General features: G+C 40.1%; 1 protein-coding gene across 2 annotated transcripts; it reads left to right on the top strand.

Moving 5' to 3' along the window:
• Positions 1-31,095: 31,095 nt before the first annotated feature.
• YWHAZ (tyrosine 3-monooxygenase/tryptophan 5-monooxygenase activation protein zeta) lies at positions 31,096-64,693 on the top strand. 2 transcript variants are annotated; one of them, XM_081792014.1, is made up of 7 exons: positions 31,096-31,181; positions 32,326-32,513; positions 35,491-35,795; positions 58,671-58,794; positions 59,517-59,680; positions 59,758-59,853; positions 62,628-64,693. In XM_081792014.1, exons 3-7 carry the CDS (start codon positions 35,502-35,504, stop codon positions 62,685-62,687), a joined length of 738 nt encoding a protein of 245 aa, XP_081648140.1. In that variant the 5' UTR covers positions 31,096-31,181; positions 32,326-32,513; positions 35,491-35,501; the 3' UTR covers positions 62,688-64,693. The 2 variants fall into 2 exon arrangements, with proteins under 2 accessions (XP_081648140.1, XP_081648139.1); XM_081792013.1 differs by lacking the exon at positions 31,096-31,181 and adding an exon at positions 31,889-31,996.
• Positions 64,694-72,089: the final 7,396 nt, after the last annotated feature.

Genomic DNA, 72,089 nt, shown 5'->3' with positions numbered 1-72,089 from the left:
ATAGGTTTTCTACTTAAACTCCATTTAGATAATGTCTGCCCATCATGTGGCAAGAGAATGCCCACATTCTTCAACTTGGTGGGCGCTCCATTTATGAAGATCAAACATATACGGGCTATACTGCTAAGGTCTAGGAGAATCCTTCCCCACCCCTGAAACCCAGCAAAGACAGAGATCTCCTGATATAGTGGCTAGGAGGTAAAGTTAGGACAAGTGTGAAGGATTTCATTTGTTCATCTATTCATCTATTTATTCTATAGATGTTTGCTGTGGCAGACAGCAAGGAGGAAAAACAGAGTCCTAGATTAGGCTGTGAGGTGTGGAGGACAGAGGAAATGCAAGGCAGTGAGGTCAAAGGCAATCACCTTCTACTTAGGGAGGAGGCGGCCTGTACTAATCAGGCACTAAGTCTCAAAGAGCTCCAGAAATAAGGCCTTAAGGGTTGGTAAGAGTTAGCCAGACAAAGAGAGGCCACATGCTTGAAGGCTTAGAGGTGAGGAAAACGTGGGGACTTAATGAATGGCAAAAGACAAGCACACTCCTAGAGTATTTACTTCCATGTCCAGGCTAAGGCTGCAATGAGGACACCAGAGGAGACGGCCTCCATCCATGCTGTGGAGGACACCGGGGGTCTACTGAGGCTCCTGCAGAGTGTAGGGGCAGCTTGGGGACACTTAATGCATTTGCTACTTGTGAGTTCTACATTCTTATCCGATCGATAGGAGCTAAAAGCTGTTGGCCAGAGAGAGAGAGAAAGAAGGGGAGCAGGGGAGGGGCAGAGAGAGAGGGAGACACAGAATCCGAAGCAGGCTCCAGGCTCTGAGCTGTCAGCACAGAGCCCAACGTGGGGCTCGAACTCACAAACCACAAAATCACGATCTGAGCCGAAGTCAGACGCATAACCAACTGAGCCACCCAGGCCCCCAACAGATAGTATTTGCTTTTTCCTTTTACAAAATTGACCAAACCAAAAGGGGGAAAACGTTTGTAGGTGGAAGGAAAGAGACTAGTCTTCAAGGAATAAGAAAACTCATGAATATCAAGAAGACAGGGAAAAAAATTTTTTAATACATATATATCTATTCACACACACACCCTCCCCCAACATCACCGTTTCTATATCTCAACTTCTCAGGAATAACCAAGAATTTGTAGAGAAAAAAGTATAAAAGGAAATATTGCTGGCTCTTCTTCAAGATGTTTACTAAAATCCTTGCATTGTAAAAATGCTTGCAATTTTTTGCTGTCAAATAGAAGAAACATGATAAAAGAACACTGAGTAGAGTTATACTTTGTACTTAAAATATTATGCAAGCTTGAGAATTCAGAAAGCTACACGATTCTGTACGCAACCTTCGGAAATATTAACAATCTGTACTGACAAACAGGGCCATCTAATTTCCTCTTTTATGCTACCAGATTGATGTAGAAACTGGGAAAAGAATGTTCAGGCTGACATGAATAGAGAGAACATTATTAAATGAGTAACAGGATAATGAAAGCATGAAGTCTTCTATATCTTGAGATAATGGTAGCAGTAAGTGTAGTTTTAGTTCATTAATTGGTTACGAACAATTTACCTTTGTGACTATCATATATTTGAATATGGAATACTTTATGCTTTGCTAGAAACTGAGAATGGAATTATCATGGAGCTTGTAAAACAAATAGGTTTTGGCCACCAAAAAAATGTAATTACAAGTCAGAAAACCCAGAATAAGTCAGTCTGACAGAGATAATTTTCCCCTCCACACAATAGAATTTGTCGAGATTTATGGAGAGAGGGTAACTCTCCCTTCTACTAAAAGATTTCCATTTCAAAACCTTTTTACCACACGAGAAAATGTTTCATGACATTTGGGACGTGATGTGTTTGTAACCAAAAACAATATTGCCCAAGTTGTGGGGTCACATACTTTACTCATCAGACCCAAGCTCTGACAGTTTTTGGCAATTTCCAAATATCAAACTCACCCTCAAAGTGGGAAAACTTGTCAATGTGATAATATTCAAAAGAAAGCGCCAGAGACTTAGAAAGTAATTCCAGAGGAGAAATCCCGGAAGCGTTGTAAGTTAAGTCAGCAGCATTAGAATAAATGTGTGGTGGTATTATGTCCCTATCTCCCAAGATACCTTGAAGGGGATTTGCCCATTTAGATGGTTACGTTCTGAGAGATTTGCTAAAAAACCTGCATCTTACCTTTAGTCATACCTTACAGACTTACTGCAGAGGAAATCCAATGTTCTGGACTCAGAGAATGATGACAAGAAGCACATCGAAGAACTGTCTTGCAGCCTGAAATTGATTTTCAAATTAATTTCCGAATCGAATCGTAACTATGTATACAAAGAATGCATAAGAATGAAAATGGTGGGAAATTTACCAAACCTTAAAATGGATGAGATTATAGGGGATTTTATCCTCTATTCCTTTAAAGTTTACTTCCTGCATTTCCCACAATGATTATTCAATACTTTGGTAATCAAGATCAAAGAGAAGTTTAAAACTGGAAACACTCCTTGTTCTATCTGCATATGTATTCCTTTTCCCCTGTGTGGTAGGATATCATCCTAAACATTTGAGCTGGTTCAAGTTCCATTTATTGTTCTCAATAGCAATTTCCTAGGTAGACTAGGAAACAAAATGAGAAATGGAAACTAAAATACAAATCACCTTTTTGCAACATAGATTTCCTTCTGCCTCTACTGCAAAGCAATCTAAATACACTTTTACTCTCAGGGGCAGAGAACCCAGGTGTTTCTTTGGTGTTTTCACTAAGAGGGAAACGGTAGATGGGGGGCCACTGTCCTTTTAGTAACCCTCCCTCCCCTTTCCTTCCCCCGCCCCCAGGTAATTCAGTCTCCTTCCATTATATACTGGATATTTAGAGCTCTAAATGACCCTCTGCCTGATACCCAGGGCAGTAATTTCTACATTTTTCACCAATCCCGCTAGTCCTTCAAGATAAACAGCTATTTTAGAAGTTGCTTCCAAGGAACCTGGAGCCTCCTTGGCTGTCACTTCTGGGCCTCAGAGAATTTCCTCAGGGGCTCTTCAAAACTGAAGAGGAGGGGGCCAACTTTGGTGAGCCACAGCTCCAGCTAGCCCTCTTTCCTCAAAGAGGAGGAAAATGACTCCTCGGCTAGGTTGAAAGGGCATCTGTGTTTATAACCGAGATGCATGGTGACCTTCTCCCGAGGTCTGCTATGGAAGAGAAAGTCCCAGGATCCCTTCCTCCTTCTCCAAATCCAGTAGACCCAGTGCCAGGAAGTGACCTTGAAAAGTCTCTGTTCCACCTGTTGCGGGGGGAGTTGACTGGCTAATCACGAATACCTCAGAAAGGTTGTGATTCGAATCCAGTTTATCCTAATGTACTTCAGGATATAATGGGACACACGGGAGAACCTTCTCTCTGGCCTCCTTAGTAAGGAGAGTTGTGCTTTTCCAGGCTAGGTCTGTTTTTTATCTGGGAATGATGAATCTTGTAACAGTTCATGCTTCCTGTTTGGAGGCTTGGCAAATGTGTAGTCTCCTTGAAGCAAATATCTAGGGCTTATCGGGTGTACTTTGTACACTAATCTCGCTCTAGTTCCCAAGTTACTTTACTACCTTTATTTCCTTCTTTGTCATTTTTCTCAACTTGTTTTTATAGTATTGTCCTTGTTTTATTTTGTCATATTGTATGTCCCTTTAAGAACTTCTTAACATCTTTCCGGGGACAAAGTGGGATATAAATAAAGCCAAATTGATTTTTTAAATATATATGGTAGGGGTGTTCATTTTTCTGCTATTTCTGTCTTCTCATCACAGTTTCCCCCTAAATCCAAAAGTAGATCCCAACTCTACAATTCTGATTATGCAAATACGTCAAACTTCAAAAATGTGGTAGGGTGAAATTCTAAATCTTTTGTAAGCAGGGATCAGGTCTGATTAGGAGCAATGCAACTGCAGAGGGCGAAGGAGGCTGGGCTGGGAATTGTGCTTCCAGCTCTGCTGAGAACTAGGTGTTGTGACCTTGGGCAGGGTGCCTTTCTCTGGATCTCAATTTCCTTGTTTATAAAATGAAGGGGTTGGACCAGGTCACCGTTCAAATCCCTTCCAGCTCTGAAATTCATTGACTCTCTGACCCACTGCGGGCACTTAATAAATAACAAGCACGCTTTCAGAGAACCTCAAGAATGACTTGTGTTTGGGACACTTTGGTCAACAAATATTTATTTACTTGGCATCCACCTGGAATGTGGCTGTGGTGAGGGACAAATCAGAGATGGCCCCCTGTGGGTCCTGCGGAGGCCCCAGACCTAAAGGGGAGACTTAGACACTTTGTCCCCACTGCCTGAGGGTTCCAAGTTTTTACAAGATCACTAGAAGCTGAAACTCCTTGCCAACAAAAAGAACCAAAGGCCTGGGGGCGGGGCGGGGGGGGGGGGCGGGGAGAAGCATGGCATTCATGAGAAAGGGAGTTCATCTATTTTTAGAGGGAGAAAATTGTGTAGTCCTTTAGAGTGGGGGGGGGGGGGAGGTAGAGGATTTTGTTTTAATTAAACAAGGTCAAGGGCTAAGTTTAATACTCTATAAGTCAATAAGCACCTGGTTATTCTGTGCAGTTTAGTTTTGCTACGAAATTGTTATGTTTGGTGTATTTTCCCTTTAAAATTAACCATTGTTAATTATAAATGTGCTGATTGATTTTTGTTCTAAATTGTTTGCACTTTTCAACACACACGGAATTCTAAGCTGCTGATGGTGTCTTTTAGGGTTTGCCAGTTTATGAGGAATGAAGCCAAGTTAAGAATAAGCCATCAATACTGCAAAAAAGCTTGTGTGTCCATTAAACGTCCCGTAATTACAAGAAGCATCCACCCACTTTCAGAAAAAGGCTGAGAAAGAAAGGAGGAGAAATTCTTGCCAAATACAATTTTTTGCCACACACACATAAGTAACCTCATATTCCTTATTTTTGCAAACCATTCCAGGAAGAGTCCTTAGACTTACTCTTGAATTATAATCATCTCAGGATCTTGAAATACTGAGGATTTCTCTTGGGACAACACATCCTTACCTTTCTAAGGGCCGTATTGTTGAATGTTTCATCATAAGTATTAACAGACGGAGGCAGGTTTCTGCTCATGTTTTAGAGGGTAGATGTGTCAGAGGCAGAGCTGGGCAAAGGTCGTGCCATCTGGAGGAGGAGGGACGTGCCCACAGAACCCCAGACCAAACATCTGGACAAACACCTGAAAATCTTTTCCTGTCCTGCAAAATTTAAAACCATATCCCCAACATCAGCGGCCACGTGTGCTTTGTAATTTCAACAAATTCCGGAGCACCATAATTCATGCTTATCCCTTCTGGCCCGGGAGCTGTATAGCACTCTGACTACTTCCTGCTTCTCAACAAGCATTTCGATTTCCTTCCATCCTTCCAAATGGAAATGAACTTGAAGTCTTTTTTTTTTTTTTTTTCTTAATTGTATCTCTCAAAATCTTTGCCTGAGCGATAGCTGGCAAAGGAGGACTTGGCTTTCGACAAGACCTCTGGGAGATTAAAATAGGCTGGAGTCATTTCCATTCTTTGAAGGTCCTGGTCTAATATTCTTGTAATGGAGACGTTCAAATAGGGTCAAAATATTTGGTGTTTGTTTTTTTTTTTTTAATGCTTAGTTTTCATAAGCTGAAACTCTTAATGTGCACACGTGAAAATACAATGCAATAAGAAATAATAATGTGACTAGTAAAAATAATAATGCAATAAAATAAGGCTAGACAGTTGCAGAATTTATTAAAATATTAACTGATGATACATAACCATTGGTGTGGCTTGTTATGGGACTAAGTTAAAGTTGTATGAAGGTCATTTCATTTTAATCCCATCCGTGTGTTTAACTTCAACGGAAGAGAAAGGTAAAGCTCTTCCAAATAAACCTGAGGCCTCAGAGCAGTGCTCCCCTCCTCCAACCTTGGAGTTGTGACATAAGACGGACTTTAAAGTCTTCAGGTTACTTGTAGACACCACCCTCATCAGGTACAGTTATCTTAAAACAGAGGAACTAAAAAGTGGTCACACCTTTCCTATCCATTTGCTGGAGTTTCAAATGACATTGTTTTATCCTACGCATTCTTTTCTTTTGAAGACAGCAGCTCTCCTATGAATAGCTTTTTATATTCCTTATCCCTTTCTTGGATCTCTCGTAGCTCTGGAGAGCACCCAACTCGATGATGTCACGAGGAGGCAAGTTCGGGCCTCGCATGGAGCGTCCTATTGGTGGTCATTGGCAGGCCTCCTCTCCCGTCTTCTTGACTGTGCCCCTGTTCCGTTCAGTCAGCAAACCAGTCGCCCCTCCCTGTCTTTTGTGGGGCCTCCCACATTGATAACCAATATCCACAATCTTTCTCTTGTCTTCGACTCTCCGTGAGAGAAGCGAACCAAAAATACGTTGGGGTGTCGGTAGGTACCACAGAAACTGTGACCTCTCTATCTGTTAATCTGTAAATATTTTGAAAGATAATGCTTGACTGATTGCTACTTAAGCAGATTCCCTTCCCCACTTTGACTCTAAGGGAGACTTTTCTCAGAGCCTGTCTGCAAGGCAAACAATATGCTGATCTTAATAATTAAAGCACTTCCTGCCAGGATGCGTTTTCAGTTGGAGGCTGTAAGTGCTCCAGAAAATATAAATTGGTCTAGTCATTACCCTTCCCCCAATGCCTGGATCGGTGATGAAGCCAGGAACCTTTTTTATATAATAGCTTCAAATATTTGATTTCTTGAGACTAATGATTAGATGCTCCTTGCCATGATGCATTGACAAAAAAAAAAAAAAAAAAAAAGGCAACAGTGGGAGTTCTAGATTGAGAAATACACATGGAAGAGATAAACAGATGACTGTAGGATGTCATTCACTGTAAGGATCTCATAATCAGTTAAACATTTTTTATTTTGTTGAAGATACAGCTGAAAAGCCTTATGAAAGTCTCATCTTTTTTTTTAAATTTTTTTTTTTTAATGTTTTATTTATTTTTGAGACAGAGAGAGACAGAACATGAACGGGGGAGGGTCAGAGAGAGGGAGACAGAATCTGAAACAGGCTCCAGGCTCTGAGCTGTCAGCACAGAGCCCGAAGCGGGGCTTGAACTCACGGACCGCGAGATCCTGACCCCAGCCGAAGTCGGCCGCTCAACCAACCGACTGAGCCACCCAGGCGCCCCGAACGTCTCATCTTAAATTGTATTTAATCTTTTTTAAATATGCCAACACAAAACATTTTTTTTTTTCATTTGGGGGAAGAGGTTTCAGAAGAAAAAAATGAGAGAAAAGACAATAAATGGCTCCCTTTTATATCCTCAGGTCTCCTACATGCTGTTAGCGCTCCGCAGCTCCCCTCCTGTGAATACCAGGCAGGAGCAGGCAGAGGGAGTGAGAAGCACTCAAACAAGTCAGGGCTACGTTCAAATTCTGACTCTGGCAATGACCAGTCAGTGAGACCCAGAGTACGTTACTTGACCACTCTGTGCCTCCATGTACTCCTAGAGCGTTTGTGAGAATGAAAAGGAAGAAAATACCCGGTTTTCCTGAAATAAATTTGTGGTAGACCGTGCTAATCCCCATTCCTCTGAGACGGGGAAGGTTCTGGAAAATGTGAAGAGCTTCTCTCATGGTCTCAGTTTGATAATGTCTTCAGAAGAAATAGTACTACCATGAGGAGGAGTCTTGACATTTTGTGGTGGGCAATATGGAGCACTTACCAGTGCCCACCTATTCCTGCTTCCTCGACCTGGCCGCCGACTGCCACCCACTTGCGGCCACTTGAGTTATAGTCATCGACATCTCTTTGCCTTTCCTTCTCCCAGGTCAGCAAGCAGTCAAAAAGCAGGTGTGGTTGGTGCCACAATATACAGATAGACAAGAATCCTTAACCCTATGAGACAGACGTAGAGTGCATCCAAATTATCATGATCTTTAAAAAGAGATCTCACTTCTTGCTTCTGACTATTTTTGAGGAGAATTATTAATTGGCGTGAGTAATGCTTTCCTTGCAGATCTCGTAAAATTTTACATTTGTCTGTCTGTGTTTTCCACTGCTAAGTTTCGGGAGCCAGGACTTGTGTCGACCCCGTTCAGGACCCAAGGCACCAACCCTGCATTCACTGTGCTTCCTGATCCATCTGTCATATAAAAAGGCTTGTCTCCTGGGTGCTCCTTTCCAAAGTTTCTCCTCCCGATGTCAAGGACTGTGAAGATTACTTAGGATAGTTGTATCAGGTGGGAGGAGATATAAGCTCTTACTAGACATTTAGGAATAGTTAACGATCAGTCAAAAATCGAAATAAATTAGGATTCTCTGCCTTGGGTTTACTAGTGGAGGCTTCCTCTTCTCCCTGCTCCATGGTCCTCTCTCGAATTCTCTAAGCTGAATTAGAATTAGGGTTTGTGGGTTTCTCTTATCGGGGCTGAGGCTTTTTCTACCAACTCACTCTCTTTTACGTCCTTCTCTGCTGTTTCTTCCTTGTTTCTGTTCATCGCTTTTTCTTGTCTCCTTTTCTGACACCGGCCTTGTTTCTTGCCTTTTAATTTCTCATTTCTCATCTTTCCCATAAAAGAAATAAGCTTCATCGTTGCTGACCAAGTCTATTTTTTGTTCTCTGTGGGCTTATGCTGGAACTCTATTCAAAAACTGCCAGCATACACTGGGTCCTGATAAAACCATAGAAAGCAGAGAACCCACCCCAAAAATAAATAGTCACTTCCTTCTTGGAAAGGCCTTTAGTAGTACAACCAATACATCCTTCACCAAAAGCTGTGAAAAGCAAACTATTTCCATACCAAGTGAGCTCCATGAAACGGGCATCCTGTGCGTGCAATCAACAAATATTTCCGGAGCCTCACGAGGTCAGGCAGTAAGAAAGGTGATAAGTTCAAGAAGTTCAACTGGCGTCTGTCCTTGAGAAGGTGAGTAAATAAAAAGGCCCAACAATGGCAGCTTTTCTCCCACCCCTCCTACCTTTTTCCCTGCATTATCTTTCTCCATATCACTTATCACCAACTGACCTGCCCTACATTTCCCCATTTTATCTTCAGTTTCCCCCAACTAGAATGCGAGCTCGAGCTCGGTGAGGGAGGGACTTTTGCATCTTGATTCGTGGCTGAATCCCTAGTACCTGAACACTGCCTGGCATTTCAAGGTCTCAAACATATATGCTGAACAAATGAAATGCAGCATGATGCATGCACTATCAGGAATGTGGATGAGGTGCTATGGAATTATAGGAATCCACTTGAAACTGAGAGTCATCGTGTGTGTGTGCGTGCGTGTGTGTGTGTGTGTGTGTGTGTGTGTGTGTGTGTAAAAATCAACATTCAAAGAGAAATTTGATGCTTTGGAGTGATGTAAGTAAAATATCAGAGCTTAGAAGAGCCGTGGTCATCTAGAACCACACAGGAGGGGAAAATGTGACATTTTCTACCCCTAAAGCTTGTTAAGGTGTGTGTCCTTTCATTCAATTGCGTTAGAAATGCCTACCTTTCATTTGGAAAGAGGGGAATGGGAAACATTCTCAGAGATTCCTTAGAACACAAAAGGCAGCCTAGGTCACAGCTGTCACAGGCACATGGGAGGAGCCTAAGAACTCCGCTATGGGGAGTCCCGGTTTCTTTCTGGTCTCTGCTACGTGAGCTTGAGCGCGTTACTTTACCTCTCTGAGCCCTGCTTCCTCAGAATATCCATATTCTGATATAGATATATATCACCTCTATAGCTGGAGGCAGCCTAAAGAGTAAATGAGATAATGGATGTAGTTTTTAACACGGCACCTGCCTTTAAGCCCACAATTAAAAAGGTAGCTATTCTTCTAGTAATTACGCTCATAAGAGCAAAACACAGAGCTCATACCCTTGTGGTGTCTATATCACTGAGGAGTGGGGACACCACATTGCTAAGGGTATATATGTAGGTTCAAGCAAGCTCTAAACCAGTCCCCTGGCTCCAGTTCTTTATTCCTATACAAGGTGACTGGATGCAACATAAATTAGGTACCGAAAAATATTAATATCCCAGGCTTTCCCAAACCTGGTCGGAAACTGAGAACAGAGACATCACGCTCCTTTCCTTTTTCTCCTGCTACTGAGTGGCTAGGATGGTTTTCTTTCACCCGGAGCATGGTTATCTGGGTGACGGCATCATTATACTGCTCATCCCTTCACATGCACCCCTTTCCGCCCTCCATTACTGAAAACGCTTTCAGCAGAGAAACTTAATCCACAATTTTATAAGCCGCTATAGCCATGTATTTAAAAAAAATTTTTATTTCTTTCCTGCATAAATACAAAACATATTTTTTGATACCCTGAAGAAAACACATCTTGGGCAGAAGAAGGGAATTTTTAAAAGCACACAATAAAAGAAGCAAGGTGCTGGAAAATAGGAAAGCCAGGAGTCTACTGGGCCTCACAGAACTCCCTGGCCATTGAGTTTCTTGAGTTGAGTGGCCTTGTAAATTGGTGTTTGACCTCTGAAAAAAATGGGGTCCCAAGGTCAGACTTGGCCTCTGGGTCTTATTTTCCCTGTTTGGACTACTTGGGCACTGGATGAAATGTTGGCCCCGTAAGATAAACCTTCCCTCTCTCCTGTAAGTTTTAGTTTAAGCTTGTTATCCTAGAGCAGGGTTTCTCAACCTTGGCACTGTTGATATTTGGAACCAGATAATTGCTGTTTGGGGAGCAGTCCTGTTCACCGCTATAAGACCATTAGCCAAATCCCTAGTCTTCATCCATTAGAGGCCGGCAGCAACTTCCCCTCCAATGCAGTTGTCACAACTAGAAATGCCTCCAGACATTACCAGATGTGCCCTGGGGTGCAAAATTGCCCCCATGCAAGAACCACTGCCCTAAAGTTATCATTGAAGAGAGGTTAGAAGTACGCACGATGCTTGTTGGGTTCAGAGCTGGTACAAAATTGCATAATGTTTTAAAACAATTTGCTTATGAAAATATAATCAACACATATCTTACCCTTCCCCCCCCCCCAACCCGCCACCAAAAAAAGTGCTTAGTTAAGCAAAGTACACTTATATATTAAACAATCCTTTCTTAGGGAACCCGGCTGGCTCAGTTGGTGAGCATGACTCTTGATCTCGGAGTCATGAGTTCAAGTCCCACATTCATCATAAAGCTTACTTTAAAAAGGAATCCTTTCCAAAATAATAATAATAATAATAATAATCCTTTCCTATAAGTAAATGGCCCAATTAATACCTATTGTTGCTAGGTTTGAAACAAAGACACCATGAACAACTCAAGTTCAGCCTTAGGATTTAAATTTTTTTTAATGTTTTTTTTTTAATTTATTTTTGAGAGAGAGAGAGAGAGAGAGAGAGACGAGCAGGGGAGGGGCAGAGAGAGAGGGAGACACAATCCATGAATCAGACTCCAGGCTCTGAGCTGTCAGCACAGAGCCCGATGCAGAGCTCGAACCCATGAACCATGAGATCATGACCTGAGCAGACGTTGGAAGCTTAACCGACTGAACCACCCAGGCGCCCCCAACCTTAGGATTTAAATAAAATATTGAAAAGGTGATTTCTCCCACGAGCCTCCCTTTGGAAGAGGAACAGAAGTTGAAGAGCAGTCCAAGAAACAAGTTTTCCTAGAATGTCTTTGCATTTCCTTTTCCTTCTAGCCAGTAAGCTTTCTCCAAAGAGCCATATGGCTTGCTTGCTTACTTTGTTCATGTATCTGTTTCAATATCTCCTTATCAGAAAGGCCTTGCGAGCCCAACCTTCACAAACAGCACCTTCCCCAATCTGGTGCTCCTTATCCTGGATAACGCTTCTCACCATCAGACATACTTTATATTTTACTTTTCCTTGTTTTCTGCCCTCTACACCCCTAAGGTGTCAGTTCCAGACGATCAGGGTTTTTGTTTTATTGTCTGCTGTATCCTTACACCTGTGAGTAGTGCCTAGCACTAGATAAGTCTCAGTAAATATTTGTTGAATGAGCCAATGAACGGAGGTGGTGAGTGCTGGGCAAGGAGATGTCTGTCAAACGCCAAGGAAGGTTCAAGCTCCCCTGGGATGGGGTGGGAGGGAGACTTTTCCCTGCATCTTGTATAGCACCTTTTGAGTTGTGAATCGTGTGAAAATAATAGCTACTTAAAACAGTGAAAATGTAAGAGAAAACAATGGTCTGTTTCTTCCTTTCACCAAATGGGGCAAAATAGTACCTGCTCTATTATGTCCACATTACTGTACTTGAGAATCATACTCCAAAGGTGTTTTCACCATGTCTTGTTTACCCTTAGTGTGAAAGTGACTTGCGTTTATGGTTGGCGCGACACAAAGTGGCAGATTATTTTAGATCCTCAGTCCTCATTTTGAGAGCCTCTTGGCCTCTTTTAAGCCATGCGTCCGTGTTTCTTCAGTTTTTTCAAGTATTTTTAGCCATATAAAAGCAAAAAAAAAAAAAAAAAAAAAAGCGAAGCTATCGCTATGTGTCGTCTACAATTAGGAAGAGCGGTTATTTCAAGCATATTATATCTACTTAACTTGATCACTACTTTTTGAGGACAATGAAGTGTAAATTCAAATTGGGTACATCAAAGAGTTTAAACGTAGACATGGAGACATTCTAAGATGATCCTGTGGTGACTATTTTTATTTTTTAAAAAATGGAGACAAAAGTCCTGCTACGAAGCAAGTAATTAGACCTGTGATATTGTGATTTATAATATGAAATATACGTTTGGTCTTTGTCCCTCACATTTCTGGCTCCTAAAACCCTTGGAATTTCCAAAGTGAGGAGGGTGACAAAGGTGTCTTTTGTTATGTTAATAAGGCAACTTTTGGATTGCACCTAAGGATGGGGGCCGGTTGCCAGGAGAACCAACCTAGTGATAAGAGAGTTGGAACTTTCAGTCCCATCCCCTGCATTTCTGGAGAAAGGAGAGGGGCTGGAGGTTGAATCATTGGCCATTGGTGACCAATGGCCAATGACCTAATCAGTCAGTAGTAGTAATCAGTAATGCAGCCTCTATAAAAACCCAAACGGACAAGATTCAGAAAACACATGGTGAACACATGGAGATTTGGGGACAGTGGTACACTCCCAGAGGTAGTGGAAGCTCCTGATCTCTTCCCTATGCCCTGCCCTATGAATTTCTGCCATCTGGCTATTCCCGAGTTACCTGCTTTTATAAATACAGTGGTGATCTGGTAAGAGAAAGTTTCTCTAACTTCTTTGAGCCATTCCAGCAAATTAATTGAACCCAAGAAGGGTGTCATGGAACCTCTGATCTACAGCCCATTGGTCAGAAGTGCAGTTGACAACCTGGGCTGATGGCTGGAGCCTGAAGATTGGGGGAGGGAGCCGTCTTGGAGTACTGAGCCCTTAACATATGGAAGCTGATGCTTTCTTCCAGTACATAGTGTCCGAATTCAGTTGAATCATAGGACACCCAGCTGGTGTCTGAGAATTGTTTGGTGGTGTGGGGTGGAAATATCTGTACACATTGGAAGTGGGTGCAGAACTGTAATCCCTTATTCTACCCAGGCCTCTCCTTAGCCTATCCAAGCTACACACAAACATCACATCTGGCTTCCTGAGTGACATGATTAAAATTACAAAGAGCAAGATAGAATTACAAAGACCCTAAAATATATCTGCCCACTCAATGCATTTGAACTCAGTTGGGCAGGATACATGCAATGGTGGTCGTGGGGGTGTAGGGTGTGCAAAAACGAATAAACATGTAAATGAATGAGTGAAAACACAGATGGTAGGACTATTTTATGGCAAAGCAAAAGTAGAAGTTTATTGCACAAGTCACTCCATCTTTCTGGAACTCAGTGCGAGGGAGCAAAATAGTGTAGAAAAATATTATGCAGAAAATAATCACTTTAGGCAACTTTGGGGTAGCCTGATTGTTTTTTGGGATGCCATCAAAGTGCAGCCTGACATTCAAAATTTAGTGACCTCTCCTGCTCTGGGCAAAATAACCTTGGGAGGTGAGGAGACAAGCTGGATATGTCCAAAGTGTACAACTTTGCTCAAACCAAGAGCTAAGGGACAGTTCTTAGAGGCTCAGGACCAAGATTTCATTTTTTCACCCACTTTTACAAAGAAGAAATAACCATCAGCACTCTCGTTTTGGAACTCAAAAACACGCTCTTAAGGAAGTGATATGCCCAGATCACCTGTGATGATCGGGATTTACTACAAGGATATTGGGTAGCAAAGGACATGTTGCTTCTTTCGGGCTTCTAGATTCCTCATGTCTCTGGGCTACTCAGTGCAGCAGGAGAAAAGAACAATAGCTTAGTGTCCTTTAGCATAAAGCCTGAGCACCTGCTTCAAGCTCTCCTTGGACACTTAACATTTGAGCCTTCCAAAATGAGAGTGTTGAGTTGTTTTGTCCCCGTTCAAAATGGACAGTTTCGCATCAAGCCATCTTCAGCCTACATATGGCTGCCATGGGCTGTGGATCAATCCCCTGGCCAGCCCTATCAGTCACAGCAAAAGAGCGTGGTTAGTCACTCAACATAGAAGGCACAAGCCATAGCAACTTATGCAGAAAATAATTAGGCTACTTTCAGTAAAGCAGCTGTGGGTACATTGGGAAGAGGCTGTTTCCTAACCAAGCTATGTCTATTGATGGCAGTGCTGTCCTAGTAATCAAGGTTACCTGTAACCTCTCGCCTGTATAACTGACCATTCATCAAGACTTGTCAAGACTTCTCTGTCAGATTCTTCCATCCCTCCCCCACCCCCCATCCCCCCACCGCCCTTCCGGGGCAGGCAGAATGTGCTGCTCACTTCAGAAATGACTCGCTGCCCAGCTGTGGGGAGTGTCTTTGTCTGATCCCCTCTAGCTCTCAGCAACTTCAGGCTCTGCCTCAGCTCTTCAAGACAAGATCACACTCTTGGGGGCCGGGGGGAATCCCCAGCCAATAACTGAACGAGATAATGGTGCCAAGGCCTGGCCATTTCCCCTCAGTGCAAGACTCCTTGAGCAGCAATCTCTGTGCTGCCCTCCTCATGGGGCTCGCCAACTTGGTCCAGTCTGATGGCCTTCTGACTGCTCTGCCCTCCAGGTTCTGCTTCCTCCCCTTTTCTTCGGTGGAAGACTCCTCCCTCTCAATATGCACGTCTCTTTCTCAGCCTCAACTTCCTAGAGAACCTCGCTGCTGCAGGGGCTCTCTTCCCTTAGCCCTTGAGGATTTGTCAGATGCCAGTCCAGGATGTGTGCTGTCGTGTGAAAGTCTCCCAAGAAACTGCCCCCGTCCCAGTGATTCTCGTGTTCCCAGAGGAGAGGTGTAAAGGAAAACACAAATGATGTGTCAAAACCTGAATAATCATCATGTGGGGAAAAAAATGAAATATGGGTACAAATCACCAGGTTTGGGTTCAATGTTGGATTTTTTTCTTTTTCTTTTCTTTCTTGGTTCTTTCAAGGGGCGCCTGGGTGGCTCAATCTGTGAAGTGTCCAACTTTGGCTCAAGTCATGATCTCACGGTTCATGGGTTCAAGCCCCGCATTGAACTGTTCTGACAGCTTGGAGCCTGGAGCCTACTTAGGATTCTGTGTCTGTCTCTCTCTCTGCCCCTGCCCCACTTGCACTCTGCCTCTCTTCCTCTTTCTCTCTCTCTCTCACAAAAATAAATATTGAAAAAAAATTAAAAGAAAATAAGTTAAAAAATTTTTTAAATAATAATTAGAAGTATTCAACACAAGTAGAATTAGTTGCTGCCTGAGATGGGAAACTCCTATCACTGGGCTATTCAAAAGGCCATATTTATTGAGTGACAAATTGGGCCACGTGAATTCTAAAGTCCAGGTTCTATGATTTAATGAGAATTCAATATTCTTCACCCACAGCAGGCGATACAAAGAAGAAAACCATCCTTGGCTCTAATGGTTCACAATCTAATTGAAAGGACCCTGTTTCGTTTAAAGTTATTCTATATAAATAGAACTGTTTACAGTACCATTCATTTTATACCAAATCTGTGCACTCCCCCATATGTAAAAATCTTAAAAGCATACTCAAAAACTAGAATTGAGCTGCACACACACACACACACACACACACACACACACACACACACAGCTTAGAAGCAGGGAGCCCTTGCTCCTGTAATTTCTTCCCTCTCTTACAGGGTGACTTCTTTGACTTCTTTGACCTTCAGGTCATGCAATAAGAAACATCTATTTCCTTGAATTTCCCCAGGCAGGAGCCAGATTAAAATGGAAAAAGAGAATCACTTAAGAGGTTGTGTTGCTGGGGATTTTAATTTTTGAAACACAATCTAAATTGTAGTTTGAAAATTAAAATTTTAAAAAGCTCAAAGGTGAAGAAGGAGTGCCTGCGTGGCTCAGTTGGTTAAGTGTCCGACTCTTGGTTTCAGCTCAGGTCATGATCTCGTAGTTTGTGAGATCGAGCCCCACATGGGGCTCTGCACTGAAGGTGTGGAACCTGCTTGGGATTCTCTCTCTCCCTCTCTCTGCCCTTTCCCTCCATTCTCTCTCTCTCTCTCTCTCTCTCAAAATACATAAACATTAAAAAAAAGTTCAAAGGTGAAAAAGAAAAGAAATAAGAAAAAGTTATAAAGATAATATTCAAACTTGTTCGTTTCTTTTCAATATGTTCATTAAAAATCAACATTATGGGGGCGCCTGGGTGGCGCAGTTGGTTAAGCGTCCGACTTCAGCCAGGTCACGATCGCACGGTCTGTGAGTTCGAGCCCCGTGTCAGGCTCTGGGCTGATGGCTCGGAGCCTGGAGCCTGTTTCCGATTCTGTGTCTCCCTCTCTCTCTGCCCCTTCCCCGTTCATGCTCTGTCTCTCTCTGTCCCAAAAATAAATAAAAAACGTTGGAAAAAAAATTAAAAAAAAAAAAATCAACATATGGGGCGCCTGGGTGGCTCAGTCGGTTGAGCGGCCGACTTCGGCTCAGGTCATGATCTCGCAGTCCGTGGGTTCAAGCCCCGCGTCCGGCTCTGTGCTGACAGCTCAGAGCCTGGAGCCTGTTTCGGATTCTGTGTCTCCCTCTTTCTCTGACCCTCCCCTGTTCATGCTCTCTCTCTCTCTGTCTCAAAAATAAATAAACGTTAAAAAAATTAAAAAAAATAAAAATAAAAATCAACATTAGCAAATGCCAATGTTCATTGTCGCACTAATCCTTGGGGGAATTTTTTGATATTTTTTTACATCTATATTTGTTGAATGGAATACCAGTTGGAAGAAACCAATTTCTAGGTCTTCGGCCTATAGGGTAGAAAACGTGCGTATGCTAAAGAGATCACATATTGTTCAAGTTTATACATGGTAGGTTCCAATAAATTTATAAAATGATATCTGCAATGATACCTGCAAACATAGCGGAGGGCAAGTTTAAGGCCAGGCGAGTTTTGGATTAGTTCAAGCTTAGAATGCAAGTAAAATAAAGAAGGCAGGCAGGGGACAGTAGCAGTTAAAATACCAGTGTCAGGATTTGACTTTGGATTCCATCTCTGCCTCTTACTAAATGAAGAATTTGGAGCAAGTTACTTCACTTTTATGTGTCTCTGCTTTCTGTAAAATAAGGATAAAGAAACCTACTTCCTATTAGTTCTGTGAGAATTCATATGTAAAGCACTTAGCACACAGCGTGACACGTGATAAGTGGCCAATTATTGAAAACGACCCATAACAAAATGTAACCTTGAAATAAAAACCTATCACTGGGGTGCATGGGTGGCTCAGCCAGTTGAGTTTTCAGTTCTTGGTTTCTGCTCAGGTCATGATCTCAGAGCTTGTGAGTTTAAGCCCCGCATCGGGCTCTGCAAGTTGTGGAGGCTGCTTGGGATTCTCTCTCCCTCTCTCCCTGCCCCTTCCCTGCTCGCATGCTCTCTCTCTCTCTCTCTCTCTCAAAATAAATAAATAAACTTTAAAGTAAAAATAAAAATAAAAACCTATCACAATGATCACTTCTAATGTTTAAGTGGTTAACTTAAGCTATAGACAAGGAAGACTGAAATATGAGAATAAGAATTCTTATTTATTGACCCTCCACTATGAGCCAAGCATATTGGCAGACATTTTATTCACAAAACACTAACTCTCATGTTCTACCTCGTACTATTATCGCCATTTTGAAACTGAGGATCGGAAGGTCAGACTCTAACCCCATCTCTTTACTAGGCCAACTGCCTCTGGGCATTGCAATTCGATCAAATTAATTAGTAAATAAAATTAAGATATTAAACAATGCAACTGATTGCTGACTTCCACGTCATTCCTGTCAGATGTCACGCACCATATGGCGGAATATTTCCAACGATGGGGAGCTTACCCTCTCTGAGGCAGCACATTTCACTGCCAAAGAACTGATGCTTACCGAACTCTCTTCTATTTTAGTAAAATATGCTTTAAAAAGGAATGAAAGTAGAGGAATGAGGAATTGCCCTCTGTGTTAGTAGGTTAACACCTTTGACAGCGTGATTAACTTGTACTCCTGGGTTGGCATCATAGGTCTTACAGTGCCTGGTGGACCCTGGTCTCAAATCCACCACCGGTCTTTAAACTACTGGATAGAAATGAAAAGCAAGGGGCGCCTGGGTGGCTCAGTCAAGTGTCTGACTCTTGTTTTCAGCTCAGGTCATGATTTCATGGTTCGTGAGTTTGAGCCGTGCATCAGGCTCTGCATCAGTGTGGAGCCTGCTTGAGATTCTCTCTCTCTCCCCCTCTCTCTCTCTGTCCCTCCCCAACTTGCTCTCTCTTTCTCTGTCAAAATAAATAACTAAACATTAAAAAAAAAGGAAGAAATGAAAAGCAAGACAGAATATTCCACTGCCTTCCATCCCTCTCTAGTGCCATTACCTTCTGGATTTGTGGCACTTATTTCTAAAAAAGGCGTGTCCCGAGATGCATCTTTTGCAGCACAGAGAGGCTTTTCAAAGTTAGAAGAAGGAATGATTACCTTTGGGAGGAGTCAGAAAAATTACCTAGAAGAGTTATTCACTAAAATGCTAAAACCCTGACTTGAAGAAGTTAAATCCTTCAACATGCAGTTAGCACTATGACCACCAAAATATCACGTTCACTTTAAGTCACCAAAGAATGAACAGTAAGCACTGTTTTTTCAGTTAATTAGTTACATATCCGTCTTTAAACAACTAAGTATGTACATGGAAATCCAAATATATACACACACCAGATAAATTACAAAATTCTCTCTCTTTCTCTCTCTTTAAATGAGGAGCAACTTTTGTTTTCTTAAAGCTCTAAGATCCTTTGAGCCCAAGAACTACTTTGAGATCCCTTTGACAGTAAGCTCCCTCAAAATACTTATTTGGTGTTGTTTAGACACATAATTAGTAAGACCAAAAGTAAAATTAAAAATGAGAAAAAGATAAGATGCACAAATGGTGAGTAGGCACACGAAACAATATCCAACATCATTTGTCATTAAGGAAATGCATTTTAAAGTTTATTTATTTTTGAGACAGACAGAGACTGCTTGAGCTGGGGAGGAGCAGAGAGAGAGAGAGAGAGAGAGAGAGAGAGAGAGACCATTCCAAGCAAGCTCTGTGCTATCAGACTCACAAAACCACAAGATCATGACCTGAGCCCAAACCAAGGGTGGGATGCTTAACCAACTGAGCCACCCAGGCATCCCAGGAAAATGGATTTTAAAACCACAATGAGATAGCACTACATACCCACTAGAGTGGCTATAATCAAAGAGACTGACAATACTAAGTGTTGACAAGGATATAGAACAACTGGAACTCTCACACGTTGCTTGCGGGGATGTAAAATAGTGTAGCCACTTTGGAAAACAGTTTGGCAATTTCTTATAAAGTTAAACATATACTTACCATACAACCCCTCACTCCTACTCCTAGATATTTATCCAAGAGAAACAAAAGCAAATGTCCACGTAAAAAACTGGTATGTGTTCCCAGCGGCTTTATTCATAATAGCCAAAAGCAAAAACAAAAACAAAAATAAAAAACCAAATGTCCAACATTCAGTGAATGGATAAAGACATTAGTATGTCCATACATGGAATACTATTCAGTAACAAAAAGAACAAACCAGGGGCGCCTGGGTGGCTCAGTTGGTTAAGTGTCTGACTTTGGCTCAGGTCATGATCTTGTGGTTCGTGGGTTTGAGCTGCGTGAAGGGCTCTCTGCTGTCAGCACAGAGCCCACTTTGGATCTTCTGTCCCCCTGTCTATCTGACCCTCCCCTGCTTGCGGTCTCTCTCTCTCTCTCTATCAAAATAAATAAATAAATAAACTTTAAAAATGCACATAAAAAGAATAAACTAAATAGACCCACGCTAACATGACGAACTGATTTTTGGCGAATGTGCAAAAGAAATTCAATGGAAGAACCTTTCCAAAAAATGGTTCTAGATAAATTGGACATCTACAGCCAAAACAAATTGAACCTCAACCTTGACTCACAGAATCCATGACAAGTACATAGAACAGGTAACCATTTTAGGGCTCTTTATACAACTATTGATTAGAATTAGGTTTGATGTATATGACATAAACCCCAATTAGCAAGGACTTAATTACATAAGCTTTTACTTATCAACAACAACAACAGCTTGTGGTTTCCGGCTAGTACCACAGTTCCCAGGTGTTGTGAGAGCCCTGGGCCACTTGAGCTTTGCTGTTCCACCTGGCCCAGGGTGGCTGCTAGAGCCCTTCCTATCCACATTCTGGCCAGCAGGAAAGGGAAGGGACAAAGCAGTGGGCATCCTTTTCCTTTATGGACCCTTGCCAAGAGTCAAACTTGAAACCTCTCCTTCCACCTCTTGGCCATCACTTAATTTACAGGGCCCACCTTGCTGGATGGGCTGTGAGAAATGTGTGCTGTATTCCAGGTAGTGTGGTGCCCAGCTGTATATCAGAAATTGTACTGATATTGCTAAGGAAAAAGGAGGAAGGTATATTGGACAAAACTTGCAAACTCTTCCACAGGCCACATGTACATTTTTTCCTTCAAAAGTTCTCAAGCCTCTATCTTCCTGAAAGGTCTGAACAAGAAATACAATTTGTCTATAAAAATCTGCAGGGCGGCTGGGTGTCTCAGTTAGTTGAGCATCTGACTCTTGATTGCGGCTCAGGTCATGATCCCAGGGTTGTGGGATCAAGCCCTGTGTCAGGCTCTGAGTGTGGAGCCTGCTTGGGATTCTCTCTCTCTCTCTCTCTCTCTCTCTCTCTCTCTCTCTCTCTCCCTCTACTCCTCTCCTCTATTCATGCTCTCTCACTCTCTAAAAATAAAAAGAAAACTAAAACACCCCAAACTCATTGATTATCATTCACTCAATAAACATAGAAATTATTTTTTTTAAGAAACCGTGCTAGGTGCTAAATTATTAAGAGAAAGACACACTGTTAAGGTAAAAAGAATGTTTCATTATTAGTAGCAACTAAAGAACCCTTATTATTGGGGCACCTGGCTGGCTCAGTTGGTGAAACATGCAATTCTTGGTCTTGGGGTTGTGAGTTTGAGCCCCATGTTGAGCATTGAGATGACTTAAAAAAAAAAAACTCTTATTATTGGTATGTAGTTTTAAGTATACCTTTTTTATTTTTATTCTATAGAAATGATCTAAGACACAAGGGGTTAAATTTTGGCTTTCAGAAATTAATAGGTTGTGTTGTTGTATATGATCCTTTATTTGTATATGGGTTTTTTTTTGTATATATTTATCAATGTATCAAAATATATTTGATATTTGTATATCATTTGTATATGATCATTTATTTGAAAAATATCCTATATTTTTTCAGAAACAGACTGGAAGATGATATTTGAATTTTAGTAGCCCTTTCTAAATTTTTGTCTTGAATCTGTACCCTGAGTCAAGTAAATATTTCAAAAATGATAATGTCCCATTTATTTTCAGTATTTATACACAAGTGGATTACCCAAGTCTCATCTCTCTTCTCATTTTACCCCTTATCTCATTTCATCACTAACCAAATCTCTATCAGGGTCCTTTGCAGAGAAATGAACATAAAGAAATCTTACTCAGCTTTAATGAATAGAGAAATACTTCCTGGTATTTCTGTATTTAAATAAATACTGAGAATGTGTTCATCAGTGAATTTCACTTATTCATGTTATTATTCATAAATAGTAGTATTAGTAATCTCCAAAATGCTATTCTATTCTTATAAAAGCCCATTTATTCATCTTTCTTCAACCAATCTTTACCAATTACTTATAAGGACATGGCTAATGGAATATATTTGTCTTTCCCACTAAAATGTGATTCCACTGTGGTCCAGAAGTATCTTTTTCGTTTCCATCTTTCCACTCTCAGTACCAGTTAACTTCTGGTATCTAAATAGCTATTCAACAAACATCTGTTCAAGAATGAATGAAAGAATAAATGTGGTCTTTCCAGAACCCAGATCCATCGGTGGTGTTCTGTTTTCCTAAAGATGATGAAAGCCTGTCCATGGTCATGTTGCATGTTTCACTGACATTCCAGAATCCCCTGGTCCTGATCATATTTACTTGCCCTTCTAGAAAGGCCTTCGAGATGTTTCAGCAAAGGAGAGCAGTAGGATATCATAACCAAAGCTTCATCATAGAACACGCTCTCCTTTCGGTCTATGCAGAAGACATTAGGAGCTTTCCCTGCATCTAAACATTCATTCCCTTTATTCTTGGTCAAGCACAACACCCACTTCTTCTTGACCTCTGACTCTCAACTTACTCTAATAAAACAATCAAGCCTTTTTTTTTTTTTTTTGTCAGCAGCTCAGGGTTAATTGTTCTTTCTAGAGAGTGACCTTCGTACTGTTTTTAATCCCTGCCTTCTCGCATCTACAGATGCTGCCTAGCTGATATATTTTAACTTATTTATGCTGCTCGCTGCTCGAGTGCATAAGCTATTGCTAGCTGTGCTGCTGTGATAGGAAAGTTACAAAAGGAAGGTGACCTCATCTTATAAACTGCTTAGATAGATCTTTTAACAAATGGTGGTTTAGAGAAATAGTTCTACGCATGTGTCCTTTCTTTCCGCTGGTCACATACCAATTCAAATGTTCCTCTAGCTGTTACTTATTCATTTTTTAATAGTTCAAGCCTGAAGCCTGCTAACTATATATTAGCCTGACTGAAAAAAAAAAAATCAATGTTTAACAAATAAGTGAGGCATTAACTGTATGAGAGTTAGTCACGTCAAAAACACACATCTGACTTACCCAGAGTAACCATCTTTTGTCCCATGGAGTGGGTTTGGTTCAAATTTCCTATCAAGTTGCTGAAACATTGAAAGAATATTTCAAGGATTCCTGAGGATTTTATGGTCAAGAAAGTGTGTGAACTCCTCCTAAAAATAATTTCAAGTTGAGAGCAATTGCCCCAGAGGAAGACCGGGAGAACTAGAAAACAGAAATTCTACTCTCAGGTCCAGGAAAAATTTTACATCAGGTCCTGGGAAAACTGCCAGAAATCCACATTGCCCTTGATTCCTTTTCCAGATGCCTGTTTTACTAGAGGGGGAATTTTTTTTTTAAGTGACTTCTGATATGTATGCATTCTTATTATATTTTAAATCCGTAATGAATTCCAAATGTTCCCTTTGCTTGTTCTTGGGTACTCCAGGACTGAAATATGTGCCAGGAAGGAACAAATTCTCTTTCTGACCTTTCACTCCATGATTGCTACTGATCACTTCTGAATTGCAAATTAGGCACTTTTGAAACTGTGTTTCCCAGCTGTCTTTACCTTCCTCGAGCCATTGTCACCTGGCGACAAGCTCTACTTGTGAGCAGACGTGGTAGTACCTGTATTTTTTTCTCATTTTTCTTTGTGCAAAGTGTACCTCTCATATGAAATGACTCTTGAATTCAGACAAAATTCCTGGTATGTATTATACACCAGTGTCTTCATTTCTGCACCTCTAATCTCAGTGGTAACTTCCAAAAGCTATTGTAATATTTAACACCAAATTAAAATCTTTACCTGTGCTTTTACAAAGTGTAAAAATGTGATACATTAAAAAACTTAGCAGATCAAGAGAAGGAAAAGACAAGCCACATATAAAATATTTGCAAAAGACATATCTGATAAAGGACTGTGATCCAGAAATACACAAAGAACTCCTAAAACTCAACAATGAGAAAACAAACAACCAGATTAAAAAGTGGACCAAAGACTTGAACAGACACCTCACCAAAGAAGATATACAGATGGCAAATAAGCATATGCTAAGATGTTCCGCATCGTATGTCCTCAAGGAAATGCAAATTCAAACATCAATGCCACTACATACCTATTAGAATGGCCAAAATCCAGAACAGTGACAACACCAAATGCAAATAAGGATGTAGAGCCATAGGAACTCTCATTCATTGATGGTGGGAAGGCAAAATAGTACAGTCTCTGTGGAAGACAGGTTGTCAGTTTCTCACAAAACTAAACATACTCTTAGTATATGATCCAGCAATGGCTTTCCTTGGTATTTCCTCAAAGTAGATGAGCTTTATTTATAATTGCTGAAACCTGGAAACAAGTAGGTAAATAAACTGCGGTACATCCAGACTATGGAATATTATTCAGCACTAAAAAGAAAGAAAATGCCGTGAAGGAAAGCCATGAAAAGACATGGAGGAAACTTACATGCATATTTACTAAGTGAAAGAAGCCAGTGTGAAAAGGCTACATACTCTATGATTGCAACTCTGGGACATTCTGGAAAAGACAAAACTATGGAGACGATATAAACATTAGTGGTTGCCATAGATTAAAAAGGAGAGATGAATAAGTGGAGCAGAGGATTTTTGTATGTTACTATATGATATATATGATATGATATATGATTTGTATGATACTGTAATAGTGGATACATGTCATTGTACATTTGTCCAAACTCATAGAATGTATAACACCAGGAGTGAACTCTAATGTAAACTGTGGGCTTCGGGTGATAATGATTTGTGAATATATTTTGACAAAATATACTATTCACTTTTCACAAATTAATTTTATGAATTTTAACAGGTATACCATTCTGGTGGGAGATGTTGAAAATAGGGGAGGCTATGCATGAATTGGGGCAAGGATATATAGGAAATCTCTGTACCTTCTCAATTGTGCTGTGAATGTAAAACTGCAATAAAAAAATAAATTCTACTAAATATATGTTAAAAAACTATACATAGGGGCGCCTGGGTGGCTCAGTCGGTTAAGCGTCCGACTTCAGCTCAGGTCACGATCTCGCGGTCCGTGAGTTCGAGCCCCGAACTCTGATGGCTCAGAGCCTGGAGCCTGCTTCCGATTCTGTGTCTCCCTCTCTCTCTGCCCCTCCCCCGTTCATGCTCTCTCTCTGTCTCAAAAATAAATAAAACGTTAAAAAAAAAAATTAAAAAAAAAACTATACATATGTTAAAAGACAATTTAACTGATTAAATTTTAAAAATCCTATTATCTTTATTCAACAATTCATAAACCAGGTCGAGTCCTATCTAGCGTATAGAAAGCTCCAAAGAACTCTACAAAATGAAAGACTTTTATAGGCAGAAGGAGGTGGGACAAAACAAAAGGGGGTAGAAGCAAAGAGTGGATTGTTTGGGGCAAGGTCACCTTCCTTTTGGGGATGTCAGGGGTCTATCAGGTGAATTATCTTAGTAGTGCTGACCGGGAAATTCCAGACTGACTAGTTAAGATTACATTCCCAGGAGAAGCTGAAAATGCAATTACATTAGGTATTAAGTCTTGGTTTAGTAATGTGGGCTAAGCACAAGTGACTCCATTTGGAGCCTGTTGTCTCTTTTTAAAAAATTTATATATATATATATATATTTATTAAATATATATATATTTTATATATATATTTATTAGATATATATATTTATATATATATTTTATATATATATATATTTGTGTGTGTGTGTGTGTATAAGTGACTGGACTCTGGACTCTTAAGGGTTAAGATGTTAAAATGGTGTCGAGTTTCTTGCTACAATCTTTCCCATCTTCGCATTAAAATATCAGGTAAGACTTTTTGAAAAATAAGAGTCAACCAAGTATTTTCAAGAGGAATTTCCACTGACTATACAGGGCAGAGGAGGTTGAATCTAGAAATTGTATCATGGATAATTTATCCTCTGAAAAAAAAGGGCAAAGTTGGTAGGAAGAAGTTAAGCCTTCAAACTGTTATTCAGTCAAAATCTACAAATCCCCAGAGAAGGTACAACAAAAGTACAGAGCTAGGGAGGCAGGAGTGGCTGGTTACAAAATGTGATGGACAGACCCCAGGAATAAGGAACTGCAAATAAAGCAACATGTGGAAGAACACTGACAGCCCACAGTAATCACACTTGTAGTTTTTACATTTATCACAGCTGTTTAAAACACACACACACACACACACACACACACACACACACACACACAGACAGCCTCTGATTCTTGACAACATAAATTCTCCTCGTTGCAGACAACTAGACAGCAGGGACAGGACAAGATCTTGTCATGGCGGTTGCTCAATAGGTGATAAATGTAAATATCTACTGGAGTCCAGAATTTGGCCAAGGGAGCATGTACTTGCACCCTCCTACAACTTTAGACCTAAGAGTTTCCAAGAGGATGGTAAGGAGAAGCAGAGGAAATTTCATCCATCAGTTGGCCAACTCAGACTGGAAGGAACTTCCCTCACTGACATGTAATAGGAAAACAATCATCACAACGTAAAAGGGACCAAAATTTCTACAGTACAAGGAAATATAACACGATCTAAAGATTCCAAGGAAGAGCATATATCTGAAAATGACTTAACTACAGGAAAAGAATGCTCTAGAAAATGTCTCTGTCCTTAAGAGAATGCAAAGAGATATGATGTCTATCCAACAGTTAAGAATGTAAGGAAACTAAAAATTTCACTGGAGAACTAAAAATTTCATGGGAAGCAAGAAAACAAAATTGACTTTGCTGATAATCACATCAGTAATTTATAGGCTGAATGTGACTGTGAGCTCTTTCAGGAAGGGACCATGATCCACACATTTATATTCCCAACGAGCAACATAACCCCAACCTGTGGGTCCTCATTAAGTGCTTATTGATGTAGGAAAGCTCAAAGTTGGCTTGGTTTTGTTTACGGTTTTATTTTTTAAATCGATGTGCAAAAAACCCCATCTATGACCAAAGTATCATAGAGCATAGGCCTAGAGTCTAGGATGTGGGGCTAGAGTTAAAAGGTATAGGCTGAAAAAAATATAACTAAAAAAGAAAAAAAGCTAAAGAGGCAGAGGGATGAGGACGGCATCAAGTAAATAGAGTATTTATTTAAAATTTTATTTTCATGCCAGGATAATTAACATACAGTGTTATGCTAGTTTTAAGAGTAGAATATAGTGATTCAACAATTCTATACACTACTCAGTGCTCATCAAGATAAGTGTACTCTTGGGGCACCTGGCTCAGTCAGTAGGACATGCGACTCTTAATCTTGGGGTCATGAGTTTGATCCCCATGCTGGGCATAGAGATTACTTAAAAAGAATAAATTAAAAAAAATAAGTGTACTCTTCACCCCACCCCACCCCCACCTCTCCTCTGGGAACCATCTGTTTGTTCTCTGTAGTGAAGAGTCAGTTTTTTGGTTTGTCACTTTTTCTTTTTGTTTCGTAAATTCCACATAGGAGTGAAATCATATGGTATTTGTCTTTCTCTGACTGCCTTATTTTGCTTAGCATTACGCTCTTCAGATCTGTCCACGTTGCTATCAATGGGAAGGTTTCGTTCTTTTTTATATCCCTACTTGAATAACACCACTTCTTTCTCCATTCATCTATCAGTGGATTCTTGGGTTGCTTCCATATCTTGGCTATTGTAAATAATGCTGCAATAAACATAGGGAGGCATATATCCTTTCAAATTAGTGGGGAGTTTTGTTTTTTTTTGAGAGGGAGAGTGTACTCACGATACGGGGAGGGGCAGAGGGAGAGAGAATCTTAAGCAGGGTCAGTGCCCAGTGTGGAACCCTATGCAGGGCTCCGTCTCACAACCATGAGATCATGACTTGAGCTGAAATCAAGAGAAAAGACGCTTAACTGACTGAGCCACCCAGATGCCCCTCAAATTACTGTTTTTGTGTACTTTGGGTAAATACCCAGTATTGCAATTACTGGATCATATGGTAGCTTTATTTTATTTTTTGTTAATTGGCAAATTAAGAAAATAAAGTAGTGAGACTATCAGTTTGATTTAGCATTAAGAAAGGAAACCCTGCTTTTCTAAGGTCATTCTAGAAGTCAATAGAGTAGTTGAGAATGTTTGAAACTGCCTTTTCTCACAAGATCGGGTTCCTTTTTCTTACTCCCTAATTTCATTTGTTTCTCTTCCCAAACCACCCCGCCCCCCTTTTTTTTCTTAAATGTTTTCATGTTTTGGACTTGCCAATGCCATCTACAGTATCACAAGTGCTAGCTGTTAGGAGATAAATCCTAAATCTCAGTGCCTTAAAAATTAGAAGTTATCCCTTAATAAAGTCTAAAATGGTCAGGGAAAGGCTTTCAAGGAAAGCCAGGGAAAGGCTTTTTCCAGGCTCCTTTCATTTCATGGTCCCTCTAAAGACTTGGAATCCTTTCCATTCATTTGACAGATAGAGGTCTATTCAGGGACAGACCAGAGGTCCACAGAGGAAGTTTATGGGACAGGCCTACAAGTGGAGCCCTTCACATTGGTCATAGGTCATTAGTTAGCGCTCACTCACATGGCCACGCCTAACTGCAAGGGAGACCTGAGCCATGGAATCTAGCTGTGGCCCTGACAGCAAAATGGGTTTGGTGAAATCGGCCTCGGCAACAAACTCTAGATTATTCCAACCATAGATAATCGTGATCTAGAGCACAATGTGTAGCGCTCTCCTTTCTTACTCAAAGTTTGCAATAATCTGATGGAATTGGGTATTGTGTCCCATTTAGTAGCCTGAGGTTATATAAAAGCCTGATTGACAAACCAAGATTTGTACCCAGTCCCGACTCCGAAGTCCATTAAACCATGCTGCATTTTTCCAATTAAATCATATTAACGTGAGATTAGAACCTGAATGAATTGAGATTAAATTTAAAAGATCGTGTAACTGCTGCTTATCAGGAGAGTTGATCTTTCGAGGTTTTTCCAATTTGAATGATGCACTTTTGCAAATTCTCCTGAACTCTTTCTTATTTTAATGTATAGCATAGATGTGAAGACATCATTACAGTCCCTTGTACATGAACGGAGAAATATTCACTGTCTTATCCCTTAAGTCTCATTAGTCCTGACAAACTCACACAAATTTGCCTTTCCAGAGGGAACATCTTTATACCTCACTTTTTAAAGACATTTTAAATAGTTTCATTTTGCCTTCACAACCCTTTGAACAGTAGAGACATGTCTGCTTATAAATGAATAATAGTTCAATTACTTTTCGCAATGAATGATGCTAAGGAGTATAAGATTATAATGACTTCTATGCATCTTATAACTACTTCTGTAAGACACTTATATACTACATATACACAAAACTTCATTTAATCTTCACCACTTAACAAGTTAAGTGTGTTTATTACCAGTATTTTATTGATGTGGCAATCAAGGCACAGAGGGTTGAGCAAGTTGACTGAGGCAACAAAGTTGAACAGTGAAGAAAATAAAACAGGTCAGGCTACATGAAATTCTCCCAGTAATTCTCCCCAGCTCAAGTTCATGGGTCCTCTTCATTCTTCGTTTTGCCTTTATCCTTGCCATATATATTCCTATTCCTTGATATACTTATCACTCGGGGCTTTTAGGACTTTCTCTATTCTTGCCTCCCTGCAACCTCATTACACCTTTATTCCATGAACTCAAATTCCTTGATTGGAGTATGTAAAACCTAATACTAAAAAAAAAAAAAAAAAACAAAACCTAATACTTCCTATTGTTTCCTACACACATGCCTTGCTCTTTAAAACATGAAGCAAACGCCTAATTTAACGGTTTCCTAAAGTAAACCCACAATTTATTAATGCATAGGAATCCCTAAACCTCCTCTAAAACAAAAAGGCATATGTTCTACCTACACACATTGTTGAGATTAGAGAAATATCAATTTCCCTTTTAAATAAGATTTAACAATATTTTCTGTCAACTTTCTGGTGCCATGCCTAGCACAAAAGCAAAGAGAACTTAAAAGGAAAGGGTTTTGAAATAGTTCCTTTGAGTCACTCTCACAAAGAATTTACTTGGGAGTCAAAGAACAGTGACTTTACCATCTCAGAAATATAACCCTGATCAATTTGTTCACCCATTCAGCCTAGCATGAATCTGTCCAGATGCGGAAACGGGGGGGGGGGGGGGGGGATAAAAAACCCCGAAACTGGAAAACTCTCTTCCTGGTTTGTGCTTTACTGTCTAAATGCCAGCGGGAATTTCAGGCAAAACGTAATTTGCAGACCAGTCTGTGTTAGAAACACTGTATCCAACATACAGAACAGACAAGGCGCCGCAAGAGCGAGGAAAGATTTTACGTGTCTGCGATTGACAAATTCAATCCTCTGGACAACTTGAGGCTGAACTCTTCAGAGGCTCCTTTGTCAGCTGTGCCTCAAGGCAGGTCTCCTAGTAGGTGCTCAATAAAGGTATGTTGGGAAGAAAAAAAGAGACAGCCCAAGAAAGACTCTTTACGATAGAGAACAAACTGATGGTTACCAGAGGGGAGGGAGGGAGGGAGATGGGGGAAATAGGGGATGGGAGTTAAAGAGTACATTTATGAGGAGAGGAAAAAAAAAAGGATAGGTTGGAAAAATCTGTAAGGCCAAGATGGAGTGTGCAAAAGGTAGTAGGGAGATTTCTGAGTTCTCACTGCAACTATAAACTTAGAGGACTTTTGCAACTGGTTTTGCAGCTCATCCAAGCGCTAATCTTTTCTTAGCTCTAACACATTTAAAGGGAGAAGAGGCAGAGGCACTTTACACCGTCGATGTACCTCTTTGAACTTCCTTAAGTTGACTGGGCGGAGGCTCTACCGTTTTAGGTCCGCCCGTTTGTGCGGCACCTGCAATTTCCGCTCCTCACTTTACCCTCTTCCTGGCTCCAGGTCCTCGCTCCTGGCCCCGCCTGCGGCCCCCTTCCACTGCCCGCTGGGTCAGCGGGGTCCCTGGGAACTACCACGTCCCGCAAACCTTGCTTCAGGAGAAAACAGGTAATGAATGATCTTTAGGTTTTAAATCACTGCAACATGAAGTCTTCAATTGGACGCATGATTTGGATGGAAAAATCTGATCTACGAGAAACGAGTCAGTACGGTCCAACCTCCGCTCTTTGCCTCTCTTCGTGTTACGGTTTCCAGGATCACCCGAACCCTCCATCTAAGAGAGCTGCCGTCTCCTCTCGGGAGTTGTAGGCTTTCTGAAAGCGGCGGCCTCTCCTTCCAGGCCTCACCTCCCGCCAGCTCCGCCCCGCCCGACCCACCTCACCCCCGCTTCGCGCCCCCATTGTCCCCTCGCAGCTGTCACAGCGCGCACATCCCGAGGCCCCGACTGGAAAACCTTCCCGTCACTCAGCCCACACTCCGGGGCCGGACGCCTCACTCCCTACTCCGAGCCTTAAAAGGTCTAAGGCCGCTTTCCGCGAGCCAGCAGGTAGAGCCGCGGCGGCGGAAGGGAGGAAGGGAGGGGCTGCGCGCTCAGGTTGGCCCCGCCTGGCGACGGGGTGCGGCGGGCTGAGGGGGCAGCGCACCACACCGCCCTTCCCCGACCGTCTGACCGCGCCCTCCCCCGCCACCCCCAAGGCCTGATCACAATGCCAGAGCGGCGGAGCCACTCGCGTAACCCAGCCCCCGGCCGGCCCAGGAGGCAGTTAACCACCGCGGGGCACGGAGGGCGGGGCGGACCAGGGCGCCTGGAAGGGGATGGGGGGGGGGGGGGGGATGTGAAAGGTCCCGGATGTTGCTGAACCGGAGCCCCTTCTAGAGGGAGTGACTGGCGCAGGCGCAGAAGGGCCGCACGGAAAACCAAGGTGGGGGTGGGGAGGAATTTCCTTCTTGCTGGTTTTGAGGAAGAGTGAGCCTGGGAAGGTTGCGGGGGATCCGAGGGGAAGGCGAGGTAGGAAGGTAGTGGTGGGGGGAGGGGGAAAAGGAAAAGGAAGGAGCTTCCTGCCCAGGCTCACTCTCCCAAGAGCAGAGAAGTTGGGAGCTGAGCGGGCTGGGGAGGAGTGTTGGTAGCGGGAGAGGTGGTGCGCTCCGCCGCTCGCCCTCTAGCGCGGGCGGGCAGGACGCGCGCGCTAGGGAGCGGCGGTTGCACTGGGCCCCCAGAGCTGTGGGCACCAATCAACGGTTGCCATAGCAGCGTTTGACGTCATCGTGCGTGTGGTGCCCCTGCTGCCGGGGCTGGTGATTGGAGGAAACCCCGTGTCTGCGGAGCGGCTGTAGCCTGTGAGCAGCGAGATCCAGGGACAGAGTCTCAGCCTCGCCGCTGCCGCCCAGAGACTGCTGAGCCCCCGTCCGTCCGTCCGCCGCCACCCACTCCGGGCACAGGTAAGAGACCCGGCCGCCGCCGCCTCGTCCTACTCCTTCCTTTCCCAGACCAGCCTTCGGAAAGCGCGGGGGCCGTCCCCGCTCCACAGCCCCTCAGCCCCGCTCGCCCGGCGGTAGCGGCGCTGGGCTGAGGCGGAGTCTCCTCAGGCGGAGACGGGCGGCGGCTTTTCCGCTGGGTTCGGGCGGGCGGCTCGCGGCCGCCTCGGGCTGCTTGCTTCCGGATCGACGCCTTGGCCCCGATAAGCTCCGGTTCCCGGTCCCCGTCCCCCGGGTGGAATGGGCGCCCCCACGCGAGATCCCCAGGGACCCGCCCGGCCTCCGGCTCCCGGGGGTGACCGAGGCTCCGCTGGGCGCGATCCGTTCCCACCCTTGCCGCCCCCCCCCCCCCAAAGCCCCTTCCTCGTCGCCGCCCAGCCTCCCGCTTCCGCCCGAGATAATGACTCGGCGGCTGCGGGCATTGCAGTGGCGCAGGTGAGGCCGCCCCCTCCCCTCGCCGCCCTCCCCTCCCCCTGCCTCTCCCGCCCGCTCCTCGGCGCAGCCTCCGCGCCCCGCGCTGCGGCGACGGCACCCAGCCCTCCCCCACCCGGGCGGCGGCGCGGCGGCAGGGCCGGGCCTGGGGACCGGGCCGCGAGCCGAGGCTGGGCCGGAGGCGCCCGCCAGGTACGCGAGGGCGAGGCCGCCCTTCTGGCACGGGCGGGAGCCGGCTCCGGGGTGGGGCTGGTCTGGGACCCGGGGCCGAATTTCCTGGGTTCCGCGGTAGGGTGGGGGATGGGGCTGGGGTTTTTTTGTTTTGTTTTGTTTTTTTGTTTTTCCTTCGGGTGCATGGGGGCTGTGCGCCCAGGGCGGGGGATAGAGAAGAGAATGGGGAAGACGGTGGGCCGGCGTCTCGCTCGTCTGTCTGGTGGGCTTGAACCGAGGGTCCCCGTGCTCGCTTTTTAGATGGTGACCTCCTCTTCGGGCGGGTAAGGCTGAGCGTAACAGCCGGCTGTGGCCCCGCTCGCCTGGGTGTGGCTCTTGCCCCCTCCCCCACCTGCTGCAGCTGTCGGGTCCTTATAGACTAAATGAGCACCAGCGGTGTCCGGTGGCGGAGGAGACGCGGGTGGGAGAGTGGGGTGTGTCCGCCGCCCGGCCGGTCGTGGTTCCGCTTCTGCGGGCGGCGCTGGCGTCTCTGCCCCCGGGGCGGGCGGGCTGCTCCCCCCTCCTTCCCCGGCTCGGGCGGGGGCGCGCTGCTCCTCCCTCTTGCTCTGGTGGGGGGAATTAACACTCGGCGGTAGGTTGGGCTCCTTGACACAGATCCGCCATGACAAAGAGGGAGAATCGGGGACTTGGGCGGAGCCAAGGAGGGGTGGTTGCGGATAGCGCGGACGGAAGGATTTGCACTTTAAAGTCAAGGTCTGCCAGTGTTCGTTTCACCTCACTCGACGTCTTAACGTTGGTTAAGGGTTAAATGGGTGCGGCTAGTCTTCTCCGCAGTAAAGAGGCGAGGCCTTGGAGTACTAGTTACCGTGTGAGAAGCCCGATCCACTTCCCCTTGTACCAGAGGGGTTGGGGAGAGAAACCTTTGTACTGGTTTTTGTAATTTTTCGTTAGAAATAGCATTAACCTAAGAGCGTTCTCGAGATCCTAGGGGGAAAATTAGTAATTTTGAGGGGTGTGGAGGGTATGTAATCATAAATTTTAAATAGTTTCGCTTTGACACGGTATCCCTTGCACCCAAGCTAGGTGATTACTTGTTCACCTTGTTCCGATTTGGCTTTAAAAAAGAAGTATTGTGGGATTTCCTGAGAAGGTGAAGGATCTGATACCGGGTGTCAATTCTTCTAGTGACAGTGGCTCTTCTGTTCACCTTTTAATAGTGCACTTCAGGCTCTATATTTACCACTTGCTGTGGGATCAGGGTATGGTTTAGCATCTTTCTGTGCTGTTTTAGCACCTTTCAAAAGGATATCTTTAAGGAAAAGTATAACGGGTAAGTTAAAAAAGGTCTAGGGAACTTGAAGATGAGAGAGAATTAGGTGGGAAGTTATGGTAAGGGCAGCTTGAGTGATCATATAACCAGTTAAATTTTGACTACTGGAAACAATGCAATAACTCTGCATTTAAACTAGAGCAGTGACATAAGAAACACCAATCACACTAGAAGCACTTAATAAATACATCTTAGTGCTCACATGAAGGTAAGAGTCAGGACTCATGGATGTGTTTTTAAAGCATGTATGTGTATAACAAGGTACAGGTAGATGAGGTGTTAGGGTCTGTTAGATGGCAAAGGCGAGGTTGTTTGTTTTGTATTCAAAATGCCTTAAATCAAGCAGTTTGGCCCGTTCTTCCGGAAAATTATCATGCCAAGATCAGCTGTCAAGTGTTGCAGAGATCACTGGGTTTGGGGTGGGAGTAATACCAATAAAATGTAAACTTAAATGCTTCTGACTATAACAGTAGGTATTATTAAAATGAACAGACACGAATTACATTAAGCTGACTTGAATCATGGTTCTGGAAAAATGGTAGAGGTTGTAACGTTCCTCATTGGTACTGCTTTCACTAAAGAAAAACTGCTGACTTTTGGATTACTTAGGATATTGGAAATTGGAATTGAGATTTTGGCCAAGTAAGGTAAGGGATGGATTTTAAGGTAGCCTTTTGATCAAATGTGCTTTGACTTTATGTGAAATTAGAATCTTCTGAGCAAAGATGATGTAATGCAATTTTAGTTTTGCTACATTTATGTTAATGGCTTTAAATTTGCCCCCTGAAGGCTGAGGGCATTCTCCCTTCTCCCTTCCCTTTTTTTTTTTTTTTTTTTTTTTTTTCCTCTTGTCATCCTTTTGTAGGGCTGCATTATTAAATTCCTCATGTGAAGACTCTTCCACAGGCAATTAGGTTTGAGGTGTTAATCTAACATTTACAAAAGGTATAATACTGAGTCTTTATTTTCATGGAAAAAATATCTGAATGTTACTTTTTTTCCCTGCAGAACATCCAGTCATGGATAAAAATGAGCTGGTGCAGAAGGCCAAGCTGGCCGAGCAGGCTGAGCGATATGATGACATGGCAGCCTGCATGAAGTCTGTAACTGAGCAAGGAGCTGAATTATCCAATGAGGAGAGGAATCTTCTCTCGGTTGCTTATAAAAATGTTGTAGGAGCCCGTAGGTCATCTTGGAGGGTCGTCTCAAGTATTGAGCAAAAGACGGAAGGTGCTGAGAAAAAACAGCAGATGGCTCGAGAATACAGAGAGAAAATTGAGACCGAGCTCAGAGATATCTGCAATGATGTACTGGTGAGAACCAAACATTCAGTCTAGCTTCACTATGATATAGGATTCCTATAATGAATATCAGGTGTTGGTCTCAACTTTTTCTTCCTTTGGTTTTTCTTTTCCTTTATAAAATTGAGCGTTTTCAATTTGGAAGTCTTCAGGGTGTCATTACTAAAAGGTTATTAAAACAGTTGTAGTTAAGCTTGTGTAAATTAAATGGAATACTGATTATCAGTCACTTCAGGTAGACTAAAAAAGACTGGTAGTATATTTTATACTAATTGAAAAGATAAAAGTATTTCTGTTGTGGTCAGGGTGTTTGTAGTAGTTCTAGAACTCATTTTCTTAAATGTACATCTGTGGATACAGGAATTTTGCATATCTTGTTTTATGTATGAGAGATGTAATAGAAGACTGATTACAGACTTAATACCCTTCCTTGGTTTAGCCAGTATAATGTAATGAATTAGCTATGCCAAAAATCATGGCTTCAGAGTTGCTTTTTGCCTCTTCTTGCATTTAAGTGTTAGAGGTCAACTTTGACAACTAGAGTAAAAAATCATGAATAACTCAAACCTGATTTTTTTCAGGTTCAGTCAAGAAGTAGTTTTAGAATTCAGTACCTATTATTTTGAAGCACTGCTTCTCTCAGAAGCTTAAAAGAATAGAACATAGCAATATTCCTTAACACACAAGTCTTTAATTACTAGTAGAATAGCTCTACATCCTAAATTATGAATATTTTCCTGAAATGGTACTTTCTTCATGCCTTTTTTTTTTTTTTTTTTTTTTTTTAATTTTTTTTTAAACGTTTATTTATTATTGAGAGACAGAGAAAGACAGAGCATGAGGATGGAGGAGGGGCCCAGAGACGAGACACAGAATCCGAAATAGGCTCTAGGCTCTGAGCTGTCAGCACAGAGCCCCATGCGGGGCTCGAACCCACAAACTGCAAGATCATGACCTGAGCCAAAGTCGGATGCTTAACCGACTGAGCCACCCAGGCGCCCCAGTGCTGTCTTTTAAAGAACAATATTTTTTATCTTAGTTAACATGGGTTCACAAAATCTTCTCATGTATTATCTTTCTTCGGTGCTTTTTTGTTTTTTATTTAAAATCTTCACGTTGGTAGGTGTCATTTATTTTTAAGATGGGAAAGGAATTCCATGTTTTTATTAAGGCTAAATAACATGTTTATTTTGTGGTTTGCTAAGGTAATAAGAATATTTAAAATTCAAAAATAATGTTTTTCTGTAATAAAAAAATGTGTTGGGTGTTTTCCCCCCCTTACTCTCTTTACTGACTAGTACCTGCATACATGATACTGAATTTTGTAGCTCTGGTGGTTTTCCCCCAATTATTATACCTGATAGATTAGATAATTTTTATTTTGGTTTCAAAGAGTTTGTTGGCTTAGGAGTAAAAGGGGATGTAGTAACATTTTACTTTCTACTAACAAGCTTCTTTGCTATTTCAGGTAGGTATTTGCATGTTTTCCCCATATAAGGTCTAAAAGCTCCTGTCATTGTGAGGATTTTCCTAGGAAAAGACTAGCAGTTTTAATTTTGTTTTCCTTTTGTTTCCTTACCAAGAAAAAAAAATACTGCAAAGGATCAGTGGATGAGAATAACTAGATTAATCTGTAAATACCTTCTGTTTGTCGATTATTAATGGGGTTTGATATTGGTGACTACCCATGTTATCCTTCAGAATAGTACTGGCCTCTCACCAAGCCTGAGTGAAATTTCCACCTTGAGCATATAGATAAAGCAAAGTTTAATTCCTTCACTATACAAAAGCTAAACAAAGTTTTGCTTCCAGCCTTGGTCTTTTGGTGATCTAAAAGTAGATCTTTCAGCTCTGCTCTGTTAGTGGTCTTTGCGTGGTTCATGCTTCCTAACATATAGTATGTACTCAAGTATTTGCTAAGAAAATGAACAAAAAGGCTTCTTTTGGAAAAGAGGGTAGTAGAACTAGGTCAGCAGCACTGCTAATTTTCCAAGGCCTTTTCTGTTTCATCTTGGGAAAATTCAGTATTTACAGATATTGTGGTTCTTTACAAGTAGGCCTATCATCTTTTTTCAAACAGGTCATGTTGGCTCTGGAAATAGCTTACATAAAATTCCTTTTTCCCCTTCAAATAAAATGGAAGAATAAAATACGGAAGAACTGCCATTTCTCGTAGAGAAAAAATTTTTTGATGTACTTGATGATTAGTGAAAGGTTGTTTTAATTATATTTTAAGGTCTCACTTACATGGTAAAAAGTAATCATAATTTTTATTCTAGCTTTTTCTGAACTTTGATTTTTTTTTTTTTTTTTTTTTCATTTGAGAAAAATAAGCAGGTAATCCCTTTTCAGAATTTAATGTTTTTGTTGCGGTTGCATCAGTGATGAACCAGACTTCATTGTTCTATCAAGCACCTATATGATACTGGCTAAGATCTTTTCTCATAAAAAGGAGCTAAGTTTTTCTAAAGAGCTTTTTAGTTGTTATAAAATGGTGACTTCCATTCTGATTATATGCATTTATCAAGTGTTTAATTAATACCATTTACTAAACAAAGAGTAGCCTTGTCACTTTGTGCAAGAATTGTAGAACATTACTGTGGAAAATGGTCACAGGCATATTCTTGACAACATGGAGTTCTCTTTATGCTAGAGAACTTGGGGTTCTTCCTTGTGTTGTTAATTTGAAGTTTGCAATATGTGAACTAATGCAGTCTGCCTTTTCCTGCCAGATCTTAGACCAAAAGCTCTCTTGGTAGTCAGGCAGGGACCCAACACTAGTGATCTCTAATACCTCCTCTGCATAAACCCACAAGAAGAAGCTAAAAATTGGACAGTTTTTTCTTGAACATGAAATGACAAAATGAGGAAATCTATACTAGAAAACCCAGTTCAAGTTCAAAGAAGAATGTAGTGGTGTAAAAAGAATGCCAGGTTTTGAGTCAGACCAACCTAAAAAAAAATTTTTTTTTGTTTTGTTTATTTATTTTTGAGAAACAGAGAGAGACAGAGTGTGAGCAGCTGAGGGTCAGAGAGAGAGGGAGACACGGAACCTGAAGCAGGCTTCAGGCTCGGAGCTGTCAGCACAGAACCCAACACAGGGCTCGAACTCACGAACCACAAGATCATGACCTGAGCTGAAGTTGGACGCTTAACCGACTGAGCCACCACCAACTTTTAACCGTCTAATAGTTGCAAGGCCTAAGGAAATCATGCGGTCCCTCTGAGAAAATGGAGTTCAATTAGAATGTCTACCCTGTAAGATTGTGATGGAGAATGAAATCAGGAGTCTCTTAACTAAAGAGTCTAGGAATGGGATTTAAATCCAAGAAGCCTTAAAAACTGTATTTTTGTGGGGCAGAGGGTCCATACTGACCAGTAAATTTTCTGAAGTTGTATTAAAAAATTTGAAAGCCACAGGAGTAAGACAACAGCTTATAGGAGGTGAAGCAGTAAAATCTTGAATCTAGCATTTGTAACAGTTGGCAACAGTAGGAGAGTAACAGTAATAGTTAACTCAGTTAATTTGACTGAATTCAATTTTATTAAGTTTTTCTACATTTTTATTTGCCCAGGGCACTTTTAAGGTGTGGTTGCTAGGCATTGGTTTTTATCTCCAGGCTACAGAACTGCTGTTAAGCAGCTAAGAAACCAGGTAGCTTTGGGGGCTTTCCTGGTCTGAATATCTTCATATGTGCCTTGGGCTTTGAAAACCGCTGTATGCAGTTGTAGGGTGAAAATCACTACGCAGCTCATTTATTGGAATAAGTGCTTCTCAAAAGAATTCTACAGTTATACTCATCTTTACCACTTAATATATTTACATGTTTTTGTCAAAAGGCTTTTGGTATGTTCCAAAATACAAAGACCTTCTGTGGCATAGTAGATACCTACAGTCTCTTCTAGAGAGGAATACATTGGACAGAGTCTTTTCGATAATACAATATTTTTTGAAGAGTTAATCGTGATAAGCAGTAAGTATTGCACCTGGTAAGGTGTTTTATACAGTTGGGAAGTCCGAGGTGTATGATAGGGAAATGAAAGAAAATAAAAGGAGAATAGAAAGGCAGGTGTTTACTGTCTGGTGGGAAGGGGAAGAATAATCAACAACTTAAGAGCACCAGGCTACCTATCCTTTTCCAGTATAGCAGTACTTCAGTAAGAATAGAGTATGTTCAGGGCACCTGGGTGGCTCAGTCCATTAAACATCTGACTCTTGATTTCAGGCTCAGGTCATGATCTCAGGGTTTGTGGGATCAGGCTTTGCACTGCTAAAGATTCTCTCGAGCTCTCTCTCCCTGCTCCTCCCGACTCACTTGCATGTGAGTGCTCTTTCTCTCCTTCTCCCCCTCTCTCAAATAAACTTAAAAAAGAATGGGGTGCTTTCTACCTGTTCTAGTAAGAGATAGACGTGGAGATGTTTAGTTTTAGTCATAAGATGAGCCATGAAGATTATTATTAGTGTGTTAAAAGCAAACTGAGGAAATGATTAAAGGACTTAAAGTTGGGATTAGAGTGAAAAACACCTGAGTTAAAATCCCAAAAGTATAGGAAGGACAGGCATACTTCTAAAATAATGATCCAACTCTTAGAATCTACCGAAGAGAAAGGAAGAAATTGTTTGCAGCCCCAGCAGAGGCATTTTGAATTAGAAAGGTGGAAAATAAGCTACTTTAGAGTTATTTATAATAGCTTACCAAGAATAATTTTGCTTTTCATTTTTTAAGAACACTCAGCTTTTTTGTTAAAGAAATGCTACTGGTAATACCTCAGTAGTGGTACAGTAGAGGCATCCTAATTAATTGGTTAATTGAAAAGTAGTCTGCAATCATACTTGTTTTAAACCTTTGTTTTAAATGAAAATGTAGATGTTTATATGTGTTCTGTTGTCTGTTTTTAATGTGAGACCAAGACTGTTTTTTTAAGTTTTATTTATTTATTTTGGGAGAGACAGAGTGTGAGTGCGGGGAGGGGTAGAGAGAGGGAGAGAGAAAATCCCAAGTAGGCTGCACACTGTGAGAACTGTGAGATCATGACCTGAGCCGAAGCCTAGAGTTGGACACTTAACCAACTGAGCCACCCACGTGCTCCCCATAACCTTTTCAAATACTTTGCTAACTACTCCTACAGATGAATCCTTTATAAAATACATTTTGGGTTTGCATAGTAGAGTGAGAACATAAATGTTTGATAAACAGTCAGTACAGAATCCTAGAAATGTGTAATTGTTTCTAATCTTTCAGTTGTTGAACCCAGGTGATTTTTCTGTGTGTGACTCTCCTTTAAAAACTAGTTGTTCCAAAGCACTTAATTTAGTTTTCATAGTAACCTACCTTTTCACACTCGTATTTCCTAATATTTAGGTAGCATAACATTTTAAGTAATTAATAGCCAGTTTAGCGTGGTTTGGAAACAAATATTGGATTGTTCATTGGATATCTTAAACAGATACCAGTAACTGCTGGTAGAAGCTGAGGGGGATTCCAGAGAATATCTGAAAAGCCTACTATCCTCAGGCATTTAGCCCAAGTCATGGTCATTGTCCTGTTTGCTTAGCTAGGAGTGAAGAATGTAGTATAATTTAGGTTGTCAATTGAGTGAAATTTGGCTAATTCAGCACATTACGGTTTTGTAGAAGAGTTGTTGCATTCAGGATCATTCTATCAGAACATTGGGTGGAGAGAACATCGGTTCCTTTAAAATGCTTTTTCAGTAATATTGCAAGAGATGAGACTAGGAGAGATGGGTACTGGTTAGATCATACTACACTATTATACCTACTGTATATACACCTAGTATAGTGCTGTAAACTAAGGAATGGGTGACTTCAAAGGACAGGAAAAAATTTCAGCAAAGAAAATGACACCAGGGGCATATGGTTGGTACAGTCGGTTAAGCATCTGACTCTTGATCTGGCTCAGGTCGTCATCTCAAGAGTTTGTGAGGTTGAGCCCTGCATCAGGCTCTGTGCTGATGGTGCGGAGCCTGCTTGGGATTCTGTCTCTCCTTCTCTCTGCACCTCCCCCCCTCCACCCCCCTTGTTCTGTCTCTCTCTCTCAAAAAATTTTAAAAAATGACACCAAATTTTGCCTCTTAGAAGGTGGGTTGGTAGGCGAAAAAGAAAATCAGAGCTTTTATAATGTGGCAGATTTTTTGAAGATTTGATCTTTGACGGTCTGGTTCTGTTCTTTGGACTCATTTTCTCCTTTTACTAATACCAGAATAGATTCTCACTGCCTTCCATTTTATAGTTAATCATTATTTATACATTTATCTTGTTTTTATAATTGAGGCTCTAACCTATGAAAGACTTTTTTACCCCGTGAATATAGTATCTACATTCTATATAGATACTCTTTCTATATTTTCTATATATCTATGGTGGTTCAGGCACATAAAGGGAGCCCAGTATATGAAATAGTTTGGCCTTTATAATATTGAATTAAATGTTATTGGGCTATTGAGATTAATTTGACTACGTATTTTTGATCCCAAAAGTAGGCAGTCTTTGGTGCATTCACATTGAAGAATGTGTCTATGTATGAAAAAAATTTTTTTTTAAGTTTAAATTAAAGATGTTCAGATGTCAACCATGTTTTAGAAAACTTACTGTAGTCCACTGAAATTATAATAGGTATTAGAGTATTGTTTTTCCTAGAATTTCAGAGATCCCTATTGTGATTTCATCCTCATTCTTGCAGCTCTTTATTATGATGGTTTTACATTGAGAGTAAACACTGCTCTTTAGGAGATTTAGGATTGCTGTCAGTTTCAATATGTCAAAAGCTAGAGTTCATCTTTCTTTTGAAATTACCTGTCCTTTTGTCTACCTAATTTTAGCAGTTCTGTGCTGCATACAGCTCTTATATATCTGTAAAACACTGGTTTCCTTCTCTCTGACTGCTCTTTGTCAAAATCCCATACACAAAGCCTTTGGGTCTAGTTTGGTCTTAACCACTCACTGTTCCTGTTACAAACCATTGCTAATTCCCATCTTTATGGCCTGATGATTTCTGCTTCATTATGATTTAGAATTTACTTTTATCCTGTTCTTTTTTTTTTTTTTTTTCAACTAAAGAGGATTGGCTCCATTCCTTCATTCTCCTTGAAAACAGGATAGACCATTGATGCTTATGGTATTTAATTAGATACTAAGCTTACCAATATTTTTTAGGTAGCACAGATTTGAACTGGCTTGGGAGGAATGGTGTGCTTAGCCACTGTGTCTCAACAGTTCCCAGTGTATTTGGTACATTTCTGTGCAACAGGTCATTCTTCATTTGTTCTCTCTGAATGAAAATGTGGTACCAGTTGTCATTTGTGGTTGATTTAGTTTTGCATTTTTTGGTAAGATACAATGTGTGACATAAGTACATCTTGTCAGAATTCACTAGTTATTTTCTAGTGGCTTGCCTATTTGTTTATAGCTACAGTTGGCTCTTGGGGCAACAAAGCATGAATTTATAGCTAGCTGATTAATTTATTGGCATGGTCCTATGGTACGCACATGCACATTTGTTTACATTGAGATAGATAACTAAAAGATTTCAGCATAAAAACTTTTGTCAGTTTCTTTTGACAGAATTTGTTGTGAGCATTCTTTCCTTCTCCCCTAAATGAAAATATGCTTACAGTGGGGTTAGCCATAGGCAGGATGGCAAGGTGAGAATGTAAGGACAGTCAAATGTTAATATGTAGAGTTAAGTAGACCAAAAGAAGACGGTTGACCTCCTGTATGCCTGTTCTTTTTGTTTTGTTTTGTTTTTAATCTAAGAAAGACCCTGTTGGATTTAATTTGTAAGGAGTGCCCAATTTTTGTTATATTGGGATTTCATTTATTTGAATTGTTTAATGAGAAGTTAAAAACGCTTTTCAGGGGAGGTTAATTGCCTTCTTGAAAATAGCTTTTGGGATCTAGGAGTTTTTTTTTAATTAGCAGTATTACTAAGGAACCGAAACCAGTCTGAACTGAGGGTTTCTCATCTTAATTGATTAATTACAAATGCTTTTTTGAAAAAAACCTTTTTTTCCTTTTTTTGCTTCTTAACACATATAATAAACACCATTCCCAGAGTTTAGAAGGACATAGACCTACTTGGACCACATTTAACAGAGGGACATTTAATGAAAATTCTACCCCAAATGCATTACTTTTAAAATGTGATTCTGTGGAATTGACAGTTGAGGGCAGCATTATGTGTAGGCAGGCTGGAGTATACTTAGAACAAATAAGTTCTCAATTCAGTGATTTGAATTGTACTGCTGTGTTTGGAAGAGGTTTGGAAATATGACATCCCAAAGTGATCAAGCCCTTTGTTACGAATAATGACTTTTCCTTCCAGTTCCCCCTTTGGTTGTTTTCATCTGATAGAGGGGATTGTCATCAGAGTGTTAATTTAATTGGATCACAGGAATAAGACTTGAAGAATAATCTTGTGAAATTCTTCTAAAAATAAAGGAAAGCGTATACAACCTTTAAAGGATGATAGAATCTAACAGGCTATGCAGACTTTTAGGCGTTGATTTTTTTTTTTTTTTTTTTTAATGATTTTGGGGCAAGTTATTACATTCCTGTGACTTTCTACATCTTCAATATGGGAATGATGATAGTATCTACCTTTAGGATGTTAAGTCCTTTGCTCTTAAAAAATCTTGACAACTTAGGAAAATAGACACAAATAATATGAGAGGGGGAAGTACTTCATGTTGTTTGAATATGAAAGAACTGGTCTTCACCTCTTTTAAAAAACAGCTAACAAAATACAGTCCCACTAGGGAGTTTATACATACTATAAATCTGTGTATGTGCAAATTAAACACTGTCAAATTAGGTGTTTTAAACAAAAAGTGTTTTGTGATGGCAATACTGAGAAATGGGGCCTTGATCGGTGACCGCCCAGGTCAAGGTTGACACCAGCTAGCAGGGGAGAAGAAGGAAAGCCCCCCAAGCATAGCAGGACAGTTTTACTAGTTACCACTTAATGGTCTATAAATTCTTTTTGGTACTTTCCACCATTTACTTTTAATCATTAGGAGCTACATTTTGAATATGAGGTAAAACATTGATTATCCTAAGATTATTTTGCTGGTATTAAGGATCCAAAGGCAGACAGTTCTCTGAACCTGATTTAACTTAGCATTTTTTCATACCACTTATTGTGAGTCTTTTCACCCAGTTAATATTTCAGAACATACATGCAAACTGTTTTAGAACACCAGGCTTTCTATCACTTAAGTTTTCTGCAAATTATCTGTTGATTCATTTGGAGGGAAAAAATCAGGGAGCAACTGTTGCAGCTTTCGACAGGAATTTGAATGAAATTTCAGGCTGGCTTTGACATTCCTTAAACACCAGGGATAATATATCTTGGTTTTCTCAAATTCAGTTGTCGATTTTCTAGAAGTTAAATGGTGAAGATTTGGCATGTATTTATTAATGGCAAATGTGTTCAGTTAAGTGATTGGTCAGAATCCTCTGTGATCCCCATCCTTGAAGTGAAGCAGCTCTTGTTTTTTTCATACCATATGACCTTATTCATAGGCCAACATTGCATAGAAAAGTGGGTTTAAGTAGAAATGTCTGCAAATTAGTTCTTGACACCACCTGATTAGTTAGCAGTTTTGGTGGGGCACTTAACTAATTGGTTGGAAGCAACTAATGGAAATTGCAGTTGAGAGAAAAGACGCCATTCCAGCCACAAGGGGGAGTAAGAGACTAATTTCCAAATCGATGGGCCCCTATTGCAACAAAACAATCCTGCTTTCTTTTTAAAATTTTAGATCTAGGAATGATAAAAGGCTCATTTGCTCTGCAAAATAAAGTGAAAGTTTTGGGAAGACTCTCCACAAGCGAATTGTGCAAGACTAGAAATTTGAACTTACACAGTGTGCTGTAAAATTGGAGTTAAATTTCCTGTTGAAGATGTTATTAAAAATGACTTTTGCAGGGTGTTATGAGGCTTGTAATTAAATAATAAAATAAATTGGAAGTTGAACTTTAGAATCATTGGATTTTAGGCTTGGAGGAGCATCCAGCCTAGTTTTTTTTTATTATCGCAGATTAGAAACTGAAGGTCAGAGGTTAGGTTACACCATAAGCATTAATATTTTTTGTCTCTCTTTTTTTTTTTTTTTTTTTTTTTTTTTGAGGGAGAGAGATAGCATGAGTGGGAGGTGGGGAGAGAGAGGGAGAAAGAATCCCAAGCAGGCTCTGTGCCATTAGCATGGAACCCACGAAGCCATGAAATCATGACTTGAGCTGAAACCAAGAGTAAACCAACTGAGCCACCCAGGCTCCCAATATTTTTTGTCTTATCATTGTATATCACCTTAGTTGTAGATTGAGACATGATGTTTACTCTGTCATAAATGTATGAATTTTTAAGAGGGATTGGGGATTGTCAGAATAATGGAAAAATTATCACTGTGCTTAGTTTCGTTAAAAACAATGACTTCAGTTTTAGACTGTATTTTAGGGTTCTGTACTTAGCTGCAAATAATGAGAATCACATTTGGAGTCCTTTGTGCCTCAATTTCCTGCCCTTTTCCCTTTTAACCACTGGCATTTTTCATTCATGATTTGTATGAAAACAGAAAATTTGTATCTTAATGTCTTCATTTGTTTTCATGGAAGAGGGCCATGGTAGTACAATTTGAAACAGAGGAGTGGGTCTTTCCCATTCACATATTTGGTGAAGTCAAGTCAAAGGCGGCTTACTCCAGGTATATTTTCAAATTGCAGTCTGTAAATATCTTATTAAAAGTTCTTTTGCTTTGATATTCTGGGGCTATTTTACTAGTTGCAAATGACATTTTATGTATAGTTATCAAGGGAAATTAAATTTAGCTCTGTTGGGATACTCAAAGAAAAAGTGGGACCCTTTCCCACCCTTTATATTTTTATTTACAAATGCATCATCACTTGTTTCTTGCTGTTTCTCTCCTAAATAGAAATTTTACCAACCCAATAATAAAATTTGAAAAACATAATTGAGTATAAGAACGGTATGTGGATGGAGAGCAAACTCACTGGTATTATCATGTTCTAGAAATAGTCGCTATTAAAAAGAATTTTTCCTTTAAAACTTACTTTTATGTAATAATTATAGTATTAAATAGCTAAAAGAGAAAACGATCTTATCTACATATGGTAGTTAAATTGTCTTTCTGACCAGTTATCTTATTTTTTAACTTCAATTTTGAAATAATTTCAAACCTGGAGGAAAAAATTGGAAAACAAGTATGATATATTTCCCATATATCCTTTACCTGATTTCCCCATATGTTAACATGTCCTATGACCACAGTATCATTATCAAAATCAGTATTTTATAAAATAACTGATGAAAGAAACTACATAACCTATAGAATTTATTCACAAATAGTACCACTATAACCTTCTAATTCTTTTCCAGAATTTAATCCAGGTTCACACTTTGCATTTTATTGTCATGTCTTCTTACTCTCGTTTTTTTTTTTTTGGTTGTTTTTTTTTTTTTTTTTTTTTGCGGTCGTGGGGGGCAGGCAGAGGGAGAGAAAGAATCTTAACTAGGCTCCATGCCCACCAAGGATTATCTCAACCCATCTCAAAACCTAGAGATTGTGGCCTGAGCCAAAATCAAGAGTCAGTTGCTTAATCAACTGAGCCACCCAGGTGCCCCTTCTTACTCTCCTTTAATCTGAATCAGTTTTTCATTCTTTCCCTTTCATGATTTTGCCACTTTTTTTAAGACTACTGTTCCTGTTATTTTGTTGACTGTCCCTCAGTTTGGATTTGTCTAGTGAGTTCTTATTATGCAGATTGTGCATTTTAGAGAAGAATTCCTGGAAGTGATAGTCCCCTCCGGAGATAACATGATGTTGTCCTTTACTTAACCAATTATATTTACATAGGGCATTAATTTAAACAGCACCAAGGACTTCTAGAAACACCCTATGATACAAAAGTACCAAGCAGTAGAATTTTTTTAAGATAGATGCCCCATAGTGTGATTGTTTTGTCAGAGGTTATGAACTGAATGTATTTTGCTGAAGTACTTTCTAAATGGGTTATGTCAATTTTCTCATGAATGGATTACTCTTTGAAAGGGGGAAGATATCTCAGTTCTGCAACTTGTAATTTTCCTTTGAACTAGATTGTTTATTAGTTGGCTTTATGTATTGACAAGTCTATATCACAGCAATGTAATTTAAGTGCGTAGTGGCCATTCTTTAATGCTGAAATAAATATATAAACATTTTATAATGGGTTCTTGTTCATTTTTTAGAGCTTATTCTAAGGACCCATAGTCTATAAATTGACTCTCATTTAAGATAGGAAATAGTGACCTTGAATTTAAAGAAAATCTAAGGAAATCTAAGGGATAGTGGTGGTGTGGGAAGTATTCAGTATTCAGCATTAGAGAAGTTTTCCTGGGATAAAATTGGAAGGGAGAGGTTTTGAAATTAATGCTGCGGTGAGACACAGGAAGACCCTATCTCTGGTGGATTTTTGTCTCTTAGCCTACTTCAGGGTTATTACATACAAACTTGGAGCTTATCCAGAGGTCCTGGAAGCATATTAGGTTATATATGTACCTAGCCTGGCCCTTGGCTGCTGAATATAGTTGGGGCATGGACTCCCCACACAGTTGAAAATTGTATAACTGTTGACTGTACCCAAAAACTTCTTACCAGTACTGTAAACAGTCTGTTAACACATATTTTTATGTTATATGTGTTGTACACTATATTAAAATTAGAGAAAAAAATGTTACTAAGGAAATCATGGAAAATAAATGTACAGTACTGTGAAAAATCCACTTAATAGGAGGGCCCACATGCTTCAAATCTGTGTTATTGAAGAATCAACTGTATATGTGCGTCCAGCACCCAAACGCTTGTCATTTTTGAGGAGTTTCTTAGGTCTTTAGAGAAACAGAACGTTTCTTTGCAGAATAATCATTATCTGACCTACAGTACCAAGCTTAAAAATTTGTCCTGTTTTGTCTTAACTAGAGGTTTGGTAAGATGATGAACTCTTGAGAGTCTTCAGGTTGCTGAGCTACGATTATTTCCTCCTTGACTCTCTTTTAAGATTATTCTAAGTTTCTTCTGTTATATTAAAATGAAGTTATTGAAATTACACATATGTAATAATTCAGCCTGAGGATTTAATATTTAAGGGCCTAATATGTACAAAATATGTGTTTTTAAAGAGCCTGTAAGCAGGTTAAGAATATGGAGGTATGTGTGAAGTTAAAGGTACAAAATCATAATGTTATTTTAAATTATTGCTCTGGATAATAATTTAGATGTTATAGAACATAGGATATGAAGTAAAAAATAAATGAATGAATGAAAACCTGATTTTATCCTGCCTCCTCAGAGGTAATCTCTATTAGTCCTAGTCCTTTTTGTATCCTTCTGAGAATTTATGGTGCCCGTGTAAACACTTGTGTCCTTAAAGCTTAAAGAAGACACATGAGTAGGATCATATACAAACTATTCTGGGTGCGCCTCGCTGGCTCTGTTTACTAGAGCACATGACTCTTGATCTCGGGGTTGTAAGTTCAATCCCCACGTTGGGTGTAGAGATTACTTAAAAATAAAATCTTTAAAAAAAAAAAACCAAAAAAAGCCCTAAAGTATTCTGTAAATTGTGCACACGCAGGCCTACACACACCTAGACTTTGGTGTTTGTCTTAGGCTTCATTCTATATTGACACATGCCTTTTTTTTTTTTTTAATGGTTTGTAGTGTTATATGGGTGTAATAAAAAAAAAAGCTAAGATATTTCCTTTAATTAAAAGCTCTTCACTAAACACTAGAAGTACAGAAAATGTAGGCCTGAGCAGAATAGTTTTGAGAATTAGCTTTAGGGAGAACATAGGATTAGAACTAGATACTGAAAGACAGATGGTATTTAGCACAGATTACTTTATTATTTATTTACTTATTATTTTTAAATGTTTTATTTACTTTTGAAAGAGAAGAGCAGGTGCGGGGCAAAGAGGGAGACAGAGGATCCAAAGCAGGCTCTGCTGGTAGCAGAGACCCTAATGTGGGGGTCGAACTTAACGAACCTGAGAGCTGAGCGATCATGACCTGAGCCAAAGTCGGATGCTTAACCAACTGAGCCACCAGGCACCCTTGTTATATTTTTTAAGGTTTATTTTGAGAGAGAGTGAGCAAGGGAGGGGCAGAGGGAGAGAGAGAAACCCAAGCAGGCTCCGTACTGACATGGGGCTCAATCTCACCGACCATGAAATCATGACCTGAGCTGAAATCAAGAGTTGGATGCTTAACTGACTGAGCCACCCACGTGCCCCAGCACAGATTACTTTAAATCAGTAGTTCTTAAAAGTGATCTGTGGATTGTTTTTAGAGGGGCTCCATGAGGTCACAACTATGTTCATGATAATACTAAGTCACCATTGACTCTTCACTCTGGTCATTAGCACTTATGCAAAAACGGTGGTGGCTGAAACTGCTGGTTCCAATACTAATAAAGATAGTAGTACCATATTGTGTTAGTAATTTATATGATCCTTACCATCACACATCCACTTTTTGGGAGGGGGGAAAGACCAGCTTAGCTTAATGTCCTTGAACCTGTAAAATCATTAATAGCCTTTATGTAGACCTCTTTTTAGTATTCTGTGAGGCATAATGGGAAGTATAGCAGTTATTTCCAGAAGTTTTTGTGATTATTTGAATTGTGAGCTGAATTAGCTGCCTCCTCATTTCCACCCACAGAGCACTCTTTACTTCAAAGAATGACAGACAGGCAGGCTATGGTTTTTCAAACTTAGGTATTTGGCAGACATCATCTTGAAAATGAAGAAAGTGAGCTTGTCAGTAAGGAAAGCAATTGGTATTTGTGACCAATGATACAGTTTAAGCTTTGAAGCACAAACGAGAATTTTGGAAAACTTATATCCACTTCCATGATCTTGACAGCTGTTCAAATTTTTTTAAATGTTTGTTTATTTTTGAGAGCACAAGCGGGGGAGGAACAGAGAGAGAGGGAGACACAGAATCAGAAGCAGGCTCCAGGCCCCAAGCTGTCAGCACAGAGCCTGACACAGGGCTCAAACTCACCATCCGCCAGATCATGACCTGAGCTGAAGTTGGACACTTAACCGACCGAGCCACCCAGGCGCCCCCCCGATTTTTTTTAATGAGTATGAAGAGATCTCAAGACCAAAAACCTTGAAGCCGTAAATACAGGGCATTTATTGTCACTACTTAGTTTTTTCCTACCAAGTGTATCTGTTCAGAGAGAAATAATAAGTACCATGGTTGGGAGTAATAAGTTAGCATTTTTTAAACATGAGGAAATTAGATCACATAAGAGGGGAGTCTGGACTTAAGGTGGATTTCTGGGAGAGTGGTGGATTGGTTGGTTAAGGTATTTAAGTTACTATCTATAGTGCAAATACTTCCCATGGTAATTTGTTTACGTGATTAGTTTAAACAGTACTTGAAAGAATAGTTGGTTGGAGAACTGTTGGTTCAGATTAAATTGTTTTATCTTCCAAAGGGTAACCTTGTGTACTAAATGCTTTCCATGTATTAATTCATTTAATCCTCAACAATCTTGTGTGTTACATCTACTAATAATATCTCCCTTTTACAGATGAGAAATCTTGAGACCCAGGGAGATTTCAGAACTTTGTCAAGGTGACGCAGCTAGTAAGCGGTGAACTGGGATTTGAATTTAGGCAGTTGGAAGTCTATTTCCATAGATTATGGCTTTACAAATCTGTTGTAAAAAGAATAAAGGAAAATGTTACTTTCCTTTGATAGGACCATCCTGTGTTTTAAAGTAAAGCTTTTTGCACACTATTTCAACCTCTTAATAGTTACACAAATTTTAGATTCCTGAATTCAAAGTAAAGTATTAAAAAAATTACAAGAGCACTAAAGCAGATTTTTGAATGTTGGGATCCTCCTACCTTATATCAGAATAGAGTGCCTGCTCTATCAGGAACTGAGATTGCCGCTTTCCTATTTATACTCTCATTTAGACCTCGTAGCAGCCTTTGAAGTAGATTTTCATTTTGATCATTTTATAGAAGTAGATTTTGATTTAATTTTGTAGATTAGAGCTGAGATTAATTGGCCTGAGATACCAAAATTAATGACAAGAGGAACTTTCAAAGTCCGCCTGATTTTGGAGTGTTTGCTTTATTACCGAGCTTTTGTTCCAAGAAGTGCTTGGATACCCAGAGATTAGAGTCTTGCCACCGGTTCAGGTAATAGTTTTGGTGTTATAGGTGATTTCTGGTCTAATTGTTGCCTAAAGGTTTGATGTTTTACTCTTCCTCTTAATTTCATACTATAATCATACTAAAGGACTAGTGATAGTGGTATGTCTGTAGAATGGCTATAGATTTTCAGTTTATAAACCTTTCTTTAGAAATGTTTGACCACAGAGGCACCTGGGTGGTTCAGTCAGTTGAGCGTCGGACTTTGGCTCAGGTCATGATTTCAGTTTATGAGTTGGGTTTTTGAGTTCGAGCCCCACATCAGGGCTCCCTGCTGTCAGCACCGAGCCTGCTTTGGATCCTCTGTCCCACTCTCTCTGCCCCTCCCCCACTTGCGCTCTCCCAAAAATAAAAAAAATAAATAAAAGAAGACCAAGTATTTGACCACTGTCAGGATTGAATGTTTTAAGTTCCTATTAGTGGAGGCAAGTTGAGCCTACCCCAGGAAGGGCAGCCAAGACTACATGACATGTCGGTTTATGTGGTTCCTTAATTTTAATACACTTCCAAGTCAAAGCATTGATGGTATTAGATCATTCTTGGATCAAAGCATGTGTTAGAAACTATTACTAATGTATCCTGCTGTGGTAGATTGACTGGTTTGGGGGAAAAGGTCATTGGTTGACCCCCATATGTGTATCTTAAGTGTTTTCACAACCTAAGAGCTTAATTGTATTTGTAGATGGAGAAAAATCTTTTATCTCTAACCTCAAGGGCCACATAATCTATCCATTGACTAGATTAAGGTTCAGTGCCTCATCTTAAGAATGATACCATTTCTGGGGCGCCTGGGTGTTTCAGTTGCTTAAGCGTCCAACTTCAGCTCAGGTCATGATCTCCCGGTTTGTGAGTTTGTGCCCCACATCGGGGTCTTTGCTGACAGCTCAGAACCTGGAGCCTGCTTCAGATTCTGTGTCTCCCTCTCTCTCTTCCCCTCCCCCACCCATGCTGGTGTGCTCGCTCTCTCAAAAAATGAATAAACATTAAAAAAGAGAGCCATATCACTTAGCACTGGATAATGAACATTTACAGAGAGGTGTTGGATGTGGGCTTCTAGTGTTATCTTGCTGCTTTCTGTTCCACTTACCATTAAGAGACAGTGGTTGTCATCAAAAGCAGGTTTTTAAATTGCTAGAGAAAATAGTGTGAATTTTTAATGTGTGCTTACTTTGGAATGAGAGAGAGAGTGTGTGTGTGTGTGTGTGTGAATGGGTGAGAGGAAGAGAGAGAGAAACACGGAATCTGAAGCAGCCTCCAGGCTCTGATCTCTCAGCCCAGAGCCTGACGCCGGGCTTGAACTCACGAACTGCGAGATTAATGACCTGAGCCAAAGTCAGACATTTAATCAACTGAGCTACCCACGTGCCCCAATACTGTGAATTTTTAAATCAAATTATATTTCAGCAAGGTTCATATGGATTATGTAGCCTCAGTGCTTCAGTTTAAGATGTTTTTTAATTTCATGTTTGACTTAAATATCCTTTTCCATTTTAATTACATTTGTATTAAAAACAATGTATTATGCTATAGAAGAATTTTATAAATGCAGGTATGTCAGTAGTCAATCTTTGTCTCATAGTTGGAAGTTGTGATGTCTCACCTACCTCTTAAATAATGCTGTGTTTCCCCTTTGAATTCAGATTCTTAACAATGTCCCAGCATTATCACTTTCATTGTACTACAGTAGATGAATGAAATTTAGGAGGTTGCACTGTATATTTAGTAGGATATTCTCTGAAGTTTTTTTAGTATGTTTTGCAAATAGCTATTAGTCCTTTCCTCCCTTCCAATTTTTTTAATTTGCTCACCTCCACAATTTTTTTTCCTTGTCACTGCTGCTTTCTGATTAGTGCTGCTTTTTTGTTTTTCCTTTTCTTACTCTTTTTTGAGAGAGCACTCATGTGTGTGCTGGAGTGGGGGTGGGGGTGGGGGGTAGGGAGAGAGAATCTCCTGTGGGCTCCACGGCCCGCCTAGCACAGAGCCGGATGAAGGCTCTATCCCGTATCCCCATGACTGTGAGATCATGACCTGAGCCGAAACCAGAAACCAAGTGTTGGAAACTTAACCAGTAGAGCCACCCAGGTGCCCCCTGTTCTTACTCTTTCCATCTTGGTCTTCTCCCTATGTTTGCCTCTTTCCTCTGGCTTCTTAGTCTGGAAAATATACCTTTTATTTCCCTTTCATCAGTTTAAGAAATGAATATACTTAATTGCCTCTTTAGTGTCAAAATTAATTGAATGAATTCTGTATCTTCAGTATCTAACATTAGAGTTGAATGAAACCACATCTGATTTATAAATCTCCTCTATAAAATAGCCAAGTAATCATCTTATTTTTCCTTAAAAATCTCTGGAAGAGTAGATGGAGCTGTCTGACTAGATGGCCTATTCCAAGTTTGGACCACTCATACAAATCTCTCTTACTGAGCAGAAATCTGCCTCTTGCTAAATTTAACTAGTCTCGTCTAGAGCCATTCTTGTCATAATTCTTTAAACCTTCGTGATGGTTTCTAGTTTCTTGACCATTCTTGCTTTCCTGGATATTCTCCAGTTTGTCAGTGTCTGTTTTGATACTTTTTTTTAAAGAAGCAATATATTCTAGATTTGGTGTCATTAATACCTTATAGAACTTAATCACTTTCCTTAATTTTGATTCCTCATTCTATTAATATCTTGGAATCACATCCTTTTTGGCAGGTGTATCACCCTATTGAGGCAGAAAAAAAATGGAGCATAATTTTAGTAGTACAGGTCAGATTTCCTAGTTGGAGTTCACAAGTTAGTTGTGGTTTTGAGCACATAGCATAGCTGGGCCCCATTGTCTTTTGTAGGATAGGGATAATTTAGTTTGTATCTATCTCATGGGTAACTTTTGGAAGGATCAAATTAAATAATTTAAGTGTCAGAAATGTCAACTTCATGATCTTTTATCTTAGTTGTTTAATGTGTCACCATTTAAATTTATAGTGACTTTTAAAACTGATTTTTTCTTTCTTGTGATTCTGTGGCTTGCCTCAACTGAAGCTCTTCACATGGTATATTGGCTGGAGTCACTCATTGCTGCATTTGGCTGGAGCTGACATATCCAAATGACTTGACTTAACATGTCCCATTCCTTGGGCTAGCTTGTCTTGTCCCTTCTCTCCAGCAAGGTGGTTTGACTCTTTACAGGCTGGATATGGGTTCCAAGAGCAAAATGGAAAGCTGCCAGTCCTCTTAAGCGTTAGGCTCAGAAATGGGACTCAGTCACTTCCACTGCATTCTCTTGGTCAAAGCAAGTCGTCAAAGTTAGCCCGAACTCAGGAGAAAGGGAATAAATTCCACACCTCAGCAGGAGGAAGAATGGCATATGTGGACAGGAATGGAGGGGAATTAGTGGTGGGCATCTTTAGAGACTGTCTACCACAATTCTGGTTTTTTTATATTATAGTTAGCTTATCGAACCAAATGTTAGGCGGCCCCTTTATTTGTTAATCTTTAATATCCAGTCGTCTTGTTTAAGTTTTAATGGTTCTTAGCTTTATGTCATTGGAAGATATGATTGCTGTTTATTTGCCACTTACTGGTTTTTCAGCTTTTTACTTGTAACAGCTTTATTGAGGTGTAACTGACAAAGAACTGCACATTTTCATAGTGTACAGTTTGATGAGCTTGCTTTCTCAACTTGTAGTCAGCACTTCATTCACCAGAAATATTTGTCACTGTTGATTAACTTAATTTGGTTCTTTTGGTCAATCATTAGGCCAGTAAGCTGCTTGACTACTGTTGTCTTGCCTTCCTATTACTTGTGCTTTCTGATTAATGTCTTTTAAAGTTTTTTTTGTTGTTACTGTTTTAGTCAGATATTGTCGCTAATTCGGCATTCACTTGGGAGGAAGAGGTGCTTAATTGCAGTTTAAAAAAATTCCCATATGAAATTTTCACTCCAACATAAAACAGCGTTTTTGGGGATACAGAAGTTAATACTCCTAAAAGATGGGTTACTAATTTCTTGACACCTTGCATAAGTAACTTCCACAAATTATATACTTTTAAAGTGTTACGTACATCTTAAGTGATTCACTCTTAACTGCACGTGTTTGTGGCCCTCATCTTGACCTAGAATGGGTTAAAGTCTTTGAAAAGTGAAGGTCACGACTGGGCCGTATTATTTTTTTAATTTTCTTTTTAATGTTTTATTCATTTTTGAGACAGAGACAGAGCGTGAGCAGGGGAGGGACAGAGAGACAGCCAGACACAGAATCCGAAGCAGGCTCCAGGCTCTAGGCTCTGAGCTGTCAGCACAGAGCCCGACGCGGGGTTCAAACTCACAAACCCGAGATCACGACCTGAGCCGAAGTCAGATGCTCAGCCGACTGAGCCACCCAGGCGCCCCTGGGCCGTATTATTCTTAGTTTTTGTATTCTTTGCCAGAACAGTTGTCCACATACTTAGAGACTATCTTGCCCATCATTGTATTCTTAGTGTTTAGCACAGTGGAATTAGGTGAATGTGAAAAATACTGAAGCAGTAAAATTTGAAATATAAATGCATAGGTGACAAATTACTTTCATGATTGGGCTTAGTTATTGTCACTTCTTTTACTTGAAAATACTTTTTTTTTTCCTTTTTCTTTTTTTGAGAGAATATGTGAGAGAACAGAGGGAGTGGGAGAGAGAGAATCTAAGGCAGGCTCCACTTCCAGTATGGAGCACAATGTGGGCCTTGATCTTACAACCATGAGATCATGACCTGAGCCAAAATCAAGAGTCAGACACATAACTGAGGCCCCCAGGCACCTAAAAATATTCTTAATGTAATGTTACATATGTAAATGAGCCAGAGAACAGTTCACAGTTGCCTTGTATATACATGGAGCCTTCTTTAAATTTGCATATTTTTCTTTTGCTATTTGATCTGAAATTATTTGTGAATTCTGGTTAATCACATATTTTTCTTTAATTAGACATCATAGTCTAATCCTTAGCCTAGTCTGTCAGAAATAGAATTTACCCTTTTAAGTGTAGAGTTGCCACCATTTAAACCTAGACTGACTTCAAAGCCACTATGCTATGCCATCTTCCATAGTTGAACGAATAATGTATTTTTATAAAACTTGAAAAGGCCTAATCATTTGTTTCTAAGTGACATTTTAAAAAATCACATTCACATCAGTGAAAAATCCACTGATTATATTAAATGGAGCAGTGGTTTTTGGAGGTAGATCCCAAAAGAGCTGCCATAGTTAGGGTTCAAAGAGTGCTCATGTCCTACAGAACATGGTATTCAAAGGACAAAACACTTGGAACTGAGAGATCTTTGAACACAAGGGTTATGGGTGCGGTTGTAATATAGTTTTTGTTTCCTAATCGAAGTGTTCATCTGATTTCAGGCCAATAGTTTCAAATATTGGTTAATAATCACAGGAAACATTTTAGATTGACTTCTCACCTTCAACCCCTTCCCATAATGCTGTGCAGCTTGGCCCTACTGCTTTGTTGACCACTACCCACTTCATCTGGGTATCTGTAGCTTCTAACTGTTTTGCATATAAGTAGGTGTTACATAGACTGAATTACTGGGTGACTGCCAGAAGAATAGAAACCAAGAATTAACTCTTTTCCTTGTAAAAACTGACTAGTTTGGGACTAAGCCCCGTTGAAAATTGACTTCCCTTGATTCCTAGGGTATTTTTAGTTAGGAAAATTGGGGGTGGTGAGATGATTTTGGTTTTTGATTATTAACTTTTGCCTAATTGTACTACTGGAATTCTCTTTCTCCCCTTTAAAAGAAAAAAAAAAATGACTAGTTTATTGTGCCTTCTCCCCTGAATCCAGCCATCTAATTTTTTGCTGTGTATCAATTACAGAATGTAATTATTATTAGCATGTTAGGGTTTAAATTAATTTAAATTGTTAATAAAAAACAAAATTATAGGATGAAGTTTTATCTATTGTCTGGTGTCATCTGTAAACATGTATTTTATTAGCTAAACATCACTTTAATGAATTTATAGGTTTACTCTTCAGATCTTTAATTCTCATAATCCTGTCTACCTACTGTCCTAATTAGAAACAGTTAAACTTTTGACTTTGAACAACTTTCTGCCTGTTGTGAGGTTTTGCTTGAATTGTGTTCTTCTAAATGAAATTAATTTTGTTCTGCTTTCTCTTTATGCATTCTAAGAGTGTCTGTTACATTATTGGTTTTTGCTTGGGTCATAATCCTCCAGAGTCCCAAAAGGTTCATCTCTTACATTCTTTTCCTTCTAATGACTACCTTGAAAATGGAAAGTTTGACAGCCTGTTAGAAAAAGCTTGTTGGGAGCTGTGCTGCTTTCACATTCACTGAAACATTGTCATTTTTATCAGCATATGTATATAGATAGCAAAATGTGAGGGAGGTACATATTCAAAATGTATCATCCTTAAGTAATAAATTCAACACTAACTTCAAATTTTAAGTATTGCTGTCCAAAGCATCCTTCTTTTAAACCACAAATTCCTGGGCCTACTACATTCAACAATTGTATTATTGGCAATGACGGTATTAAAATTTTGTCACTGAAGCTACATACAGTATGCTCTTAAGAAATGCAGATATTTTTTTAGTCTTATAATGATTTTATTCTTATTATGACTGTTTCTTTTCTTCTAAAGTCTCTTTTGGAAAAGTTTTTGATCCCCAATGCTTCACAAGCAGAGAGCAAAGTCTTCTATTTGAAAATGAAAGGAGACTACTATCGTTACTTGGCTGAGGTTGCTGCTGGTGATGACAAGAAAGGTATACTGTGTTTTTCAATGTGTTTGTTGAGTTTGTATAATATAACACAGTATGGAAATAGTCTTTTCTTTTTTTTTTTTTTTTTTTTAGTTTATTTTTTTGAGAGAGAGTGAGCAGCGGGGAGGGGTAGAGAGAGGGGGAGAGAGAGAATCCCAAGCGGGCTCCATGCTTCCGCACAGAGCCCAACACAGGGCTTGAACTCATAAACTGTGAAATCATGACCTGAGTAGAAATCAAGACTCAGACACTTAACCAACTGAGCCACACAGGCACCTCTGGGATATCGCGGGTTGTGTTTTTTAATTGCTTAGAGCACGAAATGAAGAGCAGTAATTAATTTTTTTAAAGTCCTGAGAAGGTACATCTACTGCCTAATATTGGTGTTCTAAAATGTTCACTTGCTGAAAAGCCAATTTTGTGCATAAGAATGTTTCCTTAAAATTTTAAGAAATCATGATCACAGCATAACTGTAGAGCAGTACAAACTAATTACTAAAAATGTAATAATTCTGAGGTGATTTGGTTTTGTCTTGACGCTGACCAGTGGCTAGTGTGTTCCTGGAGAAGGTTTTTGTTTGTTTTTTAATTTCTAAGCCTCATTCAGTTAAGGTTGCTACAGCTTAATATTTCAGAGGATATCATTGGATATTAAAGGTTTGGTTTGAAGGAGGAAAATGAAGTGCAAACTTTGTCAGTACATTTTGGTGTGTTTTATTACCCAGGGATTGTGGATCAGTCACAACAAGCATACCAGGAAGCTTTTGAGATCAGCAAAAAGGAAATGCAACCAACACACCCCATCAGATTGGGTCTGGCCCTTAACTTCTCTGTGTTCTATTATGAGATTCTGAACTCCCCGGAGAAAGCCTGCTCTCTTGCAAAGACAGTAGGTATTTTACCTGTTTTGTGGAAATTTAGTAATCCTTATTATTTGAGCACTTAAATGTACTTTTTCGATCATAGGCTTTTGATGAAGCCATTGCTGAACTCGATACATTAAGTGAAGAGTCCTACAAAGACAGCACGCTAATAATGCAATTACTGAGAGACAACTTGACAGTAAGTACATAACAAACATCATTAATGGCCACTGTGGTTGAAATTCTGTTGTTCATTGATAACTACAGGAATATTTTCTCACCTCCTTATTGAATGCAAATTACTATCTGCTATTTAGAGCTGTGAAGAAAAACCACCTTTGCAGAAACAAATAATAAATAGGTCAAGGACCAAAAATGTATACTTTGATTAGTTACATATCTGTTGTTACAATTTTAGTTCTTAAAAATCATTTTTTAACCCATGGTTTTCAACTTTTAATCACCTAGACTGTTTTATTTTCTGTTTCAATCTGAGTGTTTCCATTTGTTCCATTTTAGTCACAGAAGAATTTAGTTTTTAATATCAAAAGTATAGTAAAGTTTTATGTTTAAGTTCCGTTAAAAATGATTTTCTTTAAAAAAAAATAGTTTTCTTAAAGTTGCTTCCATATGTACTCCATCAGTAAGTTCAGTTACAAAATTGCAGATATTCTGTGGAATCTAAATGGAACTGTATTTTGCCTAGCTAGCCTTTTGTTTAAAGAAAAAAAAAGGCTTTTTATGGGACGTCATGCTTATCCTTCTTAGGATACTCCAGACTGAAAGAAAGAACTACAATGCCTTTTTAAAACAGTTTTTATTTGAATTGGGATCCAGATAAAGTCTATACCTTACAGAGTGGTCGTATCGTCTTTTTAGTCCCATAGGTTTTTCCATTCTCCTTCAGATAAATACTAAATTTGAAGTTTTGAGGCTTAAGACAAAATTATCAAATTCTGCTGTGCCAGGTAATGAACTAAGAGTGAAGATTGCAGTCAGTGTAGAGCTTGAGGACTGTATATCATCATTTCATATATTTTACTTCTAAGCTTTATTCCAGTTCACTGCCAGTTTTCTGAACCTGTTCAATATTCTAGTATTAAATACTCTCAGCAAAGGTTTTTGAACTGCATCATGTACTTTATCATTACTATAAACAAAATTATTTTAGAAAGTGTAACTGGGGGCTACCAGAAACTTGTGGGATTTGTTTAGTCAAGAGAATAACCTGTAATTTCTTAAAGAATGAATTTCTTTTTTTTTTTTTTAATTTTTTTCTAATGCTTATTTATCTTAGAGTGCCCGCACGCAAGCAGGGGAGGGGCAGAGAGAGAGAGAGGAAGACACAGAATCCAAAGCAGGCTCCAGCTTCTGAGCTGTCAGCACAGAGCCTGATGCTGGGCTTGAACTCAAAAACCATGAGATCATGACCTGAGCCGAAGTTGGCCACTTAATTGACTGAGCCACCCAGTGCCCCAAGAGTGAATTTCTTAAAACAAATGAAAGAAGCACTTCAATTTGTTACCTCTTTTTAATATTAAGAATTTTCATATTTTCTAAAGGTTTGAAGTGATGAACCTTGTCATTCCTATAAGGTAGAAATTGGGGCCTGCTTACTGTTACAGTGTCATCACTTTTTGAGAGGGCGTGATCTGATACATGTACTTCCAGCTAAATTTTGGATATTAGTATAGCATGAAGAGCATCCTAGAACAACTGAGTAAGAAGAAAAGGAAGGATTATATTCTGATTCTGTCATTAGTTACTGTGGCTTCTCTGAGCCTTGGTGGTATCACTGGGTATCATTATTAGTTGGTTAGATCATTTATCTGTTAAGTAAAAAAATTTTGTCAAAACTACCTAGTATTTGAGTCTGGATCTGGTTGACTAATAATTGCTAACGCATAACCCTAGTAGAAAAAATGTGTCAAGTTTTTTAAGGCATTTATGGAAAATTCAAGAATCTTTGAAGTTCAGAACTGTGAAGAGGTGTTAGAAGACAATTTCATCTTATAAACCCCTGTTTAATAGGAGCACACAGGCTTCCAGAGGTCATTTAATTTAAATATGACCTTGGAAGAAGTCTCCTTTCCGGGCCAGAGATCTATTTGGTTAATAAATAAAGAAAGCTAGTGGGTGATTTGGGAGTTAGGAAAATATTGAGGTGTTTTCATTGTATAAGCAATATAAAATTTAAGATCATCTTGAATTAGGCCTTTTGTAATTATCTCTAAAAGTCATTATGAACTATTTAGATTTGCAAAAGTTAATATTTGAAGCCGCTGAACTAATTTTGAAATCATTTTTTTAACTTGCTGATAAACTTAATGAAAAATTAATAGAATCCATAGTCTTAATTACTTAATTACCTCTCAGAAGGTTGGGTTGTGACCAGTGTTTTGTATTCAGCTATTTATTTTGAATCCTACAGATTGACAAAGGTATGTTTTTCTAAGCTAAAAACATTAGAAAGCTAAATTTGTAATTTAATTCAGACTTGATATCCTCACTCTTGAATTTCATGGAGTGTGGGATTCCCTTTCGAGTGGGGAGTCTTAAGTTTTACCAAGGGAAAGTAGTCCACCTGTGCTTGAACATGGGTTGGGTTAAGAGGATCTCTCATATTGGGGGTATTCAGGGCAGTCTGATATTCTCATAGCTGTTAATACTTAGTATTTGGTGGCTCTTCTGTGATGTTTGTTTTCTCTCATATGAATAATCAAGAATTTCTTGTACCTGACCTTGTTATTCGAAGACAACTCTTTGTACTTAAAATGTTTACGCAGTGGTTAGGGAGAAAATAAGGATGTTTTCCATCTTCATTGTTCTCTTCATTGCTATTTTCTAAAGAAAGCCTTTCCACAAAAGCTGTGGTTATGTTTTGGTACCTTGATAAGTAAGTATATTAAGATTTTTTTTTTTTCTGAACTGTGCTGAAAAATCTTTTTTTTTTCTTCTTTTTTTTTTAACCAGTTGTGGACATCGGATACCCAAGGAGATGAAGCTGAAGCAGGAGAAGGAGGGGAAAATTAACCGGCCTTCCAACTTTTGTCTGCCTCATTCTAAAATTTACACAGTAGACCATTTGTCATCTATGCTGTCCCACAAATAGTTTTTTGTTTACGATTTATGACAGGTTTATGTTACTTCTATTTGAATTTCTATATTTCCCATGTGGTTTTTATGTTTAATATTAGGGGAGTAGAGCCAGTTAACATTTAGGGAGTTATCTGTTTTCATCTTGAGGTGGCCAATATGGGGATGTGGAATTTTTATACTAGTATAAACGTTTGGCATAGTACTTTTGGTACATTGTGGCTTCACAAGGGCCAGTGTTAAAACTGCTTCCATGTCTAAGCAAAGAAAACTGCCTACATATTGGTTTGTCCTGGTGGGGAATAAAAGGGATAATTGGTTCCAGATACAGGTGTAGTTTTTGTGGGTACTTTAAGGTTTGGAGCACTTACAGGGCTGTAGTAGAAATGGGCGTCCCGTAGATAATACATGTTGAACCATGTGTATCTGTGGCGTGATCATTCTCAAATGTGCACACCTTTGACTACAGTTACAGAAGTGATCCTTTAGTTGTGACCCAATTTACTCTGGATAAGGGCAGAAACGGTTCACATTCCATTATTTGTAAAGTTACCTGCTGTTTGCTTTCATTATTTTTGCTACACTCATTTTATTTGTATTTAAATGTTTTAGGCAACCTAAGAACAAATGGACAAGTAAAGATGCAGTAAAACGAATTGCTTGATATCCATTACTTTATGTATATCAAGCACAGCAGCAAAACAAAAATCCCATGTATTTAACTTTTTTTAGGGTTGTTTTTTGTTTTTTTTTTTTTTTTTTTTTGGTTTCTGTTTTTGGGTTTTTTTTTTTGCTTTTGTGATTTTTTTTTTTTTTTTTTTTTTTTTTTGATACTTGCCTAACATGCATGTGCTGTAAAAATAGTTAACAGGGAAATAACTTGAGATGACGGCTAGCTTTGTTTAATGTCTTATGAAATTTTCATGAACAATCCAAGCATAATTGTTAAGAACACGTGTATTAAGTTCATGTAAGTGGAATAAAAGTTTTATGAATGGACTTTTCAACTACTTTCTCTACAGCTTTTCATGTAAATTAGTCTTTTGGTTCTGAAACTTCTCTAAAGGAAATTGTACATTTTTGGAAATTTATTCCTTATTCCCTGTTGGCAGCTAATGGGCTTTTACCAAGTTTAAGTACAAAGTTTATCATAACAACAAAATACTACTACTATAACTACTACTGTTCCCAACCACCATGTCCCATATTTCTCCTTGTGTTTTTTTTTTCCAGACGGGAGATTGATTGGAAAAAAAGTAATGTGTTCCATTTAAAATTTTGGTATATGGCATTTTCTGACTTAGGAAGCCACAATGTTTTTGTTCTTGGCCCATCATGACATTGGGTAGCATTAAGTTTTGTGCTTCCAAATCACTTGTTTTTAAGGATTTCTTGATCTTGTTATAGCCTGCCTTCAATTTTGATCTTTATTCTTTCTATTTGTCAGGTGTACAGGATTACCTTTTTTAGCCTTCTGTCTTGTCACCAACCATTCCTACTTTGGTGGCCGTGTACTTGGAAAAAAGGCCGCATGATTTTTCTGGCTCCACTCAATGTCTAAGGATACCTTGCTTCCTTTGCTTGCATCCCACAAACTATTTCCCTCATCCTATTTACTGCAGCAAATCTCTCCTTAGTTGATGAGATTGTGTTTATCTCCTTGTAAACCCTATCTTTCCTGAATGGTCTGTCATTGTCTGCCTTTAAAATCCTTCCTCTTCCTCTCTTTAAATAATGATGGGGCTAAGTTATACCCAAAGCTCACCCTACAGACTATTTCCTCAGTACCTTGCAGAAAACACCAAACAAAAATACCATTTTAAAAGAGGTGTATTTTTTTTTTTCTTTTAGAATGTAAGCTCCTCAAGAGCAGGGACAATGTTTTCTGTATGTTCTATTGTGCCTAGTACACTGTAAATGCTCAATAAATATTGATGATGGGAGGCAGTGAGTCTTGGTGATAAGGGTGAGAAACTGAAATCCCAAATACTGTTTTGTTGCTTGTTTTATTATGACCTCAGATTAAATTGGGAAATATCAGCCCTTTGGGACAGTTGTCCCAAATACTACATTCAAATAAAAGTGCAATGGAGGTCTTGGGGTCTTTCTTTCAAGGAGAAAAGATCTTTTATGCATTGGGGTAAGATAATCCTCTTCATGGCTCTTTTTTTACGATTTCTCCTGACCCCCAGGCCAAGGACATGAAGTAATCATTTATAGCTGAGGAACATTAAGCTAGACTTGATTCTCATTCAAGTAAACTATAAATAAAATCTAAGCTTGTCACATTTGCCTATTTATGTGCATTAGTCATCTAAATTAGTTTGATATTGAAATAAATTGTGATAATACTTCATTAATATTAGCTGTTAATTTAATGTTTCTACGCACTAGTGCCCAATAGATGAAGGAGGATTCCAACCTGAGATTTTTTGCCTTGGGATTTGAATAATAAATTTTTATAACATTTCTTCAATTGTCCCAAATCCAGGCTTCATGTCTGTTTTTGTCAATGTAACGTGGTATTTCCAGGAATTTGGAGAACCCAACCGTGTATTTTGCGTGTGTGTAGTCTTGGGAGTTGTTTAAAACAAAGAAAAGCTAGATTCCACTTCACAGTTGTCCTTTGAGAGAAGAACCAGCAGTGCGATCAGTTGAAAGGATGGACTCGGCTGCAGCTCTGGCCTCTGGTTCTAGCTTTTGCATTTCATAGGTCCGCTGCTGCTTCATGCTATAAAGGTCGTACAGATGGCATCGGGGAGGGAGGACTAGGAAAATTAAAAGAATGTGAAGTGGCTTCACTAAGGCCTCAGGTTGTTTTCCATTCTGGCTTCCCTGCAGTCAATCCTGCCCCATGGCCCAAATCCTATTTAAAACTAGTCAAGGCCAATATGGAATGTGTAGTCTCAAGATTATTTGTGGTTAGACCTCAGTTTGAGAGTAAAACCTTCATTGAATAATTGGGGAACTCTTAACCAACAATGAGATGTTGAAAAGTCTTACGTGGCCTCTAGGTACAAATCTGAGAATTTTGGAGACTTTGCAGTAGTGACAGCATCATTAAAACAGTTTAATATCCTTTACGTTAGGGGAAAAGGGCACTTCATTTGGATGCATGGACGCGATAGTCCTTGCATGAGAACCTACAGTGTGTTAGGAACTTTCTAACTGGTGCTATCTTCTCAGAGACAGTCTTAACACATTCCTGGAGGGGAAGAGCAAGAAACCGTAATTTTTTGCTTTGTTTTGTTGTATGTAGGAAATTGTAGTGGCGGAATGGAAACATCTACAGTTCTGAGGTGGTGGCTGAAACCAGGCACTTGGAAGATGGCTAGACTTGGATCTTGTGCTAAATGTGAAAGTATGTCCATAAAATTCTCTTTAGTGTGACGTGGCAGTCACAATCTTCTTGGTTAATTCTAGTTCTCCTAAAGATTAAAGGCCTAAAAATAAGGTATTGCTGGATCTGTGTAGGTTGTTGTGTTTTGTTTTTTTAAAGAAACTTCACAAACAGACCTTTAAGGAAAATGGTACTCTTGGATGACAAAATCGTCTTGGAGAGCTCATCACGGTAGATCTGCTTTAACTTGAAAACTAACCACAAAAGTGTTGCAGTATCCATCCAAATCCGACGCTGCCCACCTGGATTCTTCGAAGTCTTAATTTATGTATGACTGTCAACCCCCAAGTAGTTCAGAACTTGAAAGTTCCTGGAATAGCAAGACTTTTGACCTGCGAACTTTCTGGAAGACATCTGCACCTCCCCTGTATTATCCTAATTACTCAATTTGTTTGTTTATTTTGATAGAGGGCATGCATAGGTGGTGGAGGGGCCGAGAGCAGGAGAGAGAATCCCAAGCAGGCTCTGTGCTTGGTGCACAGAGCCTGATGTGGGGCTCAATCTCACCATCCTGAGATACGACCTGAGCTGAAATCAAGGGTCAGGTGTTTAACTGACCGAGCCACCCAGGTGCCCCTTACTCAGTTGATAAGAATGTCTATCATGCTGGACAAGCAAGCATGTGTCTTGGCTATAGAAACCAAGTTGAAAGTGGGTGGATTTAGGCACAGCTCTTTTCAACCCCGAGTGATGCCAGAGACTCAGTTGATAAGGAGTACTTTTTTCCATATTTGAGCCCATTCCATGAAATTTCTGAAAGCACAAACTTAATCGGTCAAATGTGCATAAAAGACTTAAGTATTAATTTCCAAATCCAGACCTCAAAACCTATCAGTACAAGATTTACATTTGAGTCAGGACTTGCAGAACGAATGGGGTCTGGGTGGAGGTTAACAGCATGTGCAAAGGCTTCAAGTTACGAGAACTTAGACAATTTCCATGCTCCCACAAGCAAGGGACTCTGTCTAGGGAAGAAATAGGTTAACGTTCTGTTTTCTAAATAACAGGCTTGTGGTTTTCACTTTTAATGCTTTTGATCACCTGAGGAGCTTAAAAATGTCTGTTCCCGGCAACCAGTCTCAAGGATTGTAAGTTCTTAGGTTGGAGTCCAGGAATATGCATTTTTGGCAAAGCTCCCATGGGCTTTAATGATTGAGTCTCCTTACTGCTGAAGTCTACAGGGGGATGGGGAACACATGATTGGGAAGACTACATTTTGAGTCAAAAAAGGCTAGTTCTAAAACCACAGTCTGTATAACAAGGTTGTGGATCTGCTCAGCAGATGATTCCCAAAGCAAGGAGATTAAGGATAAAGTTACCTGCCATAACGGGTTCTCCACATTAATGACTGGTTTGGTGTGGAAACAGGTACTATTTTGGAACTTTCACTGTGTCGAGAGGAGAGAAGTAACTTACAATTTTGTGTATTTTAAGAAAATGCCATTTGCACTTGTAAATCATGCCATGCACAAAAATCAAATCCAGAAGAATGAAGGAGTTAACGGGTGAACAATGTTCGTAAGATAGAGGTGGTAACTTGGTGACTTTGCAGTTTGTAAGGAAACATCTCAAAATGGACACAACATGTATAACTAAGAAAGTTATATGTAAACTCAGACTCAGTGTATATATGAACTTTAAATTCAACTACATAAAAATTTAGCTGGAAGTGGAAAGTAACTGAGACAACATATGAAGGACAATCAGAATGAATAATACAAACTATAAGAAAATAGGAAAGTGGGCAAAGATTTTGAACATTTTCATGGAAGAGGAAATAGAGGACCAGTAATTACATGAAGAGAGGTTGAACAAGGGAAATGTGAACCAGGACCACAATTAGATACCACCGTCTTACCCCCCACTTAATACAATTTGGAAGTCTGGTAATGCCAAATATTGGAGATGATGTGGTTTGGGACCTCTTACGCATTGCTGATGGGAGTTACATCCCTCTGGAAAATAATTTGGCATTATCTCAAAGGTGACTTTCACATCGCTATAATCCAGCAACTTGCCCCTGGGTGTATGTCCTGGAACACTTGGATGTGTACCAAAAACTGCTGCACTTTTTGAACAAGCAAAATAGACTATCCAAATGTCCATTGGACAGAGAATGGTTATTTTATCCAATGACAGTCTTCATTAGTGAAAATCAACTGCAGCCCAGTGGGTAACATGACTGAATTTTAATAACAATATTCTGTGAAAAACAATACGACATAAAGTTCAAAAATGAACAAACCTTTTGCTTAGGCATACACATACGTGATAGGATTTCTCTTTCCTCTACCAAAAATATGAATGATACAAAATTTAGGATGGAGGTTGCCTGTGGATAAGTGGGGGGCACAGGCTAGGGCAGAAGGACATAGGTAAATGTAAGTAATTTGTAACATTACCGGCTTGGGGAGAGGATGGTGGGTTCACAAATACTCATTAGAAAGCGATCCATTCAAGAACAGGGATCAAACAAGGAATACGATTAATCCAGCCCTGGGCACTAGAGGTCACAAAGGAGAAGAAAGGGAAACGGTACAGTAGGCGAGTACATTCAGTAGTCAAAGGCTTGCCTGATGGTGGTAAGATTAAGCAAAGAAAATCTGAAAACTAGCCACCAAGTTTGGTGAAAGAGCATACAAAATGGTCAGTTGCTGTCCATTACACCCTAAAATCGTCCTACCTACTCTGGAGGAGCAGGAAGCAAGAACTGGAGATTTGGTCAGAGGAAGGACTGAGTTGGCAAGGCTGTACCAGGAAACACTGGAACAAATGAAAAGTACGGTCTCCAAAATGAAGGAGCAGGAAAGTCTTTAAGAACTTTTAGTAGCACATAGCGTGTCCTTGTAGGGCCTGAAGAAGTTTTTGTCCTAAACCACTTGAGCCAATTCAGCGAATTCAGACTGTCCTAAGGTTCTGCGCTTCCCCATCTTTAGAGGAAATGCCCCGCACTCAGTCCTGAGTCCCTGAGGCATCTGTCACGCCCCATGGATAGCCAAGTCTTAAGATTTTCAACTTTTTTTTCTCATGTCCCTCTGTGATTCGAGTCTTACTGGTTTCTGTAGGAAAAGTCTAATGACGATGAGAGTTCAGGGTACAGAATCTATTTCTTTTATTTTTTTTTTTTTTTCAACGTTTTTTATTTATTTTTTTGGGACAGAGAGAGACAGAGCATGAACGGGGGAGGGGCAGAGAGAGAGGGAGACACAGAATCGGAAACAGGCTCCAGGCTCCGAGCCATCAGCCCGGAGCCTGACGCGGGGCTCGAACTCACGGACCGCGAGATCGTGACCTGGCTGAAGTCGGATGCTTAACCGACTGCGCCACCCAGGCGCCCCCAGAATCTATTTCTAACCCATAAATAGTACTAGACAAAATATAAATATGGTTGCTGGTTATTTTTTTTTTTCTTTACCAGGATTTGCAAGGGAGCTGTCCAGAAAGTCATTAAAAAGTTTTTTTTAATGTTTATTTTTGGGAGAGAGAGAGAGATTGTGAGCAGTATAGGGCAGAGAGAGAGAGAGAGAGAGAGAGAGAGAGAGAGGAAGACACAGAATCTGAAGCAGGCTCTGGGCTCTGAGCTGTCAGCACAGAGCCTGACGCAGGGCTTGAACTCGTGAACCACGAGATCATGACCTGAGCTGAAGTCAGACGCTTAAGTGACTGAGCCTCCCAGGCGCCCCCAGGAAGTCATTTTTACGGGCCTTAGTCCATTTTTGGAGAACTTTCTAAGGGGTCAAATTTGAAGAACCAAAAAAATTGGAAATGGGAGAATTTGGAGAAAGCTTTGGAGTGCTCAGTGAAGGAGAGAAGGGGTGCTCCAACGGGGCCACCTCACAGACTATCCTGGGATCGAATCCATGTGGCACGGAGTGACACTAGGCTCCCTGGGCACTCTAAAGTCAGAAGATGGAGTCTAGCTTGCCATGCTGAGGGCAGAGTGGGGGAGACGTAACTGCATTAGAAATGGCCTGCTCTCCCAAGGTTTGTGGAGGCAAAGAATGTGGACCTGTTTCTAGCCAGCCAGGGTCAAGACCAGAAACTTGGCTTAAAAGGGCTGCCTGGATGGAATCCCCATGGTGGAGTCTGAGTGGTGGTCAAGCAGCAGCTGGCAGAGAGCGCGCTCAAGAGATAATTGGTGACCGGCCCCGAAAGGATCCGTGGGTGACTCTGAAAGTTGGCTTTAGCGTCTGTCCTGGGCAGAGGAGGGCAATGTCTTCCAGTCACGTGAGACCCTCCCTGCCCCTACAGAGTGTAACCCCGGCTGAGCCATGCAGCCAGTGGATGAAGAGGAGTGGGCCGGGCGAGGCAGTAGGGAATGACGCTGACCACAGACCCCCCTCAGCCCCTGGACCACAGAGAGGAGAGGCTTTAGCGGGAAGCCACTTAGGTCTTCCGCCTCACTTACAATGTCAGCTCCCAGTGGAGAGTGACAAAGGCCGGTGCAAAGGATGAACTGAAGAGATTCGCGCTCTCGAGAACTCTGAGTGAAAGAGCCGTTGGAAAGACACCACAAAGCAAATGCGTTTGATATGAAGAAGACGAAAGACAGAACGGAAACCCAAATGAAAAAAAAAAAAAAATGGAAACTGAAAAAAATGAAGTGACACTAGGTAATCGAATAATCTGGCAGGTAATCCGGTTTAGAGCTAGAACCCAGTTCTATAAACTAAGAAAACCTATTCCTGCTCCCTGCTATTTTTTTTTTCTTTCAAGGGACTTTATTATTTATTTTTTTAATGTTTCTTTTTGGGAGACAGAGACAGAGCATGAGCGGGGGAGGGGGCAGAGAGAGAAGGGGGCAAAGAATCCAGAGCAGGCTCCAGGCTCCAAGCTATCAGCACAGAGCCCGATGTGGGGCTTGAACTCAGGAACTACAAGATTATGACTTGAGCGGAAGTTGGAGCTTAACTGACAGGGCCACCCAGGCGCCCCTCTTTGAAAGGACTTTAAAGCAAAAACACTAACCATGAGGAATTATACATATCTCAGGGAATAAACTCTTCTGCCTGATGATACAAAACAGCTTTATCCCGAGAATAAAGTCTTGTCATTATTCTCTTAAGAGACAAAGATTCGGGTCACCTGGGTGGCTCCGTTGGTTAAGTGTCAGACTTCGGCTCAGGTCGTGATCTCACCACTGGTGAGTTCGAGCCCCACGTGGGAGCCTAGAGCCTGCTTCAGATTCTGTCTCCCTCTCCACCCCTCCGCTGCTTGCACTCTCTCTCTCTCTCTCTCTCTCTCTCTCAAATATAAATAAAAACATTAAAAAAATGTTCAAAAACCAAACATTCATATTTTACGATGTTAATATTCTGGGTATCTTATTTTAAATAATTTGATTGTATCATTTAGTGAATACCTGAGAGTGTCTCCTCTCCAAAAGAAGTATGTTCAATGTTGTGGAATTTTAGGTGATTTGCAGTTAAAGGCCTTCTTTGGTTGCATATTCTAAATGACGACAGCATTAAATACTCTTTTTTATTTTAAACAATTTTAGACCTAGGGACACCTCTGTGGCTCAGTCGGTTAAACATCCCAATCTTGACTTCGGCTCGGGTCATTATGTCACAGTGAGTTCGAGCCCCGAGTCAGGCTCTATGAGCTAATAGCGTGGAGCCTGCTTGGGATTCTCTCTCTCTTCTCTCTCAACCCCTCCTCTGCTCGTGTGCTCTCTCTCAAAATAAATAAACATTTTTTAAAAATTTTAGGTCCATAGAAAAGTTGCAAAAATAGTACAAAGAATTGAATATACCCTTCTTTCCAGCTTTTCCAAATCACAGCCTATTACTGTTTATATATTTTTTTCTGAATCATTTGAGAGTAAATTGTAGATATGGGGCCTCTTGACCTCTATATACTTCAGTGTTTATTTCTTAATTAAGTGGAGTTTTTTTTTTTTTGAGAGAGAGACAGACAGAGAGAGAGAGAGAGAGAAA

This window comes from Panthera onca, chromosome F2, assembly GCF_046562875.1.
Source record: "Panthera onca isolate mPanOnc1 chromosome F2, mPanOnc1 haplotype 2, whole genome shotgun sequence".
Lineage (NCBI taxonomy): Eukaryota > Metazoa > Chordata > Mammalia > Carnivora > Felidae > Panthera > Panthera onca.
This window is presented reverse-complemented; position numbering and strand designations above follow the sequence as displayed.

Coding starts and splice junctions, on each gene's coding strand:
- YWHAZ (XM_081792014.1), top strand. CDS start 35,502: ATGGATAAAAATGAGCTGGTGCAGAAGGCCAAGCTGGCCGAGCAGGCT. Junction 35,796..58,670: donor ATATCTGCAATGATGTACTG/GTGAGAACCAAA, acceptor TTTCTTCTAAAG/TCTCTTTTGGAAAAGTTTTT. Junction 59,854..62,627: donor TACTGAGAGACAACTTGACA/GTAAGTACATAA, acceptor TTTTTTAACCAG/TTGTGGACATCGGATACCCA.